Source organism: Pogona vitticeps, chromosome 1, assembly GCF_051106095.1.
Source record: "Pogona vitticeps strain Pit_001003342236 chromosome 1, PviZW2.1, whole genome shotgun sequence".
Classification (NCBI taxonomy): domain Eukaryota; kingdom Metazoa; phylum Chordata; class Lepidosauria; order Squamata; family Agamidae; genus Pogona; species Pogona vitticeps.
The window spans coordinates 212960447-213032535 of NC_135783.1; the positions used below are offsets into that span (position 1 = coordinate 212960447).

Sequence of the window (72089 nt, forward strand, 5' to 3'; positions counted from 1 at the left end):
TATATAACTTGGGGGTCCGTGATCCAATGTTCTCCAAACTTTCAGGAGTTGTAGAAATGTGTCTGAGGAAGTTGCCCTGCAAATTCGGTGTCTCTAGATCAATGGGGGCCCCAGTGTTCTAGCCATTTAAAGTGCAGATGAATTGACAGAACGATTCATCAAATCTTCGAAGAATATTCGTGTATTCATATTTGTTGATCCGTTAACCTCTATGAATAATGGATCAAAACGAATTGCCTTTTTTAAAATTCATCCCCATATCTGCTAGAGAGAATTCAGGAATGGTTTTCCAATCCCTTCTTCTGGGGGCACTCTAATGCTGTGCAGTTTACTGAAGGCTAGGAAGGCTGGCTTTTCTACTTCTCCTGGGAGGCAAGATTGGGAATCAAACTCCCAACTTCTGGATTTGCAGCCAGATACCTAATTTACTGAGATATCCAGTAAGCTTCCCAGCTCATTAACCTGGGAAGGCAGCCCGTCTAGGTGAAGAAAAACTCTGATCCCAAACCCCCATGCCGTGAGGAGAAGGAGGAGGTGCCACCGCCATCCATCTTTAGCCTGAGAACGCAGCCTGTCTAGGAGAAGGAAAACTCCAATTCCAAACCTCCACTGCCTTGTGGCTATATCCACTGATGGAAAAGGCTTCAGGAGTTAACCTTGAGGTAGAATCCGGAGCCAGAGTCCCGGAGGCAGTTTGTGTCGTTCTGGCAACTACTGTGACATTGTTAGAACCAGTTGTATTGGCTCTTGCCTTTCTATTGGACTATTTCAATGATGTGGAGAGGGGGGATTTGTTGGTTGGGTAACAGCCTATCCTCCGTATTATTCTACCTAGGCTTCGTGCTCTGGAGAGGACACTCCAGCTTCACATACAGCGTCGAAGTCCTCCATACAGAGCACGTTAACATAGTCTCTCAAGACCGAAGGATGCCAGTAAGCTTTGACTCAAATATAAATTGTGTTAAAATCAATGGGACTCTATCTTTAGTCAGTGGGTTTGAAACTGATAATTTCTATATCAGCAAACCTGGTATCAGGGGTTAGGATGATTTTTCCCTACCTACCATGCTAGGCTTTGAAATCTGTCTGAAAATTTGACCAGCTGACTAGTTAAGTGATTTTTAAAAAGCATTAAAGAAGATAATCATCTACAGGCTTCCAGAAAGGTAGCCATGTTAGCCCCTTGATGTAGGCACAACAGTGAATTCTAAGGTACCTTAAAGACTAACAGATCTGTTATGGCATAAGCTTCTGTGATGGACCACCGTCTGCAGATATTTGTTCCGTAATAAAGGAATTTGTTGTTGAGGTGGTGCATAATTCTTTAGTTAAAGAAATGCAAATTAGATTGCTGCTATTGTGAAAAATGGATTAAGTCTAATTATAAGCCCTGCATAAGTGTTGACTTGATTAGTTCTATTCATTGATTGCATTGGTGTCTGGGGGACCAGTTTTCCTCTAATACTAAACTTGCAATTTCTTTAAATGCACATAGATAAAAGCAACAATTAGGTCAACAATTCATAGGTATCCTTAATAATCCCACAACTGTTTCTGCACACAACCTTGATGGAGTGGGGCTCCTCTGTTTGGGAGTATCTATTGGATTTAGCCCATTGACTTTTAACATTTTTTAAAAAACGAAGTGATGCTTTTCCTTACTTCATCCCAAAAGATTGAGGTTCCTGTGGTGTCCTCCGCATTGTAAAACTGCAGCTTGATTGCTTTCACGTGATCGTTACTTACTTATGTTTCAGTCTGAAAAATTAATTTGTGTGTTTTTAACTATATTATAAGCTGCCTTGTTTTCCAGTATTGGGGAAAAGGATAAATAATAAGCAAACAATTGACATTATTGCTTCAGGGGCCCTGTGGGAAGATTGTAAAGCTATTCCAAAAAAGAGAATGAGTCCATGTTGGCATAAGAATGAAACAAAATCTAATCTTTACAGGTGGGTGATACCTTGATTAGAATAAATGCGTTGAATAGGTTTTTAGTTCTCTTGTGTTCTTCACCAGGTTACTGGTAAAATAATGGAGGAGGTATGATGGAAATTCAGAAAAATGATTTTTTTTAAAGCCACAGAGATCTACAGTAAAATTTGGTCCCAAAATGGAAAGTTGGGCTTCATGAGTCAGGTAGCCATGCAAACATCACATGAACTTCCCCCCATGTGAATCACAATCATATGCGAAACTTAACAGAAGAGGCTTACAGAAGAAGGTTTAGAGAAATGAAAATGAGGCCCAGGATACATCCCCACCCTTTGGCTCAAAGAATGAAGTCCAATCTGATAAGGTGGCTGCAACCAGAAGAAGAATCCAAAGAAAACATATCAGAAATCTTAGTGATGGAACAATTAGTGACAACATTTGAAAAACTGGGTGCAGAAAAATCATCCGAAGAAACTTGAGGAGGTGATTCACCTATTGCAGGACTTTTATAACACAAGACTATGAAAAGGAAAACTCCATCCCCTTGTGGGAGAGGAGCTGAGGGAGAGAGAAGATGGTGGTGAACAGTAGACTAGGCATGGCGCCACATGGAGTTTTCAACTTTGGTGCTCCTGCTCGAGGAAGAGGTTGGGGTTTCGAGGCTTTGGGCCCAAAGCCAGTGTGCCCTATAACATTCAATAATTGGCTGTTCGAAAATGCGAATGGGTGAAACATGGGAAAGATGGGAGACTGGTCTCTTTTGAGTGCAGAGCTGAAGGACACATATGCTGGGATTGTCCAGGAACAGATTGTTCCTGGGTAGGACAACAAAGACTATGCAGGTTCAAGGATCAGAACAAAATGGTTGGGAGGTGATAAGCATGGGTGAATGGTCAACAAAAAAGGGTTTTAGTAGACACGGGATATGAGAAAACTTTAGTTCAGAACTTTAAAGGGGTAATGCTTGATGAAAGTTTATCTGTAAAATACATTCACGGAGATTTGAAAATGTATAAGATGGCATGGACTGATATAGAAATTGAGGGAGAATGGAGGAGGTTGAAAATAGGAGTGATACCAGGACTATCGAGGGAAATGTTATTAGGGAGAGATTGGGTTGGGGCCCAAAAGTTATTACAGCTAAAGGAAGGCCTACAGGGAGAATGTGTGGAACAAGGAAACAAAAGCAATTGGGGGGGGGGAATATGTCACATGAACAAACAAGATTATGGCAACAAGATGGTCCTACTTTATAAAAAGGTTTAGAAGAGGCCCAAGAGGGAGGAACAATAACAGAAGGAAGTTCAGGGTTCAAAATTCAAGAAGATTTACTATATCGTGGACAAGGAAAGGAATAGACAATTAGTGTTCCCTCAGAAATGGAGAAAATATGTTCTGCGCTTAGCTCATAATGTACCAATGGCTGGACATTTGTCAACACATACAATGTTACCACGGGTAGTGCAACGTTCCTGGTGGCCCAATGTAAGTAAAGAAGTAGAAGAGTATTGTAAAACCTGTACAGAATGCCAAAGAACACAAGTTAAGCCACGTCCAGGGGCTCCTTTAATTCCCATGCCACTAGTAGATAGACCATTTGAGAGAATTGCAATAGATAATGTGGGCCCCTTGATTAGATCAGCTGGAGATCATACACATATACTAGTTATACTAGATTACACCACACATATCCAGAAGCCATTCCCTTAAGGTCCACGACTACAAAGGTGTTAGCTAGAGAATAAATGCAGGTGTTCTCTAGATTAGGTTTAAGTCTTGACAGATCATGGAACAAATTTCATGACCCAGACCTTAAGGGAGTTGTGGCGGTTACTAGAAGTAAAACCAGTACATACTGCACTGTACCACCCTCAAACAAATGGTTTAGTAGAGAGGTTTAACAAGGGGATGTTGAGGAAATGTTTGATGGACAAACACCGGAGGTGCATTTACTAATTGCACCCTTAATGTTTGCAATACGAGAAGTACCACAGGCATCCACAGGATTCTCACCATTTGAAATTATGTATGGGTGGAATCCTAGAAGATATTAGATCTAGTTAAGGAAAAGTGGGAAACTGGGAAATATGAAGCTCAGATAGTGGCACAATAAGTGATAGAAATGTGAGATCATTTGAATAAAGTTGCAGAGAGCAAAGACTGGGCTATGTAATGTCCAAGAAGGACAGAAAAAATGGTATGACTTGAGAGTCAACCCCAGACAATTTGAAGTAGGACAGAAAGTTCTACTCTTACTACCTGTGGAGAACGCAAAGTTATTCACCAGATGGCAAGGACCTTATGAGATAGTTAGACAAATAGGACAGGTGGATTATGAGATAAATTAACCAGAAAGAAAGAAGAAAATGGGCATATTCCACGTAAACTTATTGAAGGAATGGAGAGAAAGAGAAATACTATGGGTTGAAACAGGAGAAGATGATTTAGGTCCAGAGGCAGTAGCCTGCCCCACAAGTAACACAAGAGTTATCTTTGAGTGAAGAATTGAGACAAGATCAGATTAGTCAAGTCAGACAAATAGAAGAGAGGTTTGGAGATGTTTTTTCTAATTTGCTGGGGTTTACTAAGAAAGTAGAACATCAATACCCATCGACTAGTAGTAGTCAGGTCTGGTGGGAGAAACTGGCCACATCATCTAAAGGAAACAATAAGGAAGTGAACAAAATGTTATCTTTGGGAGTAATAGAGCTCTCTTACAATCCGTGGAGAAGCTACCCACTGGTAGTTCCCAAATCATATGGGAGTGTCAGATTATGCATAGATTTCAAGAAATTAAACAAAATATCTAAATTTGACGCCTATCCGATGCCTATGGTAGAGGATTTATTGGAGAGACTAGGAAGAGTCAAATACTTATTATCTTTCGATTTAACAAAAGGATATTGGCAAATTCCATAGAGAAAGGAGGACAAGGAAAAAACAGCTTTTGTCACACCTAAAGGATTGTTCCATTTTGTCAGAATGCCATTTGGGTTACAGGGAGCAGCCGTGAGGTTCCAAAGACTGATGGATAAGATCTTAGAGCCAGTACAAGAGTTTGGAGGAGCTTATATTGATGGATTTTAATTTATAGTATGGATTGGGAAGAACACTTAGAACATTAAAGAGAATATTACTGGAATTGAGAAAAGCTGGACTTAAGGTAAATCCCTCAAAGTGCAAAACTGCTAAAAGGGGAGTGAAATTTTTAGGGTTTCACGTTGAACAAGGAAAGATCCAACCCATACAGGATAAAGTAGCAAAATTATCAGAATGGACACCACCCAGGAATAAAAAGGAAGCGCAACAATTTCTAGGGCTGGCAGGATATTACCGTCAATTTGTCCCCAATTTCACAGAGATAGCCGCATCTCTCACTGACTTAACCAAGAAAAGAGTAGCTGAAAAAATAAGGTGGGCATTTGTAGAACAGGAAGCTTTCGATAGGTTGAAAGAGAGATTAAATAGTTTACCTAGTTAGGTATGCCCCTGACTTTAATATGCTCTTTATAGTACAGACAGATGCATCAGATAGAGGGATAGAGACAGTACTAACCCAAATTCGAGGAGGTGTGGAATATCCCATAATGTATTTAAGTAAAAAATTATTTCTGAGGAGGCAGAAATATGCCACTATTGAAAAAGAAGCACTAGCAGCAAAATGGGCTATACATTCCCTGAAATATTATTTATTAGGAGCACCATTTACCTTAGACCGTGCCCCATTACAATGGTTAAATAGGATGAAAGACACTAACTCTAAGTTAACAAGGTGGTATCTAAGTTTACAACCATTTGTATTCAATGTTCAGTACAAGAAGGGTAGTACTCACACTAATGCAGACTATTTTTCCTGACTGAGTGCGCAGGAAGAAACAGTGGAAGAGAAGACTGTACACTCGTCAGGAGGGCGTGTGAAGGAGGAGTAGGTCTTGAGGAAGGTGTTGAGAGTCCTCAAATACAGGAATCAGTGAAAGAAGTGACAGAAGGGATGATGGCTAAAGGAAATGAGGAGAAAGGGGAAAGACAGAAGTTTGTTTAGTGGAAGAGAGAAAAGGCAAAGAAGGGGAGGAGCTAACTTTATCCGTGTGGGAGGAAGATAAAAAGGAGGAGGAAGGGGTGAGAGTATTCAGAGTACCAGGAGAGGAGATGAAAGGAGGAGGAGAAACAGAATATAGAAAAGCACATGACCTGTTGCAAGATTACCCCAACATGAAGGTTGGAGGATTACTCCTGATCCGACTCAAAAGAAGGAAGGAGTGACTGTTACAGAGACTTCAGAATGGACTGTGGGGGTCTTCCCAAGGGGACCGGGTCACTGGAGGAGGGTGATCCAGCTGGACACCTCCTTCAATCAACCACCACTCGAGGGAGACTGGGCATGCCACCATTGTTGTGGCACAATCGGTGCCGTGAGGAGTGCGCCGTTGCGGAAACTGATAGAGAGTGGTTTGGTTCAGCTCCGCAGTAAAATGGAACAATTCTATCTTACAAATGTTGCCTGGTTCTTATGGAAATTTACCGGAACTAAACTGTTTTGAACCTATAGAAGTTGTTGATTCTCCGGAAGTAAAATCTAATAAATTTGTTAATGTTCAAAATGACTCTTCATGGTTATTTCCCGCCCAAAGGAAAGAACTGCCTCCACCTTCTAAGAAACCCAATGACACCCCTCTTTTTTTAAAAAAAGTATTTTGTACATTTAGAGTCAATCTTAATAAAGATATTGCCATTCTGCAGATCTGGGGTTGCAAGAAGAGAATACACCACTGCTAATCTCCTTCTGGAGATAAATTCTCAAAACACACACACACACACACACACACACACAGAGAGAGAGAGGGGGGGGGGAGGGAGGGAGGGAGAGGGAGAGAGCAGTGATCTTGCAGCAGTCCAAGCCTTGTGTTTCACAAGTTTGAGTCTTCTTATTGCTAGGTGATGCTAGCTATATCATAATGCCTGCTGACCTCATCGGAAAAGTTGGATTGCTTTGCCCCCCCACACACACACACCTGAGTAGGGCAAATACTGGTGACCTGGGATATAAACCCTTGGCTGTACAGCACTTGTGGTAGTTTCTGCCTTCTATATCTGGTCAAATCTTGCACAGAACACCCTCCCTTTTTCACTAGTTTGAACTGGATCAAAATAATTGAAACAGGATGAGGTGAAGAGCCAAATTGGGCATTTGTTGCAACTTGGGATAGGAGCTCTGGCACCAGGAGGGGAAGGAAAAGGGCAGCTGTTAAGACTCCCTGGGGTACGCAGTGCCTACCTTTTTTGAAGCAAGCACATTATGATCTCCACCTGCTGCTATAAATTTAGCCTGAGCGCCTCTTTATGTGTTCATTTTCTCCTCCTCCCTATTTTAATGCTATCATTCTGCACAGGAACGTAGAGACCTTCAAGTGGATTTGTGTGCTTCTATCACTCGTGCCAGACTCGGCACACAACAAACTAATCAGAAATCAAATTCATTTTGTCCTCTAACGCACATGCGGTGGAAGTGATTCTCTGTCTGAAAACCAGCCAGTCAATTCTTAAGAGCTGCCGTCCTGTTAACTGTAGCTTAAAATGGTCTTTGTGACACCAATAAAATCAGGGTGTTGTCTCAATTTGTAATGAGCAATGCAGTAGCAATCATTCTGCTTTAGTGCTGGAGGAAGGGAAGGGAAAGGGAAATATAACTGCACTAACCAGAACATATTATTTTTTGATTTCTTCCAAACTGTAATATGTTATCCCTATTTAAATTGGTAAGCAGAAATAAATGAGGCCTCTTAGTGAACTCTAATCTTCCCTAGATACACAGGCCCTAGAGAACGCACCACTGCTTTTCAGAAGATAATAATTACAGCCAAAATGATGTTCTGCTGGCTTCCCTTATCTTAAATTAGAGCAAGATTAAGGTCTAAGTATTCTAGTTGTGTTAGGTTTGGAAAATAATGGATGTGGAGTTCAGGTTTCTTCAGCTTTCCAGAATGCATTGGTTTCTTATTATCCTTTTCTTCTCAATTAACCCAGCTCTGCTGTAAGACACACACTTTGAGTACCACTGCTGTGGATTCTAATGGGATGTAGATTGTAACTGTGTGCTGTTTTCCAGGCAATTTTTATGTCTTCTGAAGGTCCGGTGTTTATATGCAACTTTGCTGTGTCGAAGCATTTTCTCATTCATTTCATAAATGAAATACATTCTTGGGAACATTTGCATGTGAGTCAGACATTCTGAATTTTAAATGAATTGGGTTGTTGGAGAGGACCCACGTCAATGAGTAAACTCATGGATCTCTGGATCGTTGTTCGGAATTTAAAGAGATATTCAGGCACTTGGAAGTTATGTTTATTTGTCATGGGTAGAGGGGAACACTACAGCCCTGTCCCCTTTGTACCCAGAGTTGCTGATCTCCATGGGTATCTGGACACTGATTTTTAGGGTGCCCCCATTCATGTAGAGAGCCCCTATGGAGAGTGGGAGCTCCCCTCTCCAGCCATGTCTTTCTCTAGGCATACGGAAGTGATAGAAACAGATTATTTGAAACAGAAAAATGCATGCACACTTTCATGAATAGTCTCACTGACCATGAACTGGATGCATTTGTTTAAAAATGCAGCTAATGTTGATTTATTTCCTGTCCTTACCCAAAATCAATTGAATTTTAATGATCAAACTTAGCTGGATCTATTTCTTTTAATGGATTTATATGCTGCCTCTGCATGGGGAGAAAAGTGGGGTATTAAATAAACTATGAAAAATCAGATGGATGTTAAAAAATGGGCAAAGGAAAGCAAAGTAACAGGGCAGGAGTGGGGGAAAGGGATAAGAATTCAGAGTGGAGGCAACATTTGCCCAGCGTGTTAGAATCCTCTTGATCTTTCTTTGGGCTTCCTTCCTGGGAAGAGGGGCCAAACAAACTAGGATGTAGCTGGATAGACTTGCCTTGCTGCTGGGAAGGATCGAGCATTCATTGTAGGCAGGTACACTATGTACTATACACACTCTGGATGAAATTTAGACTAAGGTAGAATGTTTAAATCAGTCAGTAAAGAACCAGGATAAAGTAGCCTTAAATTTTTTTTACAGCAAATATAGACATTCATGGGTCCTTTTTTTTTTCTTTTAAAAGTTTGCCCATATCCAGGAGGAGTCCCCTCCCCCTTGTGTACCAGGTTCTGGAACCGAAGGAAGAGCCTGGTTCTTAATAAGCCTTCCATACTACTACCATTTGAGTTCTGTGCCTCAGCCCATCTACTTTATCAGAAAGTTCTAGGGAAAAGCAGTGAGGCTGCCCCTTTCTCTTTATGTCTTGTCCCTCCTTTTTATTGTCTGAGGAAGTGAAAGAGTGTGAATAGGGGAAGCTGTGCATGTGGGATTCTTTCCTCTTACCCCACCCCCCAAAACTTGCTTGGCTTTGGGTGTCCTGACTTGAGGGGATGGGGGAAGTGCCATTTCCTGAGGGAACGAAATGTCTTAGGCCGTCCCAATGTCACGTCATCCTTTTCACAGAATTCTGTGAAATCCAAGTTATTCAACAGAGAAGTGATGTTGTTAAAATTTTCTCCAGAAAATACAGCAAATACATCCAAAAAAAGGGATGCTTTTTTTTTTTGCTTCAGTACTAAAAAAAGAAGAAATGGGGAATTAAAATACACAAACAGTGATTTATGTCTCAAAGTCCATTTTGTTCCATACTTCTCAAGCTCACAATGCATATGTTATGTGACTGTAATTATGCTCCTCGGGGTGTGCAATCTGAAGGTGGCAGAGTTGGACAAAAAAGCACGAGGAGATTGATGACATGGTATTTTGCTAATACAATGCAGAAGTCGCTAACAAATTATGAAACTTCAGTGTGCTCATTCTACTGGTGTGGTCTAAATTTTGTTTCCTGGCTTGACAGCTGAAGTGATCTCTCACTTATCTCAACAGTCTTTATTGTAAAAAATGACAAAAACCACAACCAAAAAGAAAAGAAAATGGAGAAACAAAAATAACCCTGTCATTATCTCGGTTTCTCACAGATCTGGGGATTTCTTTCTTTCTTTCATATTAGAGGCAAGAATTTATTCATATAGTACTTTCTTTTCATATCTTGGATTAATGTTACCGAGGAAGTGAGAAAGAGAAACTTAGAATGAAAGAAAACTTAAAATATCTCTTTCCCTCTCTGTGTGTATTTACAATCTTTTATTTAAAAGAGAAATCAACACAATCTAATGACAATTTTACAGTAACAAAAGACGCCCCCAAAATGGCAAATATAAACTAAGAAAAAAATAGAAGAAAAATTATGTATTTAAATGTATTTACATACTTTTAGCTCATATTCCAACCCCCTCATGCAATTGTTTTTGTACGACAGTAAGTTTTTTCCCTTATAAGGATGTAATCGTTTCTAGCCATATATGAGAGGAAATCCCATTCACTAAGTCAAAGAAGGACTATGATAGAGATATGGTCCCAATTATTAAGCTGCTGTTCCATGTTTAAAGTCTCTCATTATGTGGATACACATACAGTATCTAAAAATGTGATTCTAAAACTGCATGCATTCTCTTATATACAATCTTGTGTGCAATCTTAGTATGTCTATTCCAAAGACCCACTGAATTCAGTAGGACTTCTCCCCAACAACGGAAGGGAGTTTAGGATTGCTTCTTCCCCTGCTTGTCCTCTCATAGCTCTTGGCACCTTGCCTCATCTAGAAGGCTATTGTTTTCTCAAGTTGGCCATCTTGGCTCTTTTGAGTCTTTCAAACACTCCTGCTTTTCAGTGAAAGACCGGATCACCTCATTCCCTTAACAGCCAAAAGGCAAATTGGGTAGCCATATACAGTATATGTTTGCTTTGTGTTTTAATCTGTGGAAGATTTTCACTGACAATTTGTTAGTTCCTCCAGGTTTCTACCCCACCCTCCTGGCCATGTGCAGGAAATGTTTCTAAATATTATGCACAAATTTGAGGCAGAGTATGGAAAGGTACTTGTAATTTCTTCCCATTCCTCATACAGTATTAGTATTTAGAAACATTAGCAGTTGTAATGTTTAAAAATAATTTGTTGCATTGTACATTTTTCTTCATTTTTCTTTTATTTGAAAAAAGTCTTTGGGAGGAGAGCATAAAACCTGAAAAAATTCTGTCAGATGCTTCTAAAAATGCTTCAAAATGCCATCAAAAAGAGTATTTAAAAGATAAGAAGAAACATTTAATCATTAGACTAAGAAGATAATGGCATCGCCATTTGTTACTTCACTTTTGAATGGAACTTCCTTTTGTTCTCATTAGCAAAAGGGAGGATTCAGTAGAAGTAACTGAGTAATTTGAAATTTATTACTTCTGAGCTCTGGATTTGGTTGGTTCTGCTGATGCCACAGGTATGCAGGGTTGGTATATCCATCATCATTTGTGTTAAAGTTTCTCTTAACCTCAAAGCTGAGGGATTGTTCCCTGGTGCATCTTGACTTAGATATGTGTTTCTCTTTTTCTCCATTATAACCTCTGCCTTGTTTAGCACAAATTCCGTGTAATTATAGTCTTTGGGAAGAATTATAGTTTTTCCTGATAACAAATGAGCATACTTTATGTGAAGATAAAACTAAAAGTGTAAGTTTGATAATTCTTAGTGTGGCGCCATTACCAACTCCTGGGAATAAGCAAGTGGGTAGATTAACATCAGTGACACTAATTAACCTTGGCAAAATGTTGGAAGGCAATTTCAACTACTGTAATGCACCTGAAAAATGGCACTGATAAATGGTTTTGAAAGGACAATTTCCTTTTCTCCCCAAGCCCCGCCCCAATATTGTCTTGATAATTAGAAAACAAAGCGACCCAGGCTCAACAGTGTGCAAATGCATGTTCCAGGGGATATTTCTCAGGTATGCCACTGACTGTGGTAGCTAAGCTATTTTCATTAACTGATGTGCTCCGGAACATTTGTCAGCTGGAAGAACCCCTCTCAAGCTTTCACACGCAGGACTTGCTAAAAAATTTTCTTAGAACTACTTATATGGAAGAGCAGACCATCACCTCCATGGAAAAGGTAACCCAATTTAGATCATATGGACCACAATCTGAAGAACTATATAATCTTTTCCCCAAAAGACTGGTTGTATGACCCAGGTTACAAACTTACTTGGGAGTAAATCCTGATCAACACAATTTATTTAGTTTTCACCCACAATCCATTCAAACTGTTTTAATGGAAAAGAAGGAAAGAAGAAAAAGAAAACAGATATTTTAAATTTTTTTTAAAAAAAAGAAATGAAACAAATAATAATTATTGGTGCTGTCCTCTGAAGATGCCGGCCACAGAGACTGGCGAAACGTTAGGAAGAACAACCTTCAGAACACGGCCAAAGAGCCCGAAAAACCCACAACAACCAATAATTATTGGACCCATTTTCTTACTTTTGACAACCGCACATGCACAGAGTTGGAGTATAAATTCATCATTCCCACCCTATGGGTGATGAACAGCTTTTGGGGTTTTCTCTTCCCTTATCCCCCATTGCACAAACAATTTGTTTAGTGTTATTTTTGGTGAAAAAAACACACACAAGAAAATGGCCTGCTCACATTGGGAAACTGGTTGAGTGGTTCTTTAGATTGTAGCTGCAGTGTATAACCACAGGGTAGGATTAAAAATAGAGGAAACCTTTCACTTGGTCCTGTTTCTGCCTCTTACTTCTTTCTTAATATTTTTAGTTCCTGTTCATGCCATACAGTTCTGCAGACCGGAGACCTTTTCCTTCCAGAGTGTTATGCACAAGTACTGTCCTTGACCACTCTGTTTCTGCCCCTTTGTTGGGAGAGAAACATGGAATTTTGTGTATGTCTTCTTTCAGATGCTCCGGCACATTTTGAATATATTTCTAGCTGTCATAATTGATAGAGAGCACTGATATATTTAAATTACAGTCTATACTTGAGTCATGTGGCACTTGACTGATGCACCCACATATTTTATTTGTGGAAAGTTAATCCTTTGACAGTAGTTATAGAGTGGGCTTAAGAGCTGTTCTAGCAGCAGTGGGTTGCATTCCCTACAGTTTTGTCTGACTGCAAGTCCATTGCTGTTCAAATAAGCAAGCACTTCCCTGTTCACATTTTAAAACAACAGAAATAGGCAAAACTCCCCATAAGTACTTATCAGTCCAAATAGCTCTGATTTCCAAAATTGTTCTTGAAGGGAGTTTTGGAATTATTGTTGGGTCTGTTTTTTTGGGGGGGGCATCCATTAAACATTTTGAAGAGGGGGGTACATATCTTTATGTGTGTCATTTTTGTAGCAAAATGTGAGAAAGACACAAATAAATAACTTACGCAAGGGATATTACCCAAAACATATTGGCCTAAATATTATTCAAAGTATAGGCTGCATTCATTTGTGCACACACTTAGAAGTAAGTACTATCAGATTTAATGTTAAATGTTAGAGCAGTACGACAATGGAACCAATTACCTTGGGAAGTGGTAAGCGCTCCAACGCCGGAGGCATTCAAGAGAAAATTGGACAACCCTCTGCCATATGTGCTTTGATTACGATTCCTGCATTGAGCAGGGGGTTGGACTTGATAACTTTATAGGCCTCTTCCAACTCTATGCTTCTATGATTCTGTGCTAGGGCCCCATTGCTGCAGATTGCTGGAAGATGGAGAAGGCACGTAGCCAGTCTGGCCTTTTAAAACTGCTGACTCCAGCCTGCACTTTGATGAGCACAGTATCGTTGATGTGCAGACTGAGCTACTCTTCGACTCCCTCCAGCCCCTCCACTGTTCAGGAATAGGAAAGATGATTATTGTGTGATTACAAATGGAACAAGAGGAAAAATTCCCAAATGCTGAATGTCTCTGCCCTGGTTCCTAAAAGGCCCACACAGTTTACTTTAAATTTCCTGTAGATTCCTGACCACCTCAGCATAACATGTGGCACTAAAAACTCTTATTGCATTAGTGGCGCTGTGTCACCTTATCAGAGCAATGCTGAAAAATGCAGCATAGGTATTATTTCCCACTGCTGAATGCTCCCATTCTGGACTTACAGTGCCGTGTGAAGTAAACAAAACGAAGCAAAAACAAACATAAAAACAAAGTTGTGTCAGGAAGTATGAGGGTGGGCATAAAAGAGGTGTAGAATAGCAGCTAGCTTAAAATTGAGAGCAGTTAGCCTAGAAGGGAGTGAGTTCTGTGCCTGGTTGCATGGAGAGCCCAGAGCTAGAACTCCCTTCTGTGCTAATTTATGCTCATGAGGATAAGCGTGCTAACACTGTAGTAATGTCTTGGACTGAATCCCTGGCATATCTGGACAGGATTGGAGAAGACTGCTCTTCCTGAAACCCTGAAAGGCCACTGGCAATCACTATAGACAGTGCTGAACCCATGGGCTAATGGTCCAACTGGGGTACAAAGCAGCTTTTTATGTTCTTGTGCACTTTTCAGGTACAGTGGTGCCTCGCTTACCGGGTGCCCCGTTTAACGAATGATCCGCATACCGAAGGTGATTTTGCGATCGCAAAAGCGATCGCAAAACGATGTTTTCAATGCGCCCCATTTTCGCGCAGGTGATGGGCGGGGCTTCCGGCCGATAGGGGAAAAGGGATTCCCCTCCCCATCCTCCGGAGCTGAGCTGAAATGCCGGCTTCAGCATGGGCTTCAGAAGGGGAGGGGGAAGGGATTCCCCCACCTCCGGAGCTGTGCTGAGATGCCGGCTTCAGCGTCAGCTTCAGGAGGGGAGGGGGAAGGGAGCCATCCCTTCCCCCTACCTTCCCCCAGCTGACCGGCGGCGGCAGTGGAGGGGATGAGGGGGTGCTTCGGGGACCCCGGGGAAGCAGGGCAAGGCCCAGGTGTTCCGGCGGCCCTCCTCCCGGCGGCGGCGGCGGCGGCAGCGGCAGCGACTGGGGTGAGGGGTGCTTCGGGGACCACGGGGAGGCAGGGCAAGGCCCGGGTGTTCTGGTGGCTCTCCTCCCGAGCCCTCGCTTGTCTCCCGGGCTAGCTAGCTGGCTGGTTGGCAGTGCTTTACTATGATCGGTTCCCTGCTTGGGGAACTGATCACGGTAAAACAATGCTTTTTCAACAGCTGATGGGCGGTTCCAAAATGGCCGCTGCTGTTTTCTGGATGGATTCCTTGCTTACCGAGGCGGCGAAAATGGCCGCCCCTATGGAGGATTTTCGCTGAACGGTGAGTTTTTGCCTCATAGGAACGCATTAAACAGGATTTAATGTGTTTCTATGGGGTTTTTTGTTCCGTTTAGCGATGTTTTCGGATAGCGACGTTAATCCTGGAACGGATTAACGTCGCTATGCGGGGCACCACTGTAGATCAGTGGTTCCCAACCTTGGGTCCCCATGTATTCTTGGACTAAATCTCCCAGAAGCCCTCATTGCTAGCTATGCTGGCCAGTGGTGAAGGCTTCTGGGAGTTGAAGTCCAAGAACATCTGGGGACCAAAGGTTGGGAACCACTATGGTAGTCTTTGACAGCCAGTCTGTTACAGTGGTCACAGATTCGAATTAGGATGCGGGGGACCCAACATAAATGCCCTCTCGGTTGTAAAACTCACTTGGAGTAATCCTGGACAATCTAGTCTAAATCACAGAGCTTCTGTGGGAATGAATGGGGACAGCCATACATGCTGCCTTGGGTTAAAAAGAGAAAAGGTGGGATATAAAGTGAACTAACAAATAATGATAGTGGCCTTGAAAAGAGGAAGAAAGAAAATGTGGGTAGTTAAAAAAACCTTTTTAGGCAGGAGGGAAGGTCAGGAGGCATTTGTTGAATAGTGAGATGCTTTGCCATGTAGTGCTATAAATGTGATAGTAGGTGCAGTCATTTTTCTGGTTGTGTTTTTTCACAGGACACAAAGCAACAGAGCTGCAGTATACCATTCCTATGGGGAGGCGGTGGGCATGTGACCTACTTTACACAGGGCAGCCCTCCTCTTGAAGGCATGCTTGGTTTCAATTCAGTTCGGACCCATTTAAGAGATAAAGAGCCACAGGGAGGGATAGCAGGCCTTGACGTTACCTACCAACAGTCAGCCCTTGGAGAGCAGAGTTAGCAGTAGGTGTACAGGTTAACTGGTCACAGTCTTCTTCACTAGGTTGAGATTGCATATCTGGTTACATGATGCTAATTTTGCATGACTCCGAAGGGTTCTGTCCATCCATCCATCCATCCATCCATATGCACATTGTTATTATTATTGTTGTTTCACCTCATATACCACCCTATAGGGCTAAGCACCCTCTGGGTGGTTTACCACATAAGTGTGCAAGATGCACACCAGCAGCTTCTTTCTTTGTCCTCCTTTTGATAAAGCCCAAGTGAGCACTCCAAAAACACCCTGAGATATAAATAAAAATTCCACCCCCACTTACACCAAGAGGTGTGAATATCAGAAACATATACATACAAATGCTAGTTGAAATGAGCAGTGCATTTAGTTACTGTGCTAAATAGATATAGTGACTGAACTTTTTGGTCTCTTTACAGTTTGTATAAAATAAGTGGGATTTAAAAAGCCCTGGATGACGATAAAGGCAAAAAGGTATTAAAATAGTGTGAAAAATATGGAACATTGCTACATATTTTAGTGGTGAAATTTTGAATTAAGCAAACAGGTACATGTAAGTTCCAGCTTACAACTGAGTAATGGTTTCATTGATTCCACAGTGTTTGATATGGTCGTTGCGCATTTATGTTTCACTTTTTCTTAAGGTTGCTTCTTTTAATTAAAAAAGACAGAAGTACTTTATTTTGCAATGTACTTTTAATATTTCAAAGCAAGTACCCAATGGTGCCTGCTTTGAAATATGAAAAACACATTGTAATTTCTTCACCGTGTGCTAATGAGGTTACAAAGTACAATGTTGATCTGATCCGGAACAACAACTAAGTGGTGCTGAATATCACTTGTAAGTAACCATCTATATTTCTGGTTCCCAAATACTGTAAATTCCTCTAGAAATGTCCTCTGAACACAGCATCCCAAATATCAATGACCTTGCTCTGGCATGGGATGTGATTATGGCTGCTGCTTATTATAGATTAAAATCACAATCGGTTTCTCCCTTTTGAGACTTAGGCAGTCTGTACAAAAATCCCCCAGCTCCCCTAAGTCAGAAACCTCTCAAAGCACATCTGATCCTGAGCCATTAAAATAGAGCTTTTCGCTACTTGCATGGAGCTCACGCTATCTGATGTATATAGCAGCCTATATATATGCCGCTATTAGACTGAAATGATTTTTCTTCAGTTTGCTCAAACCCAGATTTAAAGTCATGTCCCAGAGGTAACAGGGAAGTCGATCCCCTAAGCTACTCGGTCATTGTTTGCTTTTTGAAAACATGTAATATCCTATTTCTGTGCTGTCAGGGTAATTTCAACTGCATCTACTACTTAAATTTTTTCCTTTGAAAATTTAGCAGTGTGCCATTTAATGAAAAATTAACTGCTGTACTTTGTTTTATTTTTCCTTTTGAAAAAAACATAAATCCAGAAGCATGCATTTATCAGACCCATTTGTTCTGGTTCTACTCCTTTGAATGCTTTCACTATCTTATTTGGCAGGCAAATACCTATCCATTGATGGCATGCCGTTAAAGTATTGCCGACTGGTAAAATATTTAAAGATGTTTTCCCCGTAGCATTTCCTTGTCTCTCTAACATTCTGTCTCTATTGTGACTCAAGGACAGATTCCGCCTCCCCCACCCTCAAGAGATGAGCAAAGGGGTTACTTTAGCCTAGCCATTGTAAGTGCAAGCAACAGGACTCCCTTTGGCTTTAATTTGTCCCTGTCTTTCTTTTGATACCACCAGTATTAATAGCTTTGCAAGAAAATTCTGCAGTCATTAATCATAATAATTAATCAGATCCAATTATATTGCATATAAATGCGAACAAATTGCTGAAAAAATAATGATCTATCACCAACATGTCATGAGGAAAAGAGACTAAAATAGCAATTAGATGCAGGATTTAGTTGTGTACAAGTACCCTGCTACCGATTTTACCAGTGTGATGATCTGATGATGTAATTAGTGGGAAGTAAAAATCTCACAGGCTTTAACAGTGGACTGCCTAATGACGGCAACTACTGAAAAAAAAAAGCCATCGCTTTCATTAGCCATCATTTTTACACCAAGGATTAATGTCTCCTTATCAAACCACCTTATCTGGGAAGATGGAGATCCAGTTTCACTGAGGGCCAAATCCTGCACCCAGAAAGAAGGCCAACTGTATCCCACTCCTAAGTAAAAGTTCATAACATTTCCACTTACAGCAGTGTATGTGGACTTCCAAACCAATTCTTGCTGCAGGTCATAGTCTAATGATACTTGCTAAGGCATTAGTTCCATTTAACACAGTGGGATTTACTTCTGAGTAAGCATATTTAACCCAGGCTGAATGTTTTACACATGGACATGAATTTATTTTTATTTTATTTATTATTTATTTATTTTATTTATTGAATTTATATGCCGCCCACTCCACCCAGAGGTCTCTGGGTGGCTTACAGTAATTAAAATAATTTTTACTACAGAAACAGCATTTCTTTGAAGAGAAGGGAAAACATCTGTAAATAAAAAATAACCAGGCCTATTCCTATGATTGTATAATTGAAATCCATTTTATTAGTAACTATCAATTAACTAGGGATGTGGTGGTTCTGCGGGTTAAACCGCTGGCCATGTGATCACGGAAACTGTCTTTGGACAAAAACGCTAGCTCTATGGCTTGGAAACAGGGATGAGCACCGCCCCCTAGAGTCGAACACGACTGGACTAAATGTCAAGGGGAACCTTTACCTTTACCCATCAATTATCTTTTATTTGACAAAGTTAAGCAATTGCTCTGAAAAGATACCAGGATTTTCTCCCAGACTTCAACATGCATACAACTCTACTACTTGAAGCAATAAGAGAGTAGATAAAAATGTACTGCATGGCCTGATTTCTCTTCTTGGCCAATGCTGGCCTGTGACCCTGGTCTGATCTAGAAACATGGAGTCTTAAGCAGGCTTGTGAAGAAATAATACATACCACTGAATCACATAAACTTACTTGGAAGAAACCCCATTTAAAATGAGACCATGAACAACCACCTTCAACATACAGTTGTGACTTGGCCAATACTTTGGCTTGGAGTGCTTTTCAATATACAGGAAAATACCATATTCATCTATCTCACTCTCTCTTTTTTTACAAAAAGAAGCTCATACGTGCGCGGGTATACACGCGCACACACACACACACACACATTTGCAAGGCTTTAAAACTGCTCAGCGTTGGCTCGGCGGATAACACTAAATAGGTAACTGAAGATTGACGAGCAGTTTTATTACGGACCTGCGACTTGAAAAATAAATGTTAAGTTCATCATAGTTTTCTGTACTAAGCACTGCACTTTACTGTCTTTGATCTCAGCGTTGTGACTACTACAAAGAAATAAAACCTTATCTTACCTTTTCCAGCATCTACTGCAGAAGACCTCAATAATGCATAAGAACATCTGGAAGTACGGTAATTTCAGCTATCAGAGATAAGAATTGACACAGAACAGGTAAAACCTACAAAGATCCTGTGTTGAAATGAGCTGATTAAGGCTGGGTAACTTAAAACATTGTGTATATAGTATTTTCCTGCCATGCTTGCTACATCTTGCAATTGTATATAAGCAGGGGGAGAAAAGGTGGTGGATGACAATTATTTCTTCTTTTCAATCTATTTTAATAGCTTGATTAGTTTGGAGCAGTATTCTGTTTTATATAAAGGGAGAGAAATGACAGTAAATCTCTTGCCATCTCCATCTCTTTAGAGTTAACTGTGAGTTCATAGAGGATACATGGGCATAGTAAACAGGTTTTGAAATGACAATTTTTTACTGGTTGCAAGTGCTAATTGCTAGTTTCTCAAGGGTATAGAATTAATCACCTGCTAGATTTACAGTCTCTAGGTTGAGACCTGAGGATGGAAGCAATAAGAAAAGCTCTTGAGGGACATATCATATGGCGAGTCTAAATATCAGTCTCTATGCATATGTAAATTGGCAACAAAGTTTTTTCAAAGCTCAAGTATGCTAATTTCAAACAGGCAAGACTAAAGCTAGCTTTTAGCAGCTGTTTAACGTCTGCCTGTGGGTGGTAGAGAGAGCTTAAAATACAAGCAAACAGTGGTGCATAAGTAATTAAGCAACATTTTGCTGGGCATAAATAATTCTGTTTATGTTGCTCTTTTGAAGAGTGCAGAATACAAAATAACAGATCAAGTGCACCTTTAGTCACCAGAGGTTAGCTGCTCTTCCTCTGTACCTTCCTTTGGTTTCATATTCTAAGGAAGAATCAGGTCCAGGTTAACGGTGTCTTGTCTCTCCCCATCACTGGGCTGCAGAGGAACTTTATCTTTAAAATGACACTGTTATATTTTTTTTTTACAAAGTTTTGTACCCAACTTGTAGTTTGACTGCATTTCCTGTTATACTCTACCAGTATGCCTAATGGCATTAAAATAAAACATTTAAAGCACGCCTTTATACCTCACAGGTTTTTCACCTCACAGGCATGCCAAATATTGATAACTCCGACTGATTTGTATTCCCCCCCCCGCTTCATATCTTGTCAAACTATTTTTAAGGAGACAGTGAATGACCTTTATTGTTTCAACGGTCACGAGGCAAACAAATAGTCCTTAAAAATCTTTTTTTTAAAAGAAATTACTACACTCATTAAAAGAGTCAAGACAGTCATTATGATATAAAAATAAGGGTTAGGATTCATTCATAAGACTCACTAGCCGAATTCTGGACATCCCTAAATAAATTAAGGAAGAGCAAATATTGCCACTTGAATCTGCAAAAACCTTGGAAGGATGAAAGATTTAACTTGATTTGCCAACATCTAGTATAGAAAAACAGATCATTGGTACTGGCAGTGATAAATGTCACATTTTAAAGCTTGATTTTGATTAAATGTTAACAGTGGAAAGAATTAACAGTTAAAAGCAGTAATAGGTAATAAAAGAAGCCTTCACTGTATGTATATACTATATTGGTATTTTGAAATTAAATGAGGAGCTTTCATAGAAAGATGGTATATTGAATGGTCACTCTCTGCTTTAAAGACTTGGTATGAAGGAACGGGAAGTGTGGGGTGGTGACTCTGAGATTCAGCCAGCTGTCAAAGTCCTGACTGAGTGTGACTGACTTTGTTTCCTCTTCTTCTATCTCACACAGGGAAGGCGAACACACTCTAGAACAAAGCTGGCTTCTTGATTGAGCTGAAAGTGGAGAACCTTCAGCTGGTTCTGGAGAATCACTGACATCAGAGTATACCCATGCCATCCCATGGGGGTGTGGGTGGGAGGATGACGATTGTCCTGTGGCCTGCAGATAACAGGAGTTGTGGGAATTATTTTCTGTGCCTAATTCCATTTGGGTAACTTTCGTTCTAGCAGAATTGGTTTAGTTCTCCCACATCCATCCCCAACATGTGTACAAGGAATACACTCTAAAACAATTTCAGCAAGTCCAAGGGCTAGCATTCTACTCCTAGGGGCCATCTGGATTGGCAAAGATGTGGGGAAACCCTTAATACATCAAACAAGAAGTAACCAGAAGTCAATTCCTAATATTCAAAATTGATAAGACATATTTTTAAACAGGGCAGGGGGTATCCAAAATTATGAAGGACTTGCATCATTCTGTATTTTAGTCCCTCCAATAATATTATAATCTTGAATAAATATCAGTACAATATTTAGCCCAGCAAGGAAAGGGTAGCTGTTGCCTTGGTCTCTGAATAATGATCAAACACTTGTCAGCCTTGCTATGATTGCTCTTTGTTGGAACATCATGTGAATATCACAATATATGTTGTGGGCATTCCACATAAATTCCTGATGAAGATAACCATGTAATTAATGTGATCCTTGTTTCTTCCTTGAAGGTCAAGAATTTTTAAATTAAACATCTGTATGGGGTGCCTATATTAGACCCCTTTGTCTCAGTGTGGAGTATAGTGAACATGTTTGTTCACTGAGTTAGGAACAGGAAAAAGTTGTGCAATCCAGCTGATGTAATAAGAAAGATTAAGAGGCAAACATTTTCCTTGATTGCATAATTCCAGCATCCAAGGAAAGGATGGTAGTGTCAGAACCTGATAAGGATGCCTGATTCCCCCAGGAGTATTGTGTGTGTGTTTAGTCATTTACTCGTGTCCGAGTCCGACTCTTCGTGACCCCACAGACCAGAGCACGCCAGGCCCTTCTATCTTCCACTGCCTCCCGGAGTTGTGTCAATTTCGTGTTGGTTGCTTCGCAGACACTGTCCAGCCATCTCATCCTCGGCCGTCCCCTTCTCCTCTTGCCATCACACTTTCCCATCATCAGGGTCTTTTGCAGGGAGTCTTTTCTTCTCATGAGATGGCCAAAGTACTGGAGCCTCAGCTTCAGGATCTGTCCTTCCAGTGAGCACTCAGGGTTGATTTCCTTTAGAACTGATAGGTTTGTTCTCCTTGCAGTCCAGGGGATTCTCAAGAGCCTCCTCCAGCACCACAATTCAAAGGCATCAATTCTTCGGCGGTCTGCTTTCTTTATGGTCCAGCTCTCACTTCCATAGATCACAACAGGAAAAACCATACCTTTGACTATTCGGACTTTTGTTGGCAATGTGATGTCTCTGCTTTTTAAGATGCTGTCAAGATTTGTCATCGCTTTCCTCCCAAGCAGCAGGTGCTTTTTAATTTTAATTTCAGGGCTGCTGTCTCCATCTGCAGTGATCATGGAGCCCAGGAAAATAAAATCTGTCACTGCCTCCATGTCTTCCCCCTCTATTTCCCAGGAGGTGATGGGACCAGTGGCCATGATCTTAGTTTTTTTGATGTTGAGTTTCAGACCATTTTTTGCACTCTCCTCTTTCACTCTCATTACAAGGTTCTTTAATTCCTCCTCACTTTCTGCCATCAGAGTGGTATCATCTGCATATCTGAGGTTGTTGATATTTCTTCCGGCAATCTTAATTCCGGCTTAGGTTTCATCCAGTCCAGGAGTATTATACAGACTTATAGACCTCCTAGGTAAAGAACAGAAGCCTATGATTCATCATAGTGGACATTATCCCAGTAAAGGGTTAATCCCAGAATGAAACCAGACAATCAGTAACAAGCATTTCCAAACTCATTTGGGTATCTAATTATAAGTATTTTCATTGTTGCAATAATTCCAGCATTCTTCAAAACTTGTCTATTACTATAAGATTTATTTATTTATCTCATTTCTGAGTTCCATACTTAAAAATAATAAATCCAAAAAAATATCAAAGACAGTTGTGAGTAAAATATATGAATATAGACATTAAGTTTTAGGCAAATGTTTAAGTCAAAAAATCCATCTCAAGTGTAAGTTTTTAGCTATAAAAGTCCAGACAAGAATGTTAGTTACTTTCGCTCCATAAGACGCACCTTTCCATAAGACGCACCAATTTTTTAAAGAGAAGAAAACAGGGAAATATAATCTGTTTTCTTCGCTCCATAAGACTGTTTTGTGGGGGGAAAGTGCGTCTTATGGTGCAAAAAATACGGTATATTTGTATCAAAATAAAAGAGCTTATGTAAAGGACTAATTAAAAAAGATAATGCCTCTCTATAATACTTCATTAAAAGTAAAAAGCAGTGTAACTCCAGAAGCTTTTAAATGTTTCTTTGAAATACATGAAAGTGATACCAGAAGAGAATCAAACAAGATTTTAGTACTGTATGACCCTTAGCAGAGAAAACACAGGCCTCAGAGAAACTAGGCCCAGAAACATTCACACATAGCTCAGGCAAATAGAGGAACATTCACACATCATAGGGAATGTCATTGTCACACTTTTGTTTGGCCCATCCTCCTTTTGATCTGGCGGATGATCTGGTCCTGGAATGCAGGCAGGAGGAACCCAGCCATGATAGGCCAAAACATTCACACCAGGGAGCTGGAGAATGAAGGCCAAATATCAGGGCCCAGGAAGGCTACACATAAACATACCAAAAAGATTCTTTCCCCAGACATTCAGGTGCATCTTGGGCATAAGCCAAGGACACATGGGCGCACAATTTGCATATCTATAGGGAACCAACAGATCAGCGTAGTTGACACCACTACCCAATGAAAGGCAGGGTCCAAACTTTGGGTACAAATGACCGATAGAACTGTAGCACTTTATTACTCTTTGTATCATTATAAAATATTTGTACACTGTATTTTTGGGGTCTTGTCTGCTTTTAAGAGAAGTCCCAGCTGACCTTTTCTTTGCTACTATTCAAATAAAATTAGGCCTTTGGTTCAGCTGTTGTGTCTATGCCTGATTCCAGGTTTGGCTGGTAACATCAGAGTTCTTATAAATAAAAAATATATATAATCAAAAACATTTCTAAGACACACACACACACACACACACACACACACACACACACACACACACACACACACACACACACACACACACACACACACACACACACACACACACACACACACACACACACACACACACACACACACACACACACACACACACACACACACACACACACACACACATATATTTTCTCACCCAGCCTTATGTAAAATCCATTACTGGCTATTGCTATTATCTTTCCGCTGCTCTAAGGACGTATAGCACTCTGGTGCCATAGCTTATTGGTAACCCTGCCAAGGGCATTTGTAGCTTATTCATACCCTAGCCTATGACATATATAGCAATCCACAGGAATAGCCAGTTCCTTGCTATTCATTTTACTGTTGTTAGATGGTACTATGGGATAACATTTTTTAACTTTCTCACACCAATGACTTCTCATTAGAAAATGACACTCTTCTTTCTCTCTTCCACTTGCTTACCAAGAAACAAACAGCTTAAAATAGCAATTATCTTTCCCTCCTTTTATAATATTCTGTAAAAGCTTCTATTGTACAATTTAATATAATATTCTTTGCCTAACATAGGTGTCCACATATATTTTGTGGTACTTCTTTGTTAAATAACATTATAGGTTAAAAACAACATAAGTGGCATTTTAAAATGCACTTTCCTTGTTCTCTTGTTCACATTACATCACTAAGCTATTCTTTACTCTTTCTTGTGAAAAATGACACAAAACTGAATGAGTTACTTCTGCCTTGTTATCTTATCAGTAGCTTTGTTCCGAAACAAACTAGGCTTATTTTGTAAACAATGAAAATCAAGCTGTACTCGTGCCTTGCTTTTACTTTAAAGCACTTTTTTCCTGCACTGTTTTGAAAAGAACTGTTTATTTTAGGCCACAACTTCTGCACCCCATGAACTCAATTTTTTAAAAAACAATTTGATAGTAGGCTTCAGTAGTCTCCCATGGAAAATAATGGCAGGTATATAAAAAGTCAGCATGTCAAGAAAAGCATCTAATTTAGCCTTCTCCCTTGCTTTTCTGTGTAGGGAATTTTATTTCTGTGCAGGCATAACAAGAAAATAATAGATAAACACAGCCTTTCCCCCAAAGGTTTGTAACTTGGGAACACTTCACTGTTCTGCTGTATGGAATGTGAAACTTTAAACTTGATTAGTGAGTATGTGCAAAGCTGAGTCATACTGTGGTGTGATATCATGGTGTGATATCACTGAATGCTTCTGGCAGCTGACATAGCATCTGCCATCATGAGGGAACTGGAAATGTGAAAAAGGCAGTATTTCGGTGCAACAACTAATGACGTCCACTATGATCATGCAAGTTTCTGCCATATCTGTGTATTTCCCTTTCTTCACACAATAGCACACTTGATTATGGGTTGGGAGGAATAGGTCTGTGAAATGGCCCATACTGTTTTCCCCCATATGTGCTACTTTTGTCATGGGGTGACTTTAGCTGACTGAGAATGCTCCAAATGCTGCAAGCCCCGATGACAATCTGCAGTGCCTGCAGGCCATAACTGAAGCTTCATTTTGCACACTGTGTGAGTTCCTATTTGTCAATGATTGCACTCTTAATGCAACCACACTTCTGGATATGCAGATAATCCTTAATCTGTTCTCTGCTGCCTGTACTAATTTTGGCCTGTGGATCAGTACTGATAAAATGGTAGTGATACACCAATCTGTTGTGCTCCTCTGGTTATGATCTATTAGTTCTAAAGGTGTATGAACACCCCTTCACTGCAGTGGATAAGTTCATGTATCTTGGCAGCAATATCTTCCAGTGTGTTCTCAAGGATGGTGAAGTGGTCTTGTGAATCTCTAAAACTAGCACTGCCTTCAGAAGACTTCAATGCGTGGAATTGATGTGGAATCAACCTTTCTGTTAAACTGAAGATGTACAAAGCAGTTGTTCTATCTTCTCTATTTTAGGAAGTGGTGATACGAACTTTCTATCAACACTATGGAAGAAAGCTCAATTACTTTCATTTTGTACCTCTCTTTGGAGACGTCTCAGCATCAGATGGCAGGATAAAGTCCCTGACACATGGAGAAAAAACAAAAGGCACACATTTTTACAATCCAGAACAGCAGCAGCAGCAACAACAAAGTCAGTCAGCTGGCCATCAGGTGTCAGACAACCACTTTCCAAAATGTATATGGAGAACATGTTGCAAGTGCTTTATTGTTTGGTGGACAAAATAAGTTATTCAAGTATACACTGAAAACAACATTGAACAATTTTGTTGTTGGCCCTGTTAGTGTGGAAGGTCTCTCTCAAAACCAAAATGTCTGGCAAAATGCTGTCAAACAAAGGGCTAAAGAATTTGAAATCAGAAGAATCAAGGTTGCACAAAGACAGAAGTGAGAAAGCAAGGATGTATCTCTTTGACAGCACAAGAACCCCCAAATCAGCTCACGTAGTCTCCACTATTTCCATATGTTCCAGACTCACATTGGGCTAGTTAGTCTCTTGCATGTCCACTGATGTGCCACTGCTTAACCTTAATTGCTTGCACATTCTTTCCCCTAAATGGTGACTGAATACGATGGAGATGGTCTTCTTAAAAAAGAAAGAATGAACTGTTGCAGCCCTCCATGCTTTACAGAGTAGAGACGGGAACCATCTATCAACGCCATGCAAGAAATTTCAATCATTTTCATCTTATCTGTCTTCAGAGAATTCTCAATGTCAAATGGATAGGATAAACTTCCTGACACTGAAATCCTAGAGCAAACACAAACGACAAGCATTTTTACAATTTTGAAACAATGAGAACTTTGGAGGATTTTCCATGTCAGGATGTTGAACAACCATCATCCAAATCAATTTGATTTTAAAGAGCTTGTTGCAGGTGCTTGGTTGCATGGGGGACAAAAGAAATGTTTGGAGGATACCCCGAAGAAATGTAATCTTGACAATGTAAAGTGGAAAGCTCTCATTCAAGATCAAAACATCTGGTGAAATGCCATCAAACAAAGGGCTGGAAATTGTGAAATAAAAATAATCAAAGATGCACAAAGGAGGAGAGAAATGAGAAAGCAAGAATTTAGCATCTAAAAACCCAACAAGTCCAGGATCAGCTAATTCCCCCTGCCTCTTGTATTTTCTGGGCTCATATTGAACAAGTTAGTTGAGTGTGCATTCATCAGTATGATACTGTTCAACCTTAACTGCTTGCTTCTCTCTCTCTCTCTCTCTCTCTCTCTCTCTCTCTCTCTCTCTCTCTCTCTCTCTCTCTCTCTCTCTCTCAATGGTGAATCTCATGGAAATGGCCTTCTTGAACAACAGACACATCATATTGCTGATTGTATCCCATTATTTGAAACATGGTTTTCAAACAGCAAGGATTTTTCTTTCTTTCTTTCTTTCTTTCTTTCTTTCTTTCTTTCTTTCTTTCTTTCTTTCTTTCTTTCTTTCTTTCTTTCTTTCTTTCTTTCTTTCTTTCTTTCTTTCTTTCTTTCTTTCTTTGTTTTTGTTTGTTTGTTTGTTTGTTTGTTCTATTAGATAGGGGGAGTTTAACCCATCATGGCTTCTGCCATGTTTTCAAACCCAATTTTTACTGCTGCTTCTCTGAATGATCCAGTTTCTCTGAATGATCAGCTGCTGTCAGAGAATTTTTCCTGGCCATTAAGAAAAGTCATCATGGCTATCCTACTCATAGTGTGGCTACTGATGCTTCACCACAAAAGAGGATGGTTCACCAAAGAAGAGGTCAAAGGAGGTCAAAACCTGCACAAAATATGCAGTATACATTAATATAGCCAAATATGTTGTTGCTGTTGTTTAGTTGTTTAGTCACGTCCGACTCTTCGTGACCCCATGGACCAGAGCACGCCAGGCCCTCCTGTCTTCCACTGCCTCCCGGAGTTTGGTCAAATTCATGTTGGTAGCTTTGATAACACTGTCCAACCATCTCGTCCTCTGTCGTCCCCTTCTCCTCTTGCCTTCACACTTTCCCAGCATCAGGGTCTTTTCCAGGGAGTCTTCTCTTCTCATGAGATGGCCAAAATATTGGAGCCTCAGCTTCAGGACCTGTGCTTCCAGTGAGCACTCAGGGTTGATGTTCTTTTAAATGGATAGGTTTGTTCTCTTTGCAGTCCAGGGGACTCTCCAGAGTCTCCTTCAGCACCACAATATACTTATTATAAATTGAACAGATATGTGGTATGACTCACCAACCTGTGGAAAATTGTGACCTTAACGCCAGTGCTTTCTGCTCCATCTGCCACGCTCTTGTGATCTCCAGCTCGCTCTTAACAAGCTGGAGATCACTCACCTTTACACTTTCACACTAAGATACCAAAATAAATCTATTGCTCAAGCAGTGGAGTGATGTGCACACAGAATGGGACAAGATATTGGACCATTTAATTTGTGCACTTTGCCCACTATTAAGTTGTTGCCGATAGGCTATTTTCTTTGTCTTTCTAGACATTGGTGCGCCCTACCATAATCTCATATCTAACATTTATATTTGCATAAATATTCCTCCTATGTGGAGTGCAAGCCCATGCAAAGGAGCATTCTGGACAAATGGTAGGACTTGAAAAGGACACATGGCACATGTATCACATGGCACTTTGTGCCACTCCTGGCTGGAAATTATACTTCGTGTTCCACCACAGGGCATATGGGGTAAAGGTGTCTTGCCTTTACTGTTCAGATGTGGAACACCTTCACTTGGAAGTCCTGTTTGGCTATTTCCCTCTTCACCTTTTCCTCACCAGTAATGGCCATCCTGTTGAGACAGACCATCCATATGAATTATGGTCTATTTCCACTGGATGTTGGTCTAAATATGTGCTGTGTTAAGACATTTTTAAAATGTTGTTTATTCTCATATATTTATGTTGTAATAGGACCGGCATGTTGCCTTGGTGTGTTGCTGGCATACTGTATGAACCTGAATTCCTGTAACAGAAGTTTTCAAATTATTGCCGTCATCACACATTGTCCCTTATATACTTCAGACTGTCCCAAGACATTGGGACATTGATAGCTCAGGGATTTTACAAGTATAATGTGTCTACCACACTCTGATACAACTCTGTGCCCCTTATATAGTGTTTGTGATGTTCTTGTATATAATTTTCTTTCATGGTGGACACGTATTGTTGGATCATAGCTATAAAGCACAAATTCAACAATTGTGTTTTAATCTAGAAAAATTGCCAGTGTTCTTTCAAGTGTCTTGCTATGCAAACGCAACACCTACAAGGTGTAAAGTCTTATTTGTGAGGGCAAGCTTAGAGATCTTCAAAGTAAAGTTAGCCTTAAAAATGATGCCTCGGTAAGATGCCGTTTATGAAAGAGTGGGTCTGGAAGAGTTGTACTGATTTCCTTCACATTACTTCAGTTTACATAACTTAAGACAGAATTTTGAAACTGGTAATTCCTTCAGCCAGCATGGGACTTCAGGGAAGTCTGGATGCTATAGTCCCAAAGTAACCCCTTTAAGCTCTGATTCTACGTTGATACCTTCAGATGGGGGAAATCTTGCTCTTGTCTTAATTTTAGTCAAGATAGGTCCTCTTGGCATGGGAAAACAACCAGTTGAGGATTCTCGTGTGTGTGTGTGTGTATGTGTATGTGTGTGTGTGTAGAAGAATCTGTGCAAAGTGTATGCCTTTTCCTTTTGTAAAACTGAACATATACAGACAATAAGCACAAAACGACAGACTGACCAGGCAAACAGGATACCAGTAATTCTTTTAGTGCTGCCACAGTTGCTTCTTCAGCTAAGGAGGCAGGACATAGCACTTTTTAAAAAAATAATCAGCACAGAGATAGACTTGAAAATGCACAGTATCATCATGAAATAAATAAGCCATCTTGCAGCAAGGAAACCCATTTTGTGTTTTCTCATTAGGTGTGTGAAGACAAACCAAATAAGTATTTATATCTTTATTGATGTCATTTGGAGAGGAAGCATGATCGGCATTTTTTTTCTTGGACAGAAGAGAGGATGGGAAACAATGCATTTGAATAGTATGCCTGGGAACATCACCTTTCTGTTCTGATTCTTCCCACTATTATTTGTTTTTCCTCATGGCTTTTTCAATAGATATGATTATGCGAAAGTGATTCCACCTGAAGCTAAGAATTTCCTTTCAGCTCTCTCTCTCTCTCTCTCTCTCTCTCTCTCTCTCTCACTCACTCACTCACTCACACACAGAGAGAGAGAGAGAGAGAGAGGATTTGCATAGTAACCTAAGTATGGGTTGAAGGAAACAACAAATAAAACTATGTTTTTTAAAACTGTTATTTACTAATATAAACTGGGAAGTGTTTTTACCTAAATTTTGAACCTTCCCCAAATGTTAAACTACACCCATAAATGGGAGGAAAAATCCCATTTCTGCTCCTTTGAGGAGCGTTTTACATTTCCCTGAACAAATATTTTACTATGATGAATGGAATTTGATTAAAAAGAAGTTCCCTACCACTAATGCTATTAAGTCTGAAAAACAATCCTATACACCTTTACTTTGGAAATAAGCCTCATTGAAAAGAATGGTAGTTGCTTCTGAGTAGGCATGTCAATGAATACATTGTAAAACACTAAATACACACCCAGTAAACCCAATGGATAGACATTCATGTAGTTTATTCCAATACTAGAAAGATTACTTTCAGCTCTAAGAAAGTGGCACTTTATATTTAAGACCCCTTTGGCTATCATTGCTAGAGTGACAGAATTTACTTCTTTTCTGATGAGTTTCATTGTCCCACAAGTTTAAAGACAATAGTACACTATATAAAGAGTCAGTTAATCAATTAGCCTTAACAGCCAGTGTTCAGGAAATACATTTATTCTCTTCAGTGGAAATTCTTTTTTTCCTCCCTTTTAGCCATACTTCATACTTTTAAGGTCACATTTTCATTTGGAAATTAAATCCAGGCTCTAAAGACTTCTTGCAAATTTCATAAAGAGGAAAAATGTCCTTGTTAATATATAATCATAGGTTTGTTTTATTTATAATTATACATCTTAACCATAATTGAGATTCTAAACACCAGCTAATAGCCTGGTTTGTCTCTAGTTACTGTCTGTAACATTACCTTGCCAAATATCAGTGCTCTTTTCAGTGACAACACAACAACCTGGATCATTTTGAAACAATTAATTGGAGGAGGTGATTAATAGATTCATAATATGTTGCTCTGTTTAAGGTATGCGAGGACCACATCCAAGAAAATTAACCTGGAACTTGGTGTCCTAAATCCAAATTTGGCAAACTAAAACCTATTACTTCTATTTTGGGATTGCATTCTGAGTCTGTTTGTTTGATCTGTTTTGAGCACGTATGTACACCTGTAACATGTTTATTTAAAAGTTCTGGATATTGCTTGCTCCATAATTTCAAAGGAGCATAAAATTTATGACAGAGCACAGCCCATGAGGCCAAGTAAAAGTTATAATGGCTGTTAGATCAAATAAAATGTATAATGGATGTAAAGACGCCATAAAATTGTGTGCTGTAGGTAAGAGTTGTTGCCACCAGCACAGAGCAGGTGACTCTGATGCAGAATTATGATATGGCTTCTCACTGATGCCAAGAGATGGCTGGATGTGGTCAGCCATCTTGTGTTTCGTTAATTTTTATGTTCTCATAGAAGTCTTTGGCTTCGCCCATGATTCAATGAAATCTGTCTGACAGTTGGATGAACCCTTCCCCTCTCACTTACATGGTATGAAAGCCAAATCACAGTGTGGTTGTTTCTTTCTGGATTTAGATGGCGCTTAGAAAATCCATGTAAAATTGGAAGGAAGTTGGAGTGGAAGACAGGAAAAAGAGAGACATGAACAAATGTATAAGCATAATGGAGCAGGCAACATTTATTTTTAGAAGCCTGTGCTTTGACTATGATTGGAAGAGGGACCAGGTAGGTACCTACATTCATGAGACAGGAATATGCAGTGCGCTGCTGTTAGCGCATTCATTCAGCAAGGTCAAATAATGAGTCAGACACTCGGGCAGTGATAGACAAGTACAGATAGGTATGAGGGACCGTGATTGTCCCTCTACCTTGGCCTGGGAGCCCCTTCTGTTTGATCCCCCTTAGTTGCTTCAAAAGGGGTGGCAGAATTATTTCAGTCTTTCTAAGAAGGTCTAGATTTATTTTATGTTGTAAGCTGCCCCGAGTAGACTTGGTCTAGAGGGGCGGGGTATAAATTTAAAAAATAAATAAATAAATAGAAGTAATTATCTTCCATCTTTCCTCTGGTTTCTTTTACCACCTCCATTTTTTATTTTCTGTGTTTAGAATATACAGTATGACTAAAAGGAAGGGAGCTATAGAACATAATTTTGTATCAAGTAGTTGCAGAGAAGCGGGATAACTCAGAGGTTTAGGTATCTGGCTGTGGAGCCACAGTTTGGGAGTTCGATTCCCCACGGTGCCTCCTGTAAGCAGAGTCAGCCTGTGTGGCCTTGGGCAAACTACACAGTCTCAGGGTGCCCCCAGAGGAAGGGAATAATAAACCACTTCTGTGTATTCTCTGCCTAGAAAATCCTGGAAGGGTTGGCCATTAAGTCAGAATTGACCTGAAGGCCTACAGTTGTTGTTATTGTTATTAGTGAGGAAAGTACTGGAACAACAATGGGCCCCAGGTATAACTGTGGTGTTCTCCATCCTTTGTGTATACAGCTTACTGCTGCTGGTCTTCCTCCAGATGGTTCCTAACATAGAACATTTGAGGGAGATGATGTGATGTGGAGATAGCTTTTAGATCTATTAGATTCAATGCCTCGGTTTTCCTCAAATTGCTCAAGGATGACAGTTTGGAATTGCTACAGTTATTTCAGTCAATTTCCCCTCCCCCATTCCAATGTGTTATTCTGTTTCCAAGCCAGCCCTGAGAACAAAAACTGGGATGAGAGTAGGGGAATGAGATGAATCTACCGTCTAGTACAGTGGTTGTTAACCTTTTTGAAAGAAACGCCCCCTTGAGCCACTGAAGAAGTTATCATCGCCCCCCTCCCCACGGTGATGATATCTTATTTACTTATTTATTTGTTTGTTTGTTTGTTTAAGACACTTAAATCCAATGACCGCTGAAAACAAAATTCAATTCCAAGAAAATGAAATGCTCCCAAAAAGTAAGATTTAATGATTTAGTTGCAAGCAAATTTTAAGATGCAAAAAGAAATATAAAAAGGGCATAAAAACAAACCGCAATGCAGGAACTAAAAATTTCAAGACAAAAACTCTGAAACTAAATTAAGATTGGAGGAAAATATATATTCATGCACACTGTAAAAAGGCTGCAGCCATCTTCACAGGTTTGGCTTGCTCCAGCACCCCCCTACCGCCCCCTTCTGCTCCAGCGCCCCCACACTGCCCCTTTTCGTTCTACTGCCCCCTGAAAAATGAAATTGCCCCCTGGGGGGCATTATCGCCCACGTTAAGAACCACTGGTCTAGTAGGCATGATCCAATAGGGTTTGGTAGAGGTGGACAGTCTGTTACTTTGCTGTCCACTCCACCTCACCAAGCATTGCTCTCAGGCTCTTTCCATTGAGAAGGGGCGGCTGTTTGCAATGTGCAGTTTCTTGAGCACTTTGTCCTCACTACTAGCAACTGAATCATGCAACTATTTTTTATTTCTACTTTCTCATCCCTAGTGGCTCCTGAAATTAGATCTCAAGTGGACTTTTCAGTGTTGTTTTCCCTCTTCTCTTGGTATATCAAAACACTCCAGTCCAATGCTACCATATGAACCACTCTCCCACTGCTGCCTTGTGTTTAATTATTTTGGCCAACTAAATGCCCTTTTTTGTCTTCATCAGGCATAATCTGCTTCTTAACATTTGAACAAACTGTTCAGCCAAGCCATGGAGTGCTGGGTATTGCTAGTCTTGGTTAAGCGTAGGATTTTGCTTGAACATCTAGAATTCCATGAAATGACTAATGGGGGAAAACGCAGTGGGGGTAGTCCTATGATTGAGCACATGATGTAACAGTCTCCCCTGGCAAATTTCTTTTTCTCCTCTTTTGCTTGGCAAGCAGGATGCAGAATTGGAAATCTGACAGAATTGTTTTGATAAGAAATGCAGGACAAGGTACATCAGCCCTGGAAAGGCCCAGTTCATTCCTTGGGAAGGCTGTACTGTAGTTATATTTTAGACGGCCTTGCCTGGAAGAGTCTAGTTTTTTAATTATACCAGCTCACCACCCTTCCAACAAGGATATAGTTTCAAACCGGCTGTTAAATTTTGCTCTTGATCCCATTTTCTTGTGACTCAGCTCATTCGTATCTCCCTTGGTACATAAATAAAACTTTTTGAAGCAGTGTTATTTCTGCTTTGAACTGATTGTATGAATAGCGCTCGGAGACAGCATCCTAATGAGAAGCCTTTTTGGTGAGGATCTGTGTGATAGACTTGCTGCTAGGCTTCTGTACATATGGTAAAAATGGATTCTGCTTCATTTGTTCCCTGGCCTCCATCAAGAATGTGCAAAAAGTATATTAAAGGGCCATATGTTGAGCCAGAGTCCTAAATGCAATGTGTGATATTCACTGTGAACACTTTCCATATGAACCTCGTGTGTTTCTTTGGAGGGAGCAGAAGAAAGCGTAGATGGTCTGAATCTCCGGTGAAAAGAATGAGGGCAGATTGTGGGCGTCAGACCCTGCCTATTCATACAACTCACTGGATTTTATTTATTTAATTTTTTCTCATTCTTTTCTTGCAACTTTTAGTCCTAACTAATTCCCTGTTATTTATTACTTGGTAGGATTCTCCATAGGTATATGAATTCCTTGCCGAGTCCTGATTTCACAGAGGAGCAAAGCTCGGCCTTTCAAGCATGCAGTAGACATTATAGAAATATATATTCCGGAGCTGAATAAAGATGTCAATCTGATGGTCTGTTATTAAGGTAAAAGGTCATCTATATAAACATTGGTGAGCTTCCTAACAGCCCCCTCTCCAAACCAAACGGAGGGCCTCTTTATCTATTTGCTCATAATTCTTTTCGAGTGCTGTGAACAAACGAGATGCAAATAGAGCTGGTCTTTCCCAACTGTCAGCCCCAGTGCACGGCATCATATCTTCATGACATGGGGTGAGGGATTGTAAAGGAAGTTCTGGGTCATCGGTGACAGGGAGGGAGGGAGAGAGGGAGGGAGAGAGGAGGAGAGGGGGCTTTCCATTGTTGAAGGAGATCAGGCTAACTGTCTGATGATGCTTTGGGAAGCTGTCCTGGACCAGCCAAGACAAATGCCAGCCTAGCACTGGTTTGAGCGACTTTTCAGTGAGCGTGAGTCAAAAACAAAAGCACCTTCATGTGCTTTAAACTAAAAAACAAACAAACAAACAAACCCAAACCCTCAAAAACCTCCAGTTTTCTTCTAAATATGAAATAGATAGTGTGTAAAATGTTTTTTTAAAAAGCACACAATCATGTACATAAAATAATGATTAATTAAGTCTATTTTGACTTACAAGGACCATCCTAGGATTTTCTGGGTATAAAGTACTCAGAAGTGGTTTACAAAGAGCTTCCTTCTGATCATGTTTTCTCAAGGCTGCACCGGGAGACTTTTGTTGTTGTTGTTGTTGTTGTTGTTGTTGTTGTTGTTGTTGTTGTTGTTGTTGTTAATGAGTCCGGTAAACAACAAAGGAGATGAATCCCTTAAGGAGTGGGAACTCTTTAGTTTGCAGTTGTTCTGGACAGTAACTCCTCAAATTCCTTACCATAGGCCCTACTAAAATGGGGCTGGTGGGATCTTGAAGGCCAAAGCATCTGGTGGACCAGATGTTCCCGACCTCAGCTGTAAGCAATGCACGGAGACAAATTAGATGAGCAGTTGAACCCTTTTAAACATTTTTTGGCCAAAATAACCCAAATGCTTCACTTTTGTGTGCAAGAGGAATGGAACAACAAAAGGGAAAATATGCTACTTTACCAAGTGTGGATTGAGGCAAGCTCATAGAAGAACAGGCAGCTTTAAGGGTGCACTGCTTCTAGATATGGAATCAGCATGTCTTCTAATGAGACCCTAAGCACTTAGACTTCTAAATGTGGCATTAGATCCAACAGAACCTGCAGACTGCACATCTGATTAACTATAAGTGGCATTATTTCATTAAGTTGCGGTCTATTCATGGGATTCTAAGGGCTATCCAATATTGTCAGTTCCATCTCTGCTGCAGCTTTTATTGCCCAGCTTCATACAGTCTCCCACAGCTCCCAGACATTGGCTCGGGAGGGGGAATCTTTGCTGCTGACTATGGTGAAAAAAGAACAATGGAGGTGGATGTCAGGATTGTATTGACAACACTGCACTCTAAAATTAGAAATGTTGCGCTGTGTACCTTTATGTAGATATGAATGAGAAGTGGTGACTTTTCTTTTGCAGGACCACCTAATCAAAAGGAGTGAATCCATTTTAGTTTAACCCATTTGCACTGCCATATTGATTGCTGCCATATCCAGCAATTTCACAGAAAGAATAGTGGAAGTTCCTAGTAAAACCTGACAAAATTGAAAAGATGTATTGTTTTTCTCATTCTGTCAATGCAGATTATTCCCCAGAACTATTGAAGAAATATTATTCCAGTTGGCAGGATTGATTCTAGACATTTTTGCTGCCTAAGATGTAGAATAAAATGGTGCCCATTCACCACGTCCCAGAAACTGAACTGAATTAGAAGTGAATGTTATTTTTGCACTCACCATGGAACTGTGTGTTCCATATCTGAAGACAGCAAAGTAGTTTAGAGGGTACAAATGCATAACATTTCTTTCCAGCACCTCACCGGTGAGCTCCCATCTGCCAGGATCTGCCTGAGGCAACTACTCACTTTGTGGTAATGATCAAGCTACCTCCACAAGCCAAATCCAGATAACATGCATAATCTAAGAATAACCAACTAGCCAAATGTTTTAGTGATCCCACAAGGATTCAGTGGTAAAAATCTTAGCCCACATAGACTTCACTTTTGAAAAAGGGTTGCCTCATCACAATTTAACCACCCTCTCTGCCCACCACGCACACAAAAAGTCTCATTGAAGGCCAATTTCAATTAAATGGCAGTCCAGTAGTGGAATGATTGATTTGGGGGCTACAACCTTGTCTCCCAGTTGGGTGGCTTTCTCTCTCTTTTGTGCAGGGCACCTGATGGTGGAGCCATAGGAAGGAAGGAATGTGTCAGTCCACAATGTCTGATCTGCCATATGCTGTTTGTTGACATCTAGAATTTCTGCATTGCAAGTTATTTTTTTTAGTCATTGACATCGTCATCTGTAAAGCAAGGGTGAAGGACCTCAGTGTCTGAAGCTGTATTCAGGGGTTCCCCAAATGACTACACTCCCTTCCTTATGATTTCATAAAGTAGTGTCTTCACATATTTTATCCTGTTTCTTCCACAATGGGTGGAAAGAGGCTCTCCACTCTTGCTATAAAATGCAGCTTTCCCTTAACCCCTTGGTGGGAACAGGTGACCCTCCAGAAGCTGCTGGGTTGGAGCACCCATCATCATGTCTAGCCAATGTAGTTAGTGTTGATGGATGATGGAATAGCAATCCAGCAACCTATGCAGAGCTACACATTCCCCACCCATGTTCTGACCCTTTCCCAACAGCCCTAGTGTTTCTGTTTTCAGACTCTCTATTAAATCTCCAGGGTGGCTTGACAAGGTTTTTCCCTCACCATAGTGCTAAGGCATTAGATTTCTTTTTAACATGCAAGAACTAATTAAAAACCAACTCTCATATGTCGAGTGTCCACAACTCCATCAAAAGAGGAATATTATTTTCTCAGTAAGAATTTTAAGCATATGAAAAAAAATATGCAGAGATAAGCTTAAGTCTTTCATGGAGCAGGTTGATTAGTGAGGTTTAATTTTTTATAGCTCTTTCTGATATTGTTGTAAATATTTTCATCTATTATGCATAAGGAGGAAGTACATTAATCTGTCAAGTTATAAATGATTTTTGTCTGGCCACCATGGCTTTTTGAGGGATTTATTTCACGTCTATTGTGCTACTGTTTGCCCGCAGGATGTATAATATATATTTTAAGGGAATATGGCTTATAGTGAGACACCTATATTATGTATGTGATTAATACTGGTGCTACAATGAATGAGGTCTTGTGGTCTGTCTTTGCTCTTATAGCGACTTAATCATTTCCCTCAACAACCCAGTCATCTTAATAAAACATTCCACATGCGACGTTGTTTTTCCACAAAATGACAAATGCAACTATAGTAAGATGTGAATGTTTCTGTTATTGAATGCATAGGATCATGAATTTAATTTCATGTACTACACACCCATGATTGCATTATACGGAACTGTGGAATCTTAATCCAAACTACTTCTGATTCCCCATTCTCCCCCTCTAAACTCCTGGCTTGTGTGAATTGCAATGTAAACTGTGCAAAATTATAACTGAAAGTTCAGTTTCAGAGTCTAAGGGACAGAATATTCAAGGTTTGGTTGTAAAATTGTCGGCTGTGAACAGCTTGGCTATGTGGATGCATATTTCAAGGATCATGTTTAAATTTGCAACCATTTGTGAAATTACTTGACCTGCCAGATCACCTGGTTTACATACCTATCCATTGGGTATCCTTTTTTGAGAGTTACCAGGCTGTAGTATGAATCATGTTGTTATTCTTTTTCTTTAGGTAAGCTCTCATGTGACAAATTGAAAACCTTCTAAAATACGGGAGAATAAAATGCACTCGTCTAAATCTCACATCTCTCTCTCTCTCTCTCTCTCTGGGTGTGTGCATGTGTTTCTGTGTTCACTGAGGAGCTTCAGGCACACAAAAAGCTCTATTGGGGTGTGTGTGTGTGTGTGTGTGTGTGTGTGTGTGTGTGTGTGTGTGTGTGTGTGTGTGTGTGTGTGTGTGTGTGTGTGTGTGTGTGTGTATATATATATATATATATATATATATATATATATATATATATATATATATATATAAAAGTTCCCTCATTCTTTCAGGGTTGAGAAATGTGCTGTTTGTATAGTAGAGAAGCTTGTAAGAAAGAAATTTGAGATACAGAAGGGAATGGGGCAATTCTAGTTGGTGGGGCCAAGAGAAAGGTCTCTCCTGATTATTTTAATGCCCAGGCAGGAGCCTAGAGAGAGAGATGCCATTTTTGAGACAGCTTGGACCCAAGCTGTTTAGGGGTTTATAGGTTGAAACCATCACTGAATTGTACCCGGAAACGGATTGGCAGCCAGTGGAGCTGTTGTAACAAGGGAGTTATATGTTCCCTGTAACCAGGCCCTGTTAGCAATCTGACTGCAGCATTTTGGCCCTGCTTCAAGACTGATATATCCTCTAGAACAGGGGTAGGCACCTTGGTGCTTTTGAATTATTTTGGAGTGTATCTCCCATAATCCTTCAGTGTGTGGACCACACCGGCTGTGGTTAATGGGAATTGTTCCCCCAATCAATAATGGGAGAGCACCAGTTTGCTGACCTGTGCTTGAGAATGATATTGGTGTGTCACAGTGGGATGCAGTTGGATGGAGGTAGTGGCTGAAATTGGGGACCCCCTCCCAAATCCAGAGCAGAATGGTCTTCTGTAGAAACCATATCATCATACATCACAGTTTCTTTTGAAATTCAGGGATACTGATATTTTGCTCCATGAAAATCCTGGGAACTATGGAAGTTCTAGAAGAGTGGTTCCCAACCATGGATAACCCAGGTGTTCTTGGATTACAACCCCCTGGTGGCAAAAGCTTATGAGAATTGTAGTCCAAGAACAAATGGGGACTCAAGGTTGGGGACCACTGTTCTAGAATATAGAATTATCACAGTAGACATCCTTGATTTGAAAATATACTCAACCCCAGTGGTCTTTCAGAATGAAAGAAACTTGTGGAATTTCTCCATTGTGCTTGTTATTTTTCTACTTGGTAGGATGCAAAGATCTGGGTACTATTCATTGGTGGATCATGGTCAAAACATAAATGCACAGCATGCATATTTTGGCTTGAGCTTCCTTCGTGCCATTTGATATTAATTTTCATTTTTCAAACTATTCATTGCATTTTTGTCCGGCTAGCTATACTCAGACTTTGTGGGCTGAAGATGAAAGTCCACATTGCATGGGATCCTCCTCTTTGCTTAGATCACATGTACCCATGCCTGCTTCGTACTTTGACCTCATCCCATTTTGTGCCCCCTGCTCTCTCTCACTATCCAATGTGAAATCACCTCATCCATTGGGCAAAGAAAGTGAGAGGAGAGAAACACAAGTTTGCATCCATGGAGGCATCTTGCCACACCCCTGCTGTTCCACCTGTTCTGGTTTCTGCACCACTTTAATCTGGTGGTTCAATAAGATGACCATTGAGCCTTACAAAGTTTGTGGTCCTTAAATAGCAACAGCCTTGCTTTAGAAAGGTCATCTTCAATGCCCTGCCCACTGAAGAGCGAGGAAGACGAAACACTATTATTATCATGACATATTCTGGAAAGCGGTGCTCACCCTGGGGATGGAGGGCTATGAAGGAGATTTTAAGAAGCCCAGTCTAGTGCCTGGGGGCTCTGCTTTGTTCCTTTGCCTGGGGTACAAGCATAAAGAAAAGTAAGGAAGCTTTTTGCTTGTTATGTCTTTCTTGGGGTTGCAGTCCAGCAGGCTGACTCTATTATAATTATAATTGATGCCTATTGTAATTGTTTCATTGTTATTAATGTTTTTTCCCAGTTATTATTTGTTGGGGGTTAATTATTTAGTTTTTGTGATTAATATTTTTATTATTTTATTTTATTTTGTTATTATTATTTTTGTCTTTATTGTTTATTATTTTTGCTTGGCTCCGTTCCTTCTTGGAGGACCGTCCCCAGAGAGTACAGCTTGGGGAGAATGTTTCGGCCCCGTGGTGCCTTAATTGTGGGGTCCCACAGGGGTCGATCATCTCCCCAATGCTGTTTAATATCTACATGAGGCCGCTGGGAGGGGTCATCAGGAGGTGTGGAGCGCAGTGCCATCAATATGCGGATGACACACAGCTCTACATCTCCTTTTTTCCAACTGCAGGAGATGCCGTTCTGTCCCTTCGGCGTTGCCTGGAGGCTGTACAGGAATGGATGCAGGAGAACGGGCTGAGGCTGAACCCGGACAAGACGGAGGTACTGAGGGTGGGCGTCCCCACACCTGGGGACATGGGAAACTCCCTCATTTTGGGGGGGGTGACCCTGCCCGCCAGGGATGGGGTCCGTAGCTTGGGTGTCCATCTTGACCCGGCGCTCACCATGGAGACCCAGGTGGCGTCCGTGGTCCGTTCCGCTTTTTTCCATCTCAGGCGGATAGCCCAGCTGCGGCCCTACCTTGATGTGGGGTCTCTCACCACTCTGGTGCATCCGCTTGTAGTCTCGAGATTAGACCACTGTAATGCGCTCTACGTGGGGCTACCTTTGAGATTGCTGCGGAAACTACAGGTGGTGCAGAATGCGGCGGCCAGACTACTCAGTGGGCTGAGAAGATACCAACATATCTCCCCCACTCTGGCCGCATTGCATTGGCTGCCCATCCGATTCCGCATTGATTTCAAAGTGTTAACGCTTACTTACAAAGCCCTAAACGGTTTAGGACCTCGATACTTGGCGGAACGCCTTCTCCCACCTAGATCTACCCGTGTCACTCGCGCGAGCCAGGAGATAAGGCTGAGGAGCCTAACGCCGAGAGAGGCCCGAAAGGAAAAGACCAGAAACCGGGCCTTCTCGGCGGTGGCTCCTCGCCTTTGGAACAACTTGCCCCCTGAGATTCGCGCGGCTCCCTTGCTGGGCATTTTTAAGAAACAACTAAAAACATTGATGTATAGGCGGGCCTTCCCAACAGAAAACCCTTGACGATCTTTTTTCTTATTCTGTTCTTTATTTTTTATTTTTATTTACGTTTCTGCTGTAAAGTTTTAAAATTACATTGTTGTTTTTACTGTAAGCCGCCTAGAGTGGTCTAATATGATCAGATAGGCGGGATAGAAATAAAATAAATAAATAAATAAATAAATAAATTAACACCCTTCCCCCTTCTAAACAGAACTCGGAGCATCCAGTGTAGCAGCTTCTGAAGGGCAGGTCAGAGCATGTGTATCTGTTGTTAACACTGAATGGCGTTTGGGAACAGGAGTCGTTATACCTTTACATCCTAGTATTTGTCTTTTCTTTTTTCTAAAGGGCCCAAAGTAAAATATTGCTTTTCCTATATAGCAAACATGTAGATATCACTGATTTTCAAATACCTAAAGTTATCTGGCATCTAATGAAAGTTCTCTGCAGTGTAGAAGGAAGAGGAGGAGGAGGAGGAGGGAGGGATGAGTAATTGCACTAAATTCAGTAAAGATACGGCAGAGAAGGGCTTTGAAAACTTCAGAAACATCAATTAAAGCTCAAGTTCTGTGCAATAAGCATCAAAAATTGATAAAAACTCAAATTTAGGTTTTTAGATTTAGTGTTTAAATCAATCAACTGCAAACAAGATTTAATTAAAGAATATTATTTCAAAGTGTAATTACCTACTGGGATTAGAATGAACCTCTATTGCCCATAATGTTCTCCTACTGTGATCCCACACTGAAAAATGTTGAGTTTTAGATTAATATGCATCTTGTAAGTACAAGTCCTAATCTCAATCTTAAAGGACATTTAAAACACACTTGGAACCTTCTATGCAATCAAGCACAGTGTGACTACAATGTCCACCATGCTAAATTTGTGATTACATTTTTTATGTGCATGATTTAAATCGCTTTAGCAGCCGTCCAGGGAGCATTTTACCCTGCATATTAATTACACAAAGGCTTTGTCATGTGAGGGTCTCAGTGGTCATGGTCTGTAATCCAGCTCATTTGAACTGTGAGTACAGTTTTTGAGCATGCTGTGCACATCAAGCCCAGCTTTAAAGCTCGAAAACGCCAAGACGGTTAACAGGTATGGTTCCGGCTTAAGGAATGAATGCCATTTATTTAGTGACATCTGCAAACTAATTGCTTAAAAACCTGATATCGCAAAAGACATAAAACGCTGAAGAAAGGCTGCTATTAACATACAATAAAAATATTGCAAGGTGGAATTTTTAAAAAGCTTTGTTTTGTGTGTGTGGTTTTTTTTATAAATAAAAGCATGTAAATAACAATACTATTAGATGACAGGCACCATTCATATATAGAGATGGATTGGTATTATGTTCAAAATTTAGAAATGACTTCCAGAATCTTCAGATTTTCAAAATATTCTCTCTCTCTCTGTTCTATTCTTCCTGACCTGCACCCTGTTTGTTGTGATGTGGCTTATCTCGTTTAAATATCAGAACGTAGATTGTTAAAATGCTGTGCAACTTTTGTTACTATATGCTGTCAGTGAAAATAGCGAACAATCAGAACAAATTTACTTAGGCACCACATTAAACCTGCATTAAACAATATTTAAAAGACTATATGTATGAAGCATAAGTAATTGATGGTCATGGAGGGGATGCTCGCCTCACCCCAGCAGATGAGAGAGAAATAACTCTATCCAATTCAGAGCACAGACTGTCTGTGAAATAAAGATACACAACTCTCACTTCCTCTATGGGTTATAAAAACAACTTTAAAAAAAAAAAAGTCTAGTAACCTAAGTTGGGATGGAAAAATGTGGCCCTCCAGATATGTAGGACTGCAGTCCTAGCCAGCATAGGCAGCATAGCCAATGTTGAGGGATGATGGGATATTTAATCCAACAATATTTGAAGGGCTGCATTCTCCTCACCCTGACTTCATGGAGGGCAGCCGTATGCTGTGGTAGGTTTCCACAATATATGGTCAGAAGAACATAAGTGTACACAAGGCACACCTATATCATAGACACTTCATATACTCCCATAGTATATGTCACATTGAACAACAAATGGCTGAGCAGGTAGGGAAAGGAAAGAGAAAGAATGCTGTATGTGAGAGAATGAGAAAGAATTCTGAAAGCAGTTGACTATACTCTGTTACTTCAGAAAGTGGGAGAGGTGCCATTTTAATGCTTCTTTTTATAATATAGCAACTCTTGTCAGACAACTACTGGGAATGACCTTAGGTGATCTTCACAGTGTATGAAGGAGCAGAAAGAATGGGAGCGGGACATGCTTTTGTTTTGCAAATTAACAGATGAAAGGGCTCAAATATCCCTCCCCCCCCCCAAATCTCTTGACCCACAGTTCTTAGCAGTCCATTTCTCTCTCAGCTTCCTTATTGTCTTCTGTAATGTGCATGCTATCCAGCAAAATCTCTCTCTCTCTCTCTCTCTCTCTCTCTCTCTCTGTGTGTGTGTGTGTGTGTGTGTGTGTGTGTGTGCGCGCGCGCTTGTGTGCAAGATTTGTCTTTATATTTGGAGTTCAAATCCTACCTCTAAACATTTTGTGTCCTGGAACAAGTCCCTGGCTTCTATGTCTCCTGGCATTCTGTCTCCAAGCGTGATTGCTTAGATGCTTCTGGGGAGGCAATAAACAAGGCACAGGAAAGTCGAAGCTCTTCTTTGTCGTTCATTCTGGGCACCTAAAACTGAAAGGAAAAGTTGTTTCTGGTCATACAAGTTCCATTCAGTTTTAATATCGAAACGGATGAAGAGGGAACGAAGCAGGTGGGCCTCCACCAGTAGTGACTTAGCATGATGGACCAGTAAGCAGGTGGGCATGTAGCACTGCAATTTTTGTAAGGTAGCTCCCACTGTCCTCTGCACATAGGACACAGTGACCGAAATCTACTAGCAAGTCACAGCTATTGAATTACCGGGGATTTGGTGAATCCACAGATTCAGTGGACTTACTCTAGTTGCAATTTATTACTGGATTGCAACCACTGTGATGGAAAGCATACCTAAGAATATCTGTAGACCCAAGCGTTTGTCATTTCCACTTTTTTGTTGTGGCTGAAAGAACAATGGAGGAGGAGGTTAGTCCATGTGTGTTCCATTTTGCATTTTTTATATGGGTCAGGTGGAAGCATACACAGCTCTAATACCCAAACTGTATATACCATGTTTCCCTGAAAATAAGACAGGGTCTTATATTAATTTTTACTTATTTTCTGGGGATGTTTTATTTTTTTCATGTATAACAATCTACATTTATTCAAATACAAGCATGTCATCTTCTTCTGGTTGCTGCACAATGGTGGAAATGACAAACGCTTTGGATCTGTAGCTTTTGCCTTCCTCCAACAAGAGTCTAAGTCTGGTCCCTCAGATGCACTAGCTCAGAGCTAGCATAGCTAGTCCGTGTCCCCCAATCCACCACATTGTTTCCAGGGTTGAAGAGATTTCAAGTAAAAAGTAGTCCACTTATTTTCTTTTATTTGAAATGAAAGACTTAGCAAGACTGTCTCCCCAGACCTCTTGTCCTAGCTTGGGATAAACTGTTAGATCTCTCACTTTGTTCCTTCCCAACCACACTTGACATTGGACAATAGATTGATTAGGCATCCTTCAGTCTCGAGAGACTATGGTAGCATGCTCTGTACGGAGGACTTGGAACAGCGTCTAGTATGGCTGAGAAGGCCAATTCAAGAGTGACAATTATAAATTTTATTATTAATGTATTTAGCAATCATAGCCATTGCAAGAATTGTGACAACTATTGGAATAGTGACCTCTTTACATATACTCCACTTTTCTGCAGGGGAGTCATTTCAGGCCTTTATAATACTTCCTTGAGTAATCATTTTAATGCTTTCTGATAAAGGGCTGCATTAAGGTAATCTGCATAAAAACAGCTAACACTTTTTATGAAAACAATATGTGAAAACAGTGCTCTTCCAAGGTGATTTACAGATCTGATGTTTTATTAGGAGTTCAAATTCTCCCTTTAAACATTTTGTGTCCTGGAATAAGTCCCTTGTTTCTATGTCTCCTGGCATTCTGTCTCTATCCATGGTCGATTAGATGCTTCCTTAGTCCAGGAACAGGGTTACTACCACCTTGATTTGAATAACAGAAAGTCAATGTCTGTGTGCAGAAAGGCCAATGAAAGGGCAAGTCACCTGAAAAGGTAGTCTAAATTTGTACCCATTCTTTTTTTTTTTTAAAGGAATGGAGAAATTGTCATCAGAACTACAAGGAGAAGACTATCAGAGATAAACTGTTTTGAGACTTTATGTGTTAGGATTAAAGAGAATTATGGAGACTTTATATTCTGTAAGTGAATCCTGCTCTGGAACCTCTGAGCTGAGTTTTTGTTACTGTTTTTTTAAAAAATATGATTAAAATTTTCAAAGTTTCTTGTGTCTGCAGTGCTTATTTAGAATCATAGAACCATAGAATCATGGAGTTGGAAGGGGCCTATAAACCCATGGAGTCCAACTTCCTGCTCAATGCAGGAATATGAATCAAAGGATATCTGCCAGTGGCTGTCCATGTTTCTCCTGAATGCTTCCAGCGTTGGAGCGCTGACTACCTCCTGAGATAATTGGTTTAGAAAATAGCCCAGTTGAATGAAAAGAATGCTATACCACTTCCACATGGCAGTTCCCAGTCTCCTATCACTAGGAGGTCTGAAAAACTTTGAGAGCTGTTTTTTGGGCAGCACCAAGTGCTACAGCGGAGAGGGGAAAGAAATAAAATTCTGTTGCACATGAAAAGAATGTCGGTGTAGGTAGGGGGAAGTTACAGTTTTCAAGGTGATCAATTAAAAAAAATTCACTAGCCACTAAAGTTTTGAGACCTCCCCTTCATAACACCTTGAGAGAGGACTGTGTTCAGTATTTGCGAAGCTGTTCTCTGATCTGGATGCTGCGTCTGAAGAGGCCTGACCATTCATGTCAACCTACCAAGCATCCAGTGAGAGAAGAGCCAAAAAATATAATCAGTGTTAAGTGTTAAGTTGTATTGTGCTTTTATTTCTACTTTTTAAAAGATTGTAAGGTGAGTTGCTTTGGCTTGCAGTTCTGGGAGAAAGATAGTATATATATCAAATAAATACAATTAAGAAAAGGTTTATTTTTGCGGAAGATTTTTTGTTCTTGTCTGTGGCGTCCGCCCAGGTCATGAATATTAATATGATATCTGCATAGACCAATGGGAGTGCTGGAGGGGCAGAATCGTGAGATATTAGAGCAGGAGGAGGGGGAGTTCGAGTTGAGGGAGATTGAGAGTTTGGGGCGTGAGAGTGGAGGTGGAGAGTGAATGAAGGACGATATATGTTAAGAGTTAACAACATTGCTTGAACTATCATCACCTGTAACAATAAACAATTTCTATTTGGTTCCTTTAAAAATGACACATGGCCTGGACTTCTATTATTAATATTAAACAATGTTGATGTAATCAACTGGTGGCAGCTGAAAGACACATAATGTGAGCTCTTAGTTTGGTGAAACAAGCTGGGGCCATGTGGGGACATTGTCCTTTTTTTGGTTTCCTTCTCTGAAAGGCTTCTTTTAACCTAGTAAATAAATAGATAAATAAAAAAAACTTACTCTTCAAAATCTACCTTGATGTGTGGTGTGATGGTATAAATAATACCATAATTTAGACTATTGACTTGGCTTATACATTTGCATTTTAATTCTGAAATAAGAGACTGTATCAAAAGGCAGTCCTAGAAATGAAGGAAGAAGTACGGTTTCAGACATCTGTAATGCTTTCTTCAGCCATTTTCGTACGATTTTAATGTTTTCTAATACAGAGGCACATTAAGGTAATCTGTATAAAAAGAATCATAGAGCATGATTTCTCGACTCTCTTCTAGATAGCTCTGAAAACTGTGTGGCCCTTTGTATAACATTTTAAATTCTGAAATCTCAGCATAAAACAATGGGTTTTCCTTGATCTACAAGAAATATAAACTTTTAATGAAGAGTGAATAAGATCACCTTTGCTTTGTGGAATAATAGAACAGAAAAAGCAAACAAACACATTTTTCTTACTGCCACATGCCTCTCCCTAGTAATAAGGTTTTTCCCCCTTTTCTGCAAACAAGAGATGCTGTGTAAAGTCTCATTAAATTAGGGGACTGATGGAATAAATACATAGTCTGTGGCTCTCCTGTCCACAGTAAACTAGGCAAGGGTCTTGCTATCAGACTTTGCTTATTTACATATGCCTTGGACTCTTCTTACAGATATGTAAATGACTCTGGTTAAAACTAAATGCTAAAGTCTACACCATTAGTCTTCCACTTCATGATCACCGCATGGGGCTGTTAGAGGGATAATGTACCATACAATACACGGTTTACTTTTAATTAATAGGGAAAAAATGTGAAATGAATATTAAATGTAGCTTAATGTGAAAGAAAGCTCAAAGCAGTATGGTAGTGAGATATATATGTGTACATTCATTTCTGGGGGTCCTCCCCCAAAATAGAGAAAAATAAAAAATTATCAGGTCATTTATATCAAAAGGACTACAATTAAAAGGGAAAAAATGGAAGAAATGACTTGCAGGGCATGTTAACTCACTCTTACAAAACTATCTGCAAAATTACTAGCCTCTACAGTGTTTGTTGGTTGTTTTTGTTTGTCGTTCTCCCTGTCCATACATTTGTGGCATGCTGATCATCCAGAAGAAATTGCTGGAGTGCTCAAGAGAACTGACTGCCTCTTTATAAAAGCTTACCTTTGTGATTTCTGGAGGTAATTTCATCTCCCTACAGATGTGGAGGACAGGGGCTTTTCACTCCCTGTCTGGCATGAAAAAAAGGGGAAAGGACTTTTGTGGGTTGGGAAGGATGATTTGTTGATAACCCCGTAAAACTATGACAGAAATGATGATTGCAACCTTCCATCTGCCTGACCAGAACTGAATTTCGCACAACCTCGTGAAGCCAGTGCAGCAATGATCACATGTGCCTGTTTGTGTGTATTAAAAAAGAAGTACTGTACATAATTTAAAACACGATTCCTTTGCTTGTACTTTAAACAAGTTGATATTAATTCTTCAGTGTTTAATAATTTTGTGCAAATTTGCTAAATCTATTTTCTACACTATACTTGTTAATGAAATTCATTATGCATAATTATATCATGATATACAAGGTACAGTAATATATTCATGGAATAGTCACTGGTCTATAATGAAATCAAACAAGATAGGATTTTGAGTTATGGGAAGTGAAACAAACAAAAAACAAAAAACCGTAGTAGATATTTTTTTTTTCCAGTAGCATTCTCTTTGTCTCACTTGACTCACCTAGGATAAAGGCAGCATCTTGGAATAAGATCAAGGATATGAGCAACTCTGTAGAGGATTTAAGAAACAACAGAGCCCTCACCGGTGATACTTATTTGTAAGATTAAAGGGTTTGAGGTAAAGCTTGAAATGAGCAACTTTTCATTTCCTTTTACCAAGACGACCTGGTGTTTTTCATAATAAAGATTAAAATGCTGCCTTTTGAAATCTCTTTTGGCGGGCAGAGTGCACAGTGCAATAACTGGCTCATTTTGAAGTTATTTGTTCGCTCTTAATTGGGGTGTTATCTTTCTAAGTGGCAGCATTAGTGCCATTTAAAGTCGAAAACGTAGCAAAGTATCTATCAGTAACTAACGCAAACTGTGGTAGCTGACTACCTTAATGCAAGGAACAGATGAGAAGGCTTTGCTGGCAGAATTACCCAGCAACATGCTTTGTTTCTATTGGAAGCCTGGGGCCACTGCTGAATGGCAAGAGAAGTTCTCCTGATTTTCTTCCAGAAACACTCCACAATCCCTGGATTAACTGTCATGTTTACTATTATCCTTGGAGGCAAACCTGTTGATCACACTTGCTGTTTGTTGTGCTAGGAAGAGACACTTGACTGCTGCTATCTCATATGCAAGACTCGTCTCTAACAGTTCCAGCAAAAGGTTAGTGTGCGGGATTACAGGATCAGAACGCCTGTAGAACATGAAGGCATCACTCTTTCAGCCATGTTGAGGTTGGCTGCTAGGGTTATAAAATGGCTGAATTTGTTTTGTTTTAAAGGCTAATTTTATAGGGTAGGTTAAAGTTCAGCTGAGGAATCTAGCATTTCAGAGACGTCATGCTTTCTTTGGGAAGTCAACTGTTCAGCCGCAAAAGCTGGCAATTAAGAAGACATCGAAGCTTAATCAAGACTCTGCTCTCCTTTTTGATTACCTTCAAGGGAAGCAGAGGTGTTGGCCTTCTTTGAGTGACATGGAAACACAATGAAGCTGTCCATCTTGCATGTTATGGCAGATGTGACGGCAGGATTACAGAAGGACAGGCATGTGTCCTGTGTTCACTCAAATGCACTTGCAAGTCAATGCAGCTAAGATTGTATATGTTAATTATCTATAGAAAGAAGAACACAAATATATAGTACTAATTGTTTAATGTTTCTGATGTATAGCAACAGAAGAAAGCGTCCAAATATAAGTGGAATCAGAACTCTGAAGTTTTCAAAACCACTGTCTGGCTTTTTATACATTCCACACAAAAATGAAACAATTTAAATTCTACAGATAATGTTAATGCATTAAGTATATACAAGGTAAGTTTCATGACAGTGAGAACAGAACCCATTGTGATCGTTAGCTCTGACAATTGGCTTGACTTTAGTAGAGTTATCTTGATTTACACCATTGCACAACCTGATCTATGCTAGCGATATCTTCCGTGGCTTCCTGGTTGACATCTAGTCTCCAATAAAAACAATCATAATGCTCCTACTGACCTGATGGAATTTTCACTCCATCTGCCATAAGTGTGCAGTACAGTACATGATGTGAGGCTGGAAACTCTATTGCTGCCTTAGTACTTGATGTAAGAGTTATTTAACATAAAAAGGAAAGATCTTAAATTATTCTTCACCTTAGACTTGTAGCACACAATTCTTAAATCAACAGATATTATAGCTATTTGAAAATGTTTCTTGTGGTGTAGCAAAAATTATTATTCAAGATTCTGCTTCTTTCTCTCTCCCAGATGAACTATGAACTAATAGTTCTTTTTTTTTCATAGTTCACTTGACAAGAAATTGGTAGAATTTCTGTGTAATTTGCTATTATCCTAAAACTCAGAGCAAATCCAAATGCCAGCCTTGGTTTTAAAATGTGATGCGTTTGAAAATGGAACTTTGACCACTCCAAATAACAAAATCTTAATTTCTATTAGGATTTTATGAACTGTCTGATTATAGATCAGGCAAATCACACATCACTCCGAAATCTCCTGCTATGTACTAGGTGAAAATACTGTGTTGGGATGGAGGTGACAAAGATAATTATTTGTACGAGGAATGGCATGTTTCATTAAATGTTTTATGAGAGAATACTGTATAGCCACATTGGAGGCTATTAGCTTTTTAAGGATTTATTTATCATTTAAAAAGAGCCACAAATTGCACTTAAACTTTATGTGCTCCATTTTATTCCATGGAGTATAAATGAGAATTAAACGGAAGTTACACATTGAATTGAGGCACTGGATCTGGAGCGGCTGTATTGTGTTCTTGTGCCCTTGGCTTTAAGAGCGCATGGCTTTAGGCTCTCTGTGTACGAATGTGTTAATTTTTTCCTCTGTGAGATGGGTATATGGAGATGGGAAATGTGTTATTCTGGACAGTATTCCCGCAAGAGTACTAACCCCTGGATGCTGCCAAAACTTCAACGGAATCATTACATACAGGTGAATTAAGGGTGGGCTGCCAGCCATGAATGCCAAATGCAGTAACTCTCCTGAGGATGGAGAGGTCTTGAGGGGAGAGAGGAAGAACACAGTGGTGGAGCCTGGCCAAGTGGATGACCTTCTACCTGCAGTGCTTGAAGGTTGTGCCCTCCGTGACTTTCTATGAAGCTGAAAACCTCCCTGTGTGAGGCAGTAAGCTTGGATCAAAGTAAGCAGTTCCCACAACTACAGTATTCCCTTTCCTTCCCTTAAAATTAGCTTTGTGGTGGAAAGAAAGTTTCCACCACAAAGAGATGAACTTTGAAACACATCAGGTCTGGTTCGTGTGCAGCTTTAGTGGAAGCTTTTTAAAATGAGACTTAAGTCAGGAGTAACGGGTAAATCCATGTGTTTTTTTTCTTAAAAAATCATGAAATTTGTTTGTCCGTCCGTCCGTCCGTCCGTCCGCCAGTCTGTCCTTCCTTCCTTCCTTCCTTCCTTCCTTCCTTCCTTCCTTCCTTCCTTCCTTCCTTCCTTCCTTCCTTCCTTCCTTCCTTCCTTCCTTCCTTCCTTCCTTCCTTCCTTCCTTCCTTCCTTCCTTGAACAAAGAAAAAAATACAGAGAGATTTCCACCACAAACCCTTATATGGGAGGAGTGAACATTATCGCAATGATACCCAAGTGTGGACAGCAGAAATTTCACCATTGTTCAAAGAAGGCTCAGGCATGGGAAAAGGAAAAAAAAAAGAGCAGCAAGATGGCACCATGCTCTTCCTTTCTCACTGCTACTTATTGAACAATTATAACTATTAGGCAACCAAAGACCTGATACTTTGATCTGGATTTTCCTAAATAATACTAAAGTATGCTTGAATAATAATAATAATAATAATAATAATAATAATAATAATAATAATAATAATAATAATAATAATAATAATAATAATAATAATAATAATAATAATAATAATAGTAGTAGTAGTAGTAGTAGTAGTAGTAGTAGTAGTAGTAGTTATTATTATTATTATTATTATTATTATTATTATTATTATTATTATTATTATTATTATTATTATTATTATTATTATTATTATTATTATTATTATTATTAAGATTGGCCAAATGGAACCCTTCAGATGTTTTTGGCCCATGGCTCCCATTCGCCCTAACCAGTATAGCCACTGGTGAGGGATTATGGGAGTTGTGGTCCAAAAACTTATGGAGAATCAGAGCTGGCAATCCTTGCTTTATTTGTATATGATGCTATTGCTTGTAATATTTAAGAATGAGTGAAAAGCATGAAGTAAAACCCACAGAGACGTGTATACATGACTGGATCTTGTATCTTCACCTTCTCTCCTTGAGCAACCATGGCTGAAATCCAGTTCATTGCCACATGATGTAAAGTTATGCAGGTGTAACTTTATTGGGTGTTATGTCCAGGCAAGATAGATCACACAATTTGATTGTGCAATCGGTTGCATGGTTCATGTTGTGACCAGTTGCACAATGAGTCAATGGAAGTATTCCATGGATAGTACTTCTGCTTTGCTGCTGCTGTTCCTACCGTTGGCATACTATTGAGTTCTGCCCATGTAGCTATGCAACACAATTCTGTCCTGTGTCTGTTAAAACGATGCTGTGTGTGGATCCGGAGAAAGAATGAAGGCAGTGAGGTTGGTGGGATGAAGCACTAAGGAAAAAGTACCCTGATGATAAAAAAATTTATAAGAAGGATGCTGTGCATCAGAGTGTTCCCACTATGCACACTGTTGCTCATTTGCAGGCAACTACTCACTCTACTTTTGGTCAGGTGATCTTGATACAGCCAATAGGGTTTCCAGAAAGAAATCCCAAAGGTTAATCTATCCATTATTATAAATATTTATAAATGGGTTGGATAAATCATACAGTGTAATTATCTACCTAACTAGTCAAGCCATTAGGACATTAAATAGCACAAATCAGAACTCATTTGCTGCATTACTAGATTGATATTGATATGAAACAGCTCAGCAGCAGTGCTCATGAGCATTTACGGTGGCTTTAAAAGGAGCAGAGAGCCAAGGAATAGGAATATTTCCATCCATGTTTTTGCCACTGCTTTTTTACTTAGACATGTCAGATGTATGCACATGGTCTAATTAAAAGACAAACCTGGGAAGACCCAAAATATGCTGGCTATAACTTTGTGGGGTTATGATTGCTCTCAGCATGGAGCTTTAAGAGAAGAGAAGAGCAAAGATGTACTGTATTCCGGCTAGACCGGTTCCCAGTTTTTTGAACACGGATCTACCAAACTTTTCAGCCTTGACTTTATGGTCTGCTATGAAATGATAATTGATTTGAAATAATATGGAACTGAAAGAATGGGGTTCTAGGCCAGAATCTGTGATGATAGCTCCAAGCCTTCAATTCCTAATGCCATTCAGTGTATACATTGGACACTAGTATGTTTATCCACCCTTCTTCCAGTTTGCTCTGAGTAGCATGCTTGGCTTTCTTCACCTGACTTCCAAACAGATCCGTAAATGTAGTTGTTGAGGCTGAGCAGGATTAGCTTACCCAAGAAGGTCCAAATTGCATTGTGAATGAATGGGCATTTGAACCGGCATTGGCCATAACCTCACTCTTTAGTCAGCACACTACACTAGCTCTCAATGTTTTAGCTACCTTCTGCACTAAAGAATGTGACATATTACATATGTCTTATTGGGAAAATTTTAAAGTCATATTAATTTCAACCATTTGGCTGAAGCCTTCACAATTAATCAGTTTTAATTGGACCCATTTAGAATAGGATTGGAGGAAAGAATGCCCATTTTCTAGCTAATTTGCAATTTCCTGTCAGGATGTTTGGTTTTTCTCAATTCTTTATAAAAGATGGTACATAACATTAGATTGTCTGGTCTCTTCTTGTCCACGTTCCTCTTTGCTGCCCTCCCCCCGCTCCCTGTGTTTAATAAAACCTGAAAAATAATCAAACTCCCTTTTTTATTTTTAAAATTCCAGTTTGATTTCTACAAGAAGCTGGCTAAAGGACTTGTAACTAGTCAGGATCTGTCTCTTTGTCCTTTTCTCTTCCTCGGAAACATTGACAAGGGCCCTCTTGCAGAAGTTTGACTCTGCTTCTTGGCCCCAGTAAAGTACTAAATGTCACATCATGCCATTGATTCCCCCTTGTTCCCTGCCCCTCCAGGCACAAATGTTGTGCAAATATATTATTATAATGAGAGAAAGAAAGAGGGAGAGACTTTTTATGGTGCTCTCCATTTACCTGGCAGAATCTTTAAGCTCCCATTTTCTTTTCTGATTCCAGAAAAGAGTGTGAGATTCATTCTCTCTCTTTCTCCGTGCCCGTGTGTTTAGACATCTCATCTCCCATCTCCCGAGCAGAGGAGAGCCTCAGGGTACGAGCAGCTGACATACCCCAGGCAGTCTCTGACTGCCACTGTGATCTGAGGCAGCAATTCTCAAATAGGCAGGACAAGGTAGACCTGCTGGAATGTTGTTATTTTCCAGTTGCAGCCCAAACATCGACATAATATTTGCAATGACATTTAAATAACAACTCTAGATATAGATATTTTCAAAAAACACATTGCAGTAGCATATTTTCCTGCCAGCATGGTTGGAGGTGCAACTCCTTCAGGTGTGGATGGAAGTTTCAGAGGTGTATCTGGGGAACAAACTCTTCAGAATTACATATCCTACCTTGATTTCTCTGGAGAGGCTCAGCTATGGCCACCAAGGTGGGAGAAATTATGCATTTTAAAAATTATTTGCTTCCTGGTCTATTGAATGGTGAGTTCTAACTCAGGTTTTGATTATACCATTCTGCATATCTCACTTCTTGAAGCACAGTGTTCCCAGTGCACATGCAGATCAAATTATACTTCACCCTATGCCTAAATACATTTGCTAGAATGAGATTCAAACAAATGTGTTATCAGTATTTTTCTTTTCTTTCTGTTAGTTCAAGGGACCCATAATTACCTAGGGTGTTCCCTTTTGCCTTGCCCTCTCTCATAAATTGGTTTAGCTGGAATTATAGTTTATTTTCTTTTCTTGCCTTTCCCCGTCTTTTTTCCCTTTCCTTTTCTGTAAGAGTGGCCTTAAACAATATTTGGCTTTGCCTAATGATATGTACAGAAGACAAGTCTAAGTGGAACATCAGCTGTTTACATCAGCTCTAACAATTAATGCATGTTAATTTTTAATTACACTGATTGTACTACAGGCGGAATGTATGTTTTTTCACAGAACAGATGTACTACTCAGTTTTGCTGGTGAATATGCATATCGATTAGCTGTGGCTGCTGCCAGCATTTGAGAGACAGCCAGCATCTCATGCGCTGACACATGTAGGCTTCCCAGTTCTAGGGCAAAGGGTGATGGATCTGATCTGTGCTTCCTAGAAGGGCCAGAGTGAAGTTACGGAAGCAGGCCTCTAAGAGTAGCCACAAGGACTTTGCAGAGACTCTTGGCATAGAGCTATCTGTGTCTTGGGTGGGGTGGGGAGTGCGTACAGAACTCTCACAGCTTTAGAACAGAGAGCAGAGGACGTTAGTGTAAAGGCCCGTTCAGTCTATTTGTTTATTTAAAATATTTTTTTTACCCCACCTTTCTTCTTAGGAAGGACCCAAGGCGGCTTACATCCTTAAAAGACAACATATAAAGCAAAAAAGAGTACGTATACAAATACTGAAAAGGATCAAACAAATGCCACGCTAAAAGACTGTAAGCGAAAGCAGCACAAAAACACATTCGAGTGAATTTTTTTTTCCTGAGGTGGCCATCAAAATGCATCCAGGAAGCCTAGAAAGAAGGGTGTGAAAGGAGTATCGGTTCCCTCCTGTTTGTATTGTTGAATGCTATGGGAGCCGTCCCTGAAACAATCACGTTTAATACTAAGGGAATATAAGCTTTTGGTATATAGTGGGTATGGAGTGGAGTCCTGCTGTTCAACCTGAAGCTCCATCTATTTGAATTGTTAGTCCTAGAGTAAATCTGTCTAATCCCTAAACTTCCCATGGATGGACTGAATCCCATTTAAAACTTGGCAACCACAGTTGAAACTCCTGCTGCAATTTGATAGCACATCATGCCATGGTTCTCTATGGTGCGCCATAGAGCCCTATCAGTCTGTAGGCCCAAGTGTCTCCTTGCTTTCTGGAAAGAAGCTCAAAGAGACCAGGTTTTGAGGAAGCTGCTGCTTTTTGGTAGCACACGTGCGATGGCAGAAACAAGGCTGCAGAAAGAACTCTGTGGCCTCCATGTTGCTCTTCTTTCTAATCCCTCCTTTAAGTATCTAAACTAAAAGACATGGTGTAGCACTTACTTCCATAAATTAGCCCACTCTTTCTGTAGGAAAACAATCTTTGTCTTCAATCTGATGTTAGTTTGGTTTTAAGATTATTTTAAGATTTTAAGCAATGTGTTACAGCAAACCCGGACACTTATAACCTAGCTGTTTCCCTGACAATACTTGTAAAGTGAGCCATTGTAACTAGAATCCTTTTCTCCCCTTTAGGCTCAGTGTTAAATGGAGTGGCGGGAAGGTTGGTTCCTTGAGAACTGTTGAGTGAATCGCCTACTGTCTCCTCACTTCTTGCTCACACCTCCTTTCACTTGCTTGTTTTCTGGGCATTTCCCTCTGACCTCTGCTGTCTTCTTTCTTCTCCCACCCACATCTGCTCTCTTGCCATCACACTGGATGAGGCAGTGGTTATGGACACTGGAGTTGTGGACAATGGAGGGAAAAAGAAGCAGGGAGTGGTAATGCAAGCTGTTATGACTTGCTGCACCTCTGATATTATGAAGAACAGTGTAGAAAATTATAATTAAATTTGTAATGGGTCACTCAGAGGCTGCTCAACAGTTCATATCTATGAGAACAAAAAAACTACCATATTTTTCCAAGTATACAACCCTCCAATGTATAAGATGACCCCCTAATTTTGACCCTTGCCAGAGGCGGAGGAGCAGTTAATGGGCAGGTGCTCCCCCACCTCCGACTCCTGCTGCTACTGCCTCTGCTGCCCATTCACCTCCTCCATTGCGACTGCCGGGGCTCACCTCCAGCTCATGTCGCTGGCACCTTGTCCCCTGCCCGAAGGGAGCGCTGGAGGAAGCGATGTGGCAGCAGCAGTCAATGGGCAGCAGTAAGAGGCGCCAAGCGAGCGCGAGTGCTCCTTTGCCTCCACCTCCTTCCGTATAGAAAACGACTCTCAATTTTCCCCCTAATTATTTTAGGGAAAAGTGTCATTTTACACACGGAAAAAATACGGAACCTTGAGATTATTTTATTCATGTTATTATTTATTACATATATACTCCAACTATTCACTGAAAGATAGTGCTCAAGGCAGCTTGTGATCATGATACCATGCACCAGTTAGCAGTCTGTGATCCATCTGCAAGGGTCACCCCATGCATTGCAATAGTCAAAATGTGATTTAACTAAAGTACAAGTATTGCTAAGTCAGCTGGATTCAGAAATGGTCATAGGTGGCACACTAAGTGGAGCCATGCAAAGGTATTAATTGTCATCACTGCCACTTGTGACTTGAGTCCAGGAACTTTACAGGGTCAAGGGGCATGTCTAGAATACTAACCAGAGCTTTCTTGCTTTCTTGCTTCCTTCTACATCCCTCGGAAGTTTTCAGTTCAGATCCCCCAAAAAAGGTACTTGACTAGCATACAAGAAACATGTATAGATTTTTTTAAAAAAAATGTGGCTTCAAAAGTATTTAGGATTTACAATATATATTTTTCCTCGTACCATCCCTCAAGTGTTAGCATTAATAAACAGAAAATAATGCAGGGAATCAGTTAGTTCTGCTAGTCAGCTCCAATCAACCTGTTTGGAACAAAATATATAGAAGTGGTACAGGGCTCATTTATTTACAGGACATTCAGGAGAAAATGCTGAACTGCAGGCATGAGCCCTGGCCGGTCTAACTAGGAAAGCATTACTCACAGCAGACAACTGATTCTTTCTGTGCATTAATAAAATGGAGGCTTAGGATGGGCTGGCATTCCCCATCCCTTGAATGAGAAAGACAGAGGTCAGGACAGGGATGTGATGCTTTCAGAGATATGTTGGGGTGCCAGGGCAAATCTCAGTGTGCCTGTTGTCTGTAGTCTTGAGGGGGCAGAAGGCATGGCAAATAGAGATGGGGTAAAAGATAATATTCAGGCATGTGCACACATAATACAGGAGGAAGGCAGGCAATCAGCCACCTGTACACCCAGCAGGAAGAGAACAGCAACAGCAACATAGGAGTAGGCTGATAAGAAAGCAAAGAGCAGTGGGCTGGCTGAGGACAGACCAAAGCTGAAATGCTTTGGGGACAGTGCTTGACCTGCCTTAAAGGATGAGCTACCATTGAGTCATTGTTTAGAAACTTTAGATCATAGTGTTATCTGTTAACTATCCAAAGGAATGTACTTTGAGCTGCCAGGAAGCCCTTGCTATTTGAATGTTCCTGCTCAGTTAACCCTGTCGTTCCAGCCAGATCACCCAACCTGTTACGTATATGAGCCAGAATCCTATGACTTATTCATGCCAGTGTGAGAGGGGAGGTCAAAAGGCCCATTCCTTGGCAGAAGGATGTCAGAAGGTCATAGGGTTAATCAACTTTACAGGAAAGATAAGGAGACTGATATAACAAACGGAACATTTATTCCAGAACTATTTGCAGGGTAGACCAACAGGCCATATTAGCCCTCATTCTCCACTGTATGAATAATCTCTTAATCTATACCTGGAGGTTCTGCTTTATCCCGATGTCTTAGAATCTTTAATCCAACAACGAGAGGGGGGCTTCTCCACTCTCCACAGTACTTAGAGAATAGACTTTGGGGATTAGATTTCCCTTCTTTAAATCCTTCTCTGGTGCAGTCTTTTGAATGGTCTCTGGTGATGCCACTATCTAAGCGGTGAATCAACACTTTTATTTGTCATCATGCACCACTTGCAAGACTTGACACATGATAGGGAATGCAAGCATTACTCTCTTACATCAATTTGCCACTGTGGTGTATACTGTTCGACCTACAGCAGCATACATAAGAATTAGGATTCTGGCCATTATGTATGAATTGCATTTATATCCTATCTTCCATTTTGCAATTTGTCCTTACAACAATACTGTGAGGTGGTTTAAGCTAGAGACAGTGACAGACTCAAGGTTACCTTGTGGGAGACCCCTGACAGAATTATAATGCCTCCTTTCAGCGTGCTGCCCCTGCTCCCTTGAAGCCTGAGATGCAAAACCCATGAGTCAAGATGGGGAAAAGGAAGGGAAAACCCCCCAATGGAAGAATATAGAATACAAGGATGAAAAAAGTTTGGAAAGATAACAGAAGGGAAGGGGGAGGAGAAGAAATGAGGAAAGGATATAAAAGAGAAGAAGAATACAGAAGGGGTAACTTAAAATAGATATAAGCTGGGAGAGGAGAAGCCGAAAATAAGTTGAACATTCTTCCAGATGGTTGGGAATGGATCTGGAAATCCTCAAACCGAGACCTGCCAATAACTTACCGTATGTTTCCTGAAGGGGAAGCAGCACTCCAGAGGGAACACAGACCTCCCAAAAACCCTCTTATTGTGGTGGGAGAGAAAGATCTGAACAGAGAAGAAATGAGAGAAAGAAGAAGCAGCTCTAGCAGATATAGAGCACAGGGGAGTCTTCTGCATGGAGGCAACGAGACCTCAGCTGTTCACCCCCAAGTGACCGTGAGAGAGATCCATGGATGACATATGGGCCAGGGAGACAGTGTGAGTGGTGGGAATCAGAATAATTGTCCACTTTACTGGTTCCCCTGGCAGAGGGGCCACGGTTGAAGTCCAAGCCTTGTATGGATCCAAGAATAAATAGACCGTGGGAGGGGGATATTACGGTTGACCAACACAGTTCGAGTTTGTTGAATCCCATTGGGGGAGGAAGACAAGTCATTATCAGATGTTGAATATGATGTTGAGAAAGAAGGATGTATAGTATAGTAAATGTTGAATTGTTTAATCAAGAACCTGAGTCGATTCTCTGTTGAAGGGGTAGAAAAAGGAGGAGGATGCCAATAGAAACCTCACACCCAGTTAGGTTTATCACTCAAGAGAGACTACAGCCTTTATTTCCCAAGTCTCAGTCCATAGCTTGAATCACGACACTATCAAGTCACGATGGTACCTTGGAATAACTATCTTTCCACGCAAGTATAAACTCACACACTTTTTTAAAAGGAGCTTTGAAATCCAAACTATACACAAAATGTGTTGGACAATGATATATGGAGGAAGATCCCTCAGAACTTGTTTGTCTAATATGTTGGCTTCCAATTAATAGCTGTCTGAACTTCAGATGAAAGGCACGCCTGTAGTTTTCCCAAAAGAAATGCACCTTTTTTAAAAAAAGGAAAGAGAAAACTAGAGTCATTTATCAGGTAAGAGTTATAAATGGTTAATTCATGATCCCCACCACCACCACCACCAAAACGCCAGTGTTCATATTTAGTGCGTCTCTTTAAAACAATTACTGAAGTTACTAATTTGGAATAGATAATAAGGATCATTTTTCATTCAGCAAAAAGTGGCTTTGCCGGGGAATACTTTATGCTCTACATTCAGAGAACAGGAACTTGCTGCCCTTTGTGTACATCTATTATAGCAGCTGGCAATAATAGTCTTGGATTGCTGCGAATGAGGTATCAATCAAGGCATTGGAAGGAGCTGGAAGGTAGTCTGTAGGTTACAAAGTCAGAACATATGGGCAATATTTATGTCACACCGGTTTACCTAACCAAGCCCCCCCACCTCCCTATTGACCTTTCTAAACAGAGGAAGAAAGCAATTTTGCACGCATAATTGTGGCAGGTGGATACAGAAAAAAGAGTTAATGTCCTTTTTGCTGTTTATGAAAATGCACCTTGAGTTACTGCATAATCTTGGGTGATTTTTTTTTTGTAGAATTAAACATAAAAGTTAGTACCTGTAACAAAGTATTTTCCTATTCACCCAGCAGAAAGGCACTGCATCATAAATAGACATTATCCCCTTCTCCTTTCCCTCTAGCACAATATGAGCGCAGATCAAAGTTGGTTGCCTTTTTTTCCTTTTAAAGAGGGAGAATAAAAACATATGGATGCAACAACACCTAAATACCCGAGGTAGTGAAATCTGAAATTTCAATAAGATATAAAAGGACCCCAAAGGGAATGTCTCATTTTAAGTGAAAAAAGTCCATAAATAAGAGCACTTTAAAAAAAAATATTAAAATATGTTCCTTTTTAATTAGTCATTATATGTATTGATTGATTGCCTACTGTACTTCTGATGGCTTTCCTTCAGGGCCTTGTGTATTTCATAGATTGCAAGATGTAAAAAATACTTTAAATCAAAGCAGTAAAATAAGCTTAGTTAGAGGGGGACATGAGGATTTTTTCTTCATTTACATTCATTACATATTATGAGTTTAATTACCTCCCTCAAATAATACCCAGTATGAAGGAATGATGCTAAAGAAGGCGTACTTCTATGATGATTTTATTGATTGTGACTGATGGATGGCATCAACATTTCATAGTGAAGAATCATGGTTTTGTTACATCAGGAAAATTAAATTGGGAGAGTTATTTTCTTTCCCAGTGATAGTGGCAGTTAGAATATTTCACCTGTAATGAGATGTGTGTGCTATGTGCCATAGTGAACCACTGCTGAGCCATTAAATATATGTAAATGAACAGAAACACAAGAGAGCCCGGGCATAATAACGTGCAGAACAGAGAAATGGATCCTGGAAAGTGATTAATTTATTTGATGATGCCTCAAGTGAGGAATTTTAGGTCACAAATGAAGTGACAGAATGACAAATTACCATTTTAAAGAATTTACTGGGCATCATTACTGAACAATTGTCAGGTAGTTTATGGTGGCTGAGAAGATGGTATAAATATAGATCTTTTCCTTATCTGAGATGAATTATTAATCACCTTTTTAAAAATCTTTGTGAGTGATGGCTAGCTGTCTGATTGGAAATAATGTGTTCTACTATTTTAACTAAATTCTAATATGATATGTAACAGGAATCTTTACAATTAAAGTCTCAGTGGAGAGGGGCTGGAGGTTTACAGTCAATTGCCATTTTAATGGGAGAGAAGAGGACGAATTCACTAGCATATTTCCATAGATTTCCTTAGGTAGATTATCCCTGCTGTGATGTTATTCAAATGTTTGCCGTTTATTTTCATTTGGGTTTTCCTTCCTTCAAACAACTTTCTTATACTTGGTTGTTTGTTGTTCCTTCTATTCATGGCAATAACATTTTTACCCAAACAGACCCACAGTATAGCCATGTCATATTCATATATGATACACTTAAATTGTTATGATACCTCATGTGTGTGTGTGTGCATGTACACACAGATAATGTTTTTTGATGCCTGTCATGTTATTTGAAGAGAAGTGACAGGCTTTGTCAGCTGGATTGTAAATGTCGCTTTCTCGTGTTATGTTCGGTTTCTGTTTGTTTAATGTATGTCATGTCCTTTTGATGTTTTGATGTCACTGCAAGTACTAGCTGTTAAAAGGAAAGAACATGTAGGAATTGGAAATGTGGACTGAGGTTGGGGAGGTGGGATGAGATGGGTCAGGAAAGGAATATGTTTTTTTCCCTTAAAGTCGACTTCCTTTCTTTGGTGGAAATCACAATTTAAGTTTGATTTTGCCATCCAAGTTGTGGCTTTCAGAATACTAAACAGAAAATCCATGGGGATAATGAAGAACATTACTACAGATTGAATCCACCACTATTCCCACAAGCTAGCAAGGATGATCTGTGCATGAAGGAATATATACATATGCAATAGTTCATTCCAGATCTTTTCCTGAGTCCAAAGAGGGGTTTTGTGTAGGAATGTGCATTTGTATCTGGAAATATTCAGAATTCACCGTATAATGCCATATTTGGATAGTTCCGAATATGTCCAAATCTGAAATTTGATAATTCTGAATATCTGTCATAACAATACCTAATCTTCCTAGGCCCATTTACTCCTATAGATAGCCTTGCTAGACAAAGAGGTGAAAGTGAAACCCATTTCTCAGGCATCTTGGAGTGATTTCTTGACAAATGAAACTTAGAGACACTCTGACACGAAGGATAATGGAGGCAGAGAACTCTGTGTCTCTTTATTGGGGTTGCCATGGGTTTCCCAAGCAGGGGGATTGGAGTGAGAGCAAAACCTGTAAATGATACCAATGAGATCAGAAAGCAGGCGCAAACACCAGAAGCTGTTTCTAAATCCCCTGAGCATTTGCTTTTAGGATATGTTTTAGTGTAAGCCTGCACTGCAGCAGTTTTCTCAGAGATCTTTTCTGAACCTCAACTCACATTTACATTCTCTGCAACTCACTGTATATTGTTTACTTAATATAGTTAAGATTAAGATTGAAGATTAGTAGATTCATAGATTAATACACTATAAGCCAACAGGGAAATATTATGTTAGATTTCAGGTATATCAGGCAGGGGAATAAGATTTTGTTATACAGTATATAGACAGATGCATTACTAGGTTTTGTGTCTGTGTGTACATGTGTGGTTTTCATTGGATGGTTTTGTTTTGTGCTGTAGCAGAATCAGATATTGTTCTCCTTTTGGTAGAGTCTGCAGGCAGTATTTAACGTGGGTGTGGTAGAAGAAATAGGGATTTGGGGGAAGGCTGCAGGAATCGTGCTAGCATCCACTGCAGCAGCTTCTACTGAGAGTAGTGGGGAGAGGGAGGAAGAAGACAGCCTGTAACTGTTATTATGAGCACTGCAAATAAAACTTGTCACCCAGCTATCTTATTCTGCACCAACACTATGAAGGAGCAGCAGGAAGCAAGTACAAGATGTTCATGTCTGTGCCAAGGAGGTGGTAGAGAAACCAAGGAGGGATAGATATGAGTGAACCTCAGATGTGTCCCAGTGATGTTTTTTGTCCAATCCAGCCAGGGCAGCCAAGGCAAGGGGCCAAAAACGTGATCCCAACGTTGCAGGGCAGGTGGAGATGGCACTTTTCTCCCCAAGAACCAATGTGCCAGAGACAGACAAGGATGGCATCAGCACTCAGACAGACACCGTCAACTTGAGCAAGAACAGTGTTGCTGCTTTTGTGGTTGGGAAAGAGATTTATGAAGACCACCAGACATTGTTTTCCAGATCCATCCCATGCCGCTCCATCATATTCGAGGAAGGGTTTGCCCCCAGCCTCCACTCCCAGCAAATCTCTCCTGTGCAAAGCAGCCTTGTGCTTGGTAGGAACTCCTCTTAAAGTAGATGCATATCTGAAATGGGGGAGGAGGAGACTGAGGGGACTCAGCTGAGCACTATTTCGGAAGCATGTGACACTGAAATCATCCCTGCCCCTCCAGCTTCCCTTCCCCCACCAGTTGCCAGAACTAGCCGTGATGACAATTTAGCAATCCTTGTTGGGAACATGCAGTCAAAAACTGGACTTCTTAAGGAGTCAGGAATTTGGAAGTGTTTTCAACCAAGTGCAACAGATGTTTGCATGATGGAGTACATGCGCTGCAAGAAAGTGTTCAAGCGTGGGCAGGACTTTGGCCACTTCAATAGTGGCATGCTCAGCTGTCCGAAGAATCAGAACAGGGCATTGCTGCTGGTGAGTGAATTGGGTTGTCTGGGGGCACATGGCTTCTTTATGGGGTAGGTAAGAGTCACTAGAGAGCAGACGTTGAGCCACTAGACCAGAAAAACAGTCTGCCTTCAGAAATTTGTCTGGCTCCCTTGTTGGGTGCTTTTAAGAGCAAACTTAAGGCTTGGCTCTTTAGGCAGGCCTTCCCTTCCATGATCATCTAATCTATTTCTTGCCGTCTTGAATTATATTATTATTGTTGTTGTTTTATTTTATATTGTTATTATTTTATGGATTACTGTTAGCCGCCCAGAGTAGACTTCGGTCTAGATGGGTGGGGTATAAATTAAATTTAAACAAACAAACAAACAAACAAACAAATAACTGGATGAATGAATGAATGAATGAATGAATGAATGAATGAATGAATGAATGAATGAATGAATGAATGGTAGACTGGAAAATAGCAAGAGCTGGAAGGCAATAAATTCTAGATGCATGTCTCAAGAATGAGTTCCAGGTTCCCCCTGGAGAAACCTGGAGGCATGCAGGAAAAGATCTGCAAATATAAAAATGCCATGATTACTCATTGTCTAGGGGAGTTGGTAGCCCTGGAAATCCAGCCATTCTCTCTGGTGGAGAATACTGGTTTCCCTACTCCTGTGGCAGAACTGGCATCTCATAGCCAACTACCATCCCAAACAACCTTTAGCCACAGGGTATGCCAGATTTAGAGATCACTCAGTGATCTGGCACTGGAAAATTCCATTGGTGAAGCTGCTCCTCTAGGCAGTGAAAAGTGGGGCATTATGGGTCAGGTGGTCTATGAAGCTTTGGGCGTGCAACACAGGGCCTTGTGGGGGAGGGGGAGGGGACTGCCATCTTTAGCCAGCTGATCCCAACGTTCCAGGGCAGGAAGAGCATGGCCGAAGCCTAGGTAGAGATGTACATGCAGGGAGCCCTGCAAGCCAAAAGGGACTGATCCTTGTCTTATGTGCTGAGAAGGTCTGCTTGGGGAGATGGGGGCAAGGTGGCTATGGGACTTCTGTCTTGTCCAGCAACTAGTGTGCGCAGTAGGAGAGTGTTCTCTCGGATCGGGACATTGGCAGTCCACCACATTCATGCCTAGAACCCCGATCTGTAGAAAACCATATTTTCTGTAAGGTCAACCTGCTTTTGCTGGGGGCCCCCTGAAGTCCCCTTCAAATAAGAGAGAATGGCACACTCTGCTCACAGGACTAGGTATGCCATGTTTCAGTTTGCTCCCCTGCTCCTTCTGCCTCTTTCCTTCTTCCAAATGCTACTCCAAGATTGTGTTCACTCACTGTTGGCACAGTTCCCACCCACCGCAGGCTATCTCTGCTGCTCCAATCTGCCTGCCTGGGCTGCCCAACGTATTTGTCCACTCCCCAATGCGACCTGTCCTCTGCCTCCCCAGTGCTGCTGGCATTTCCTGCTGGCATGCCCACTGTTCAGGGTGCAATCAGTAGGGCCACTGCAGTCACTGTGGGCGGTTGGTGTGCACTCTTTTTATTTGGCACAATGACTGGGAAGGTGTCAGAGGGCACAGGGAAATTCTTTGAAATGTTTCGCCTGCTTCTGTTTTGTTTTAAAGAGGGATAATAATGTCTAAATAGTATCCATATGGATTCTAACAGAGTTGCAGACATCTGGAAATTTTTAAAATTCCAAATCCAAATTCTGAATCCCAATTTTTGGTGTTCATGCATAAACCCAACTTTTGTGATAGGAACTGGGCGAATCAAAAATTTATGACAAGGATGACGAGGGTCTGGCCTTCCAGATATTGCTTGTTGAGAGCTGAAGACAGTTGCTGCCCTAGAACATCTGGAGGGCCACAGGTTTTCAAGCAGGTCTTTTGCAATAACAGAGATGATCATGCTCATCATGTATTCAGGGGAGAAAAAATGCTGCATCAGGGCAATGAGTGCTGTCAGATTGACAGCAGTCTTCTCCACTAGGGCATAGGGGTTATCAGTAAGCAAATGAAACAAGTAGGTGATTTAACATCTTATATAGATCTGTAAAATTTAATGAATTAGTTGTTTGGATTAATTGACTGAAAACTTATTAAATCCTCAGACAGCAATTTTGACAAAATTTGATCAACAACAAGCAGTTTTACAAACTGCAGGCATCAAGCAATGTCTTGCTTGATCAAGCAAATAGGTGACTTTAACATGGGGGGGGAGGGATACCTGTCCTTAGACAATGTGTGGGAACTGCTAATGTGGTATATGTACAACTAGTAATGTATTATATGTATGTTTAATCAACATATTAATCAATTCATATCTATATTAATGACCCTTTCCCCCACTCAAGTGTACAATCAGCCATGGCCCTGGAATTGATTTCACCAAAATTCAGTACTTTTAAATTTTGTTTGAAATCCGTACATGTCTTCCCTGTAATATTGATCAAATATGCTTGCCTTCAGCATCAATTCTGAAAACACTTCCACTGAATCAGATCAGCTAAAATCAATGGGCAAATGTGAAAGATTTCTATTTTATTTTTTCTTCTTTTAAAATCTATTTATAAATGCAGAGGAGAGAACTGAGATATTTAGACAAAGATTCAATATGATTTTTTTTTACCATGTATTGGTCCAAATCCTCTTGTGTAGCTGTGCAAAAGGCACAACTTTTGCTGGCCAACTGACTCAAGCTATGCAAATTGATCATTAGTAGCAACTGTTACCAATTATATTCCAAATGAATGATAGTCTCAGACAACTGTGCAGAAATTGGGTATATGTACAATTCTAAGGTGACTTTGGGGTGTTCATCTTGGGGCAAAGCCAAATCATGGTGGTTCCATTCAAATTCCATTCAGCATTCAGAAGGTTAGAAAGATGGCTGCTGATCTGAACTCAAGAAAGAGGAATTGCTAACAATGATGTAGTAGAACAAGCTACTGGTACCAAAGGAGGAGGTGAGTGGCTGCTGAACCCTACAGTGAAGCCCAAGATTTTCCCTGGACATTTCAATCACTAGAGAGGGCAGAGATTAAGGTCCATTCACAATATGTGTATCTTGCTGCAGTTGCTTGGAAAGCCAGTTTGTGGAGTTGAACGGCAACTTATCTCACCGTTTAGACAGATTTTTCTGGAATATTATTTTTATTTGTCCTCTCAGTTGGCTTAGTTTACTGAATTTTGCAGAACTGTTATTGCAGGATGGTGATCTGCCGTGATCGTTCACTGGTAATTGCTGTATGGAACCAGAGTAGATATGCCCCAGTAGTAACATGTTGTGTAGGCTTCTATCTGCATCCCACAGACTCCCGTCTGCAGGATTTTTTTTTAAACTCCAAAAATCTGAAAACACACAGTGTGATGGGCGTGGGGACGGAGCAGGTCAGAATGTCTCCCAGAAAGGGTAAAAGGGGGGCTGACCTGGATCTGTATGCCCTTTATTCAGGTACAGAGTGGACTGGGAGGCTTCCGCACATAGGGTACACCTGTGCAATACTGGTCTTTAAATGAGTTAGAAACTATTTATGGGTTTGTAGAAATAATCTTTACTGTCAAATAATATTAATGGAAATGATAATTTATTTATATGCTGTTCAGCTGCTGTTCTACCCAGAAACATGATTTATGGCTGGGAGCATAAATATGAAAAACAATACAATGTGATGAACTCCTCAGTCACTTTAAATGCCTTCTATATTTCATTCTTTTTCACAAATCTTGGTTATTTTTACTTTCGTATATAAATGTAGGTGGTTGCTTCTATGTACGGTATGAATTTCCATTGGAATTAGAGGGTACATGGAAATGGTTGGAATCCTCCACCCCATCATGGTGGTGTGTTCCCTGTTTTGCTCCCCATCCACTCCATTCCTGCTGTTTAAGTAATAAAACAGTGGATTTAACATGATTTGTGGGTTGCCCTTGATCCTCAGTCCAGTCTATTGTAGACAACTCTGTTTAAATAAGGAAACAGAGCTTGGATCATGGCATTTTAAAAAGAAATCCCCAACCAAAGCGTTACTTCTTGACAGCCAAACCGCTATCCTCCTTATCATTGCTCTGACCTCTTCAGTGCTTTGGTGTGTGCTGTGTTGTTATTACCAACAAGAGAGAAAAATGCAGTAGAATATTCTCTTATTCTGCCTTTCAGCAAATATTTACAAAAAGACAAAAATAAAAAAAATACTTTAGGTCTGAAAGATAATGGTAAAAGACCTAATTCACCCCCCATCTGTCTTAAAATGCTTTTAAAAGTAATTTTTTTATTGCAAATAGGTCTTACTCAATATGCCAAAGTAATGAAGGTGTTACTTATTATACCTGATAAATACTTTTTTGTAACTTTTAGTTACATTACTTATTCTCTACAAGTAACAGATATAACTATATTACCTATAACTAGTTGTTTTCAAGCTCTGAAGGGAGTTGCTGTTTATTGTGGGCTAGTATTTTTCCCCATGCTTGTGCAGAATATCTATTTTGTTTGTTTGTTTGTTTGTTTGTTTGTTTGTTTGTTTATTTATTTATTTATTTATTTGATTTATATCCCGCCCATCTGGTCTGGGATATAAAGGGATATCTGTAGGGGGAGACATATCTGGCCATATCTACTGTACATATGAAGAACACTTATATTTGCATAAGGAGTATAAATGGATTCAGCTTTCAAGCATCCTAAACAGCTGTGTGATTAGGGGAATACAACTCCTTTTTATTTTCTCTATCCCGTTATTGTTGTTGTTTGTATTAATAATAACATTTGAACTGCAGAGCTGGAAGGGACCATATGGATCATTGAGTTCAGTCCCTGTCAAGGAAGCACAGTGAGGAATTGAACTCCCAACCTCAGGCTTCGCAAAGCTAAGACCTAAACGACAGAGCCATCCAGCAGTTCATAGCTGGGACCTCTTTGTAATGTTGATCTAGATGTTTCCTGACATGGGAGATAAGGCCATCAGGACTCAGCTTGTCTTGAATGGGACTGAACTGACATTGAATACAGAGGTTTGCAGTATAGCCCTGGATTCAACCCTAGACCTGGAAAATAAATTTCCAGAGAGGCCAGGAACACATTTGGACCACTCAGATTCTTGTGGATATTTTGGAAAATGTCGATCCTCTCTTACTGGCACATGACTTTAGCATTATGTGTGCCGATTTGAATTAATGGAACTTAGGGAGGATCATCCCTGATTAAGTGGGCCTAAGGTAAAGGTTCCCCTTGACATTTTTAGTCCAGTCGTATCCAACCCTAGAGGGCGGTGCTCATCCCATTTTCAAGCCATAGAGCCAGTGCTTGTCCGAAGACAGTTTTCCGTTGTCACATGGCCAGCGTGACTAGGGAACGCCATTTTATCTTCCCACTGAGGTGGTACCTATTTATCTACTCGTATTTGCATGCTTTTGAACTGCTAGGTTGGCGAGGAGCTGGGACAAAGCAATGGGAGCTCACTCCGTCACGTGGATTCGATCTTACGACTGCTTGGTCTTCTGACCCTGCAGCACACAGGCTTCTGCGGTTTAGCCTGCAGCACCACCACATCCCCTGAAGTGGGCCTACTTCACTGCAATTTACTATGGTAAGCAACAGGATTTCAGCCATTTGGTCATTGGAACTTATGTAAGTGTTGTCCTAACTGGTTTAATTCATGAATAATACTCTAATTGGGAGCAAGAACTGGATTTGTTATACCAGAATGCAGACAGAGTTCTAGCTCCTGGCCTCTGAATATGCTGGCCAGAGACTGGCAAAACATTAGGAAGAAAAACCTCCAGAACACAGCCAAACAGCCCAAAAAACCTACAACAACCATCAGATCCCGGCTGTGAAAACCTTTGAGAACACATTAAACTGGAATTAGCCTTAGAGGATAATGTATTGTGTTGTATTATTACTGTTATCTATGTTAAGTATTGTTTTTTGAAAAGGAAGAGTACTAATGTTAAGACATAAAATAAGTTTGAACAAGACAAATATATTGATAAATTAGATGATTTAAAAAAAAAATCAAGGAAGCCACAATTTTCTTGTTTCCCAGTGTAGAAACACTTTCTGAGAATCAAATGTTAAAATTATGGAGCAGATTATGTTGGTATGGATTCTCAAACACACTATTTTCTGTATAAATTACAGTTAAGAGATGTAGAGTAGCTTTCCCACTGGCTCTGTGTATTTATAGGTATGAAGTTCCTGAACGGAAGACTCAGTAATAGATGTGATGTTGTAAGAAGGCTGGATTAAGGAAGCATGGTTGAGGGAGTGAACAAGGAAGTCTGTTAATTTGGACAGGTATCATGAATCACCAGAGTCTGTGGGCATGATTGATGAGCAAGGGTAAATGTGTCTTCGCATTCTAGAGAAAGGTTCAGCAAGCAGTGAGCTAAACACATATATTTTTCTCTCTGTGTGGAAAGGTTGCTTGGATTTTTCTCCACTATGGGGCTATGAAGGAGTAATCAGGCAACTAGATCTTAGCATGATATCACAACATGGTGATCTCAGAAGAATTCTTACATTTAATCCAAACAAATGGTCA

The 72089-nt window shown here is 40.3% G+C and overlaps 4 long non-coding RNA genes across 4 annotated transcripts in view; 3 read left to right on the forward strand and 1 right to left on the reverse strand.

Moving 5' to 3' along the window:
* Positions 1-14819: 14819 nt before the first annotated feature.
* Positions 14820-21270, forward strand: LOC144583171 (uncharacterized). Its single transcript, XR_013536818.1, has 2 exons — positions 14820-19498; positions 21167-21270. It is a non-coding gene; the product is annotated as an uncharacterized LOC144583171 (long non-coding RNA).
* Positions 21271-35911: 14641 nt separating this feature from the next.
* Positions 35912-49554, reverse strand: LOC140701845 (uncharacterized). The gene is made up of 3 exons (XR_012080836.2): positions 49498-49554; positions 44719-44873; positions 35912-36143 (listed from the first exon to the last, which is right to left on the reverse strand). It is a non-coding gene; the product is annotated as an uncharacterized LOC140701845 (long non-coding RNA).
* LOC140701853 (uncharacterized) lies at positions 44869-50797 on the forward strand. Its single transcript, XR_012080844.2, has 2 exons — positions 44869-50150; positions 50657-50797. It is a non-coding gene; the product is annotated as an uncharacterized LOC140701853 (long non-coding RNA).
* A 16749-nt stretch (positions 50798-67546) lies between these two features.
* The window catches only part of LOC144586738 (uncharacterized), a 6383-nt gene continuing 1840 nt past the window's right edge, over positions 67547-72089 (forward strand). Inside the window, exons 1-2 of the long non-coding RNA XR_013541750.1 lie at positions 67547-71132; positions 71733-72089. The exon at positions 71733-72089 is cut by the window's right edge and continues 1840 nt beyond it. This is a non-coding gene — a long non-coding RNA (uncharacterized LOC144586738). The remainder of the gene's footprint in view (positions 71133-71732) is intronic.